At 47.4% G+C, this 72089-nt stretch overlaps 1 protein-coding gene and 1 pseudogene across 1 annotated transcript; one reads left to right on the forward strand and one right to left on the reverse strand.

Moving 5' to 3' along the window:
* Positions 1-4512: 4512 nt before the first annotated feature.
* Positions 4513-14012, reverse strand: LOC123155642 (ABC transporter C family member 10). Its single transcript, XM_044573783.1, has 13 exons — positions 13756-14012; positions 12985-13072; positions 10706-12744; positions 9423-9743; positions 9261-9347; positions 8551-9138; positions 8279-8443; positions 7819-8113; positions 6779-6993; positions 6384-6689; positions 5844-5907; positions 5290-5529; positions 4513-5124 (listed from the first exon to the last, which is right to left on the reverse strand). The coding sequence occupies exons 2-13, from the start codon at positions 12998-13000 to the stop codon at positions 5015-5017; spliced, it is 4446 nt and encodes a 1481-aa protein (XP_044429718.1). The 5' UTR covers positions 13001-13072; positions 13756-14012; the 3' UTR covers positions 4513-5014.
* A 22758-nt stretch (positions 14013-36770) lies between these two features.
* Positions 36771-45240, forward strand: LOC123157559 (uncharacterized; annotated as a pseudogene).
* Positions 45241-72089: the final 26849 nt, after the last annotated feature.

The following is a 72089-nucleotide window of genomic DNA, read 5'->3' on the forward strand; positions in this document are numbered from 1 at the left end:
TATATGACATGGTAAATCAAGCACATCATTTCCCGCTTGATCTTTCACTTTCTTGGGGGTCCAAGGCCCTTTAGGCTTCCCCTTGAACTTCCCTTGATTCAAAACTGCTTCCTCAGTGGGAACTGCGGGTTCGGCTTTGCGTTTTTGCTTCCAACTAGAGTTTCCTCCTCCGGTGTCCTGGGCGACTGGCTTGTTCTTGCCGCTCTGGAGTCAGTCCTCTTCTTTACCATTAGCATACCGAGTGGCTATCTCCATCATCCGAGTCAGAGACATGTCACCAGTCCGACCGAACTTCAAATTGAGCTCTCTATAGCGGACGCCTTCTTTAAAGGCACAGACTACTTGATGCTCTGATACATTCTCCACTGTATGATGAAGGGTAGTCCATCTCTGGATATAGTCTCTCAAAGTCTCATTCTGCTTCTGAACACAATGCTGCAATTCGGCCAATCCAGCAGGTCGCTTACAAGTGCCCTCGAATGTTTTGGTAAACACTCGGGCTAACTCTTCCCAATTGAAAATGCTCCTAGGGGCCAACTGATTGAACCAAGCTCTGGTAGAACCCTCAAGCATCAAAGGGAGGTGTTTCATGGCCACCTCATCGTTGCAACCACCAATGTGCACTGCCACTCGGTAATCCTCTAACCAAGTGTCGGGCTTCGACTCCCCCGTGAACTTACTTACACCCGTTGCCAACCTGAAGTTGTGAGGGGTCTCAGCAGCTCGGATGGCTCTTCCGAAACACTCGAGACCGGAAACGTGCACTCTGTTGCCACTGGGTCGAGCTCTATCCAGTCCTTCTCTGTATGCTCTATTCCTGTCGACCAAACCTTGCACGAGGAGTGATCTTGCATCGAACCCAGGCTCTCTTTGGTCGACTGGAACTCTGCGATCATTACCATACGGGCGCTTGTCGTCATACCGCCGGGACGCGTATGACCCGCCCCTCGGAAGGGGTGAAGGCACTCGACAGTGGTTGTCACGGGCATATTCGCGATCAAACTCTCCGTGGGCTCTTCCCAGGTGCCGATCTCGACGGTGATCACGATCTTCTCGTTGCAAAGGCGACCCAGGACTATGCGCCGACTGAACTGTGTCTGCCCTCACTGACTTGATGTGGATCCTGTTGTGCGACTGAGAAACGGCTGAGTTTTGCTCTCCTGCTGCCCGGAGCAGCGCTCGGATCTGCATCAGGCCTCTTCCAGCCTCTGAACGGGACGGCTGAATAGATTTTGCTATACGTGCAGCAGCTGTAAGATTCTGGATCAGAGTGCGGTATACCAGGGGTTCAGGTGGAAACAATTGTCGATGTCGTCGACTGGACTCGGGGATCAATCGACGGTCGCGTTCGTCGAGAGAATGCTGGAGGTTCTCCAGACGCGTGCGCTCAGCTAATGTGGCCAGGCGCGCAGCCTCCAAGGCCCGAGCCTCGGAAGTTTCCCCCAAGATAGGGGTCTGGAGCGCCTCCACATTGGAGCGGTGCAACTCTTCCCTCTGCTACTAATTGAGAGGTTGGGGCTCGTACTCATCATGATCATACGACGGACCATCACCGTCGTTGTTGTCGCCGTTGCGGCGAAATCCGGGTGGGCTGCGACGCGAGTCGACCATGAGAACTTCCACCGCGGGGTCGCTGCTCCGCGCTCGGAAAGAGTATCCGTGGAGCCAGTCGAATGGTTTGTAGAGAAATTCCTCAGGCTCGATCGCCGCGACTTAAGGGGTGGCTGACTGGTGAGCCACCGCATGCTTCACCTACCGCTAAAGCCGCGACCGACTGGATCGCTAGCGGCAGCATCCAGCGGAGTGAGTGGATGATGCGGGAGCCGACCGATATTGGGTCGACGGCTGCCATAGAAGGGCGCCGCAGGCACTCGCGCAGAAATGTGCTGCCCCGCGGATCGGAAGAGCCTCGACATCGAGGGGAGCTTCTTGAAGCCAGGCAGAGTCGTCGACGATGAAAGTGAGCGCGTTGGGTCGAATCTCGCGGCCCACAGCCAAACCACCGCCGGAAACCATGTTGATGAAGATCAAAAAAAATTGCAACCTCACCGTAAGTTGCCAAGACGCTTTGCCCCATGGTGGGTGCCAACTTTCGTGGTACTAAGTCTGACACTAAGAGTAGGGGGTACGCATGAGGAGGCAAGGCCCTAGCTACGGTGAGGTTGTACACACGAGTTTACGAGTTAAGACCCCTCTCGGAGGAGGTAAAAGTCCTACGTCTTGGTGCCCTGAGGCGGTCGACTGGAATATGAGTGTGTGTGTGTGTGTGTGTGTGTGTGTGTGTGTGTGTGTGTGTGTGTTACAGGAGGTGCGAACCCTTGTGCCAGAGGAGGAGGTGGCTTATATAGAGTGCGCCAGGACCCCAGCCATCCCCCATTACAGGGTTCAATGTACATAAGACAGGGCATTACTGGTAACACCAGCTATAAAGAGCTATTAATGATCTTTAAGTCTACAGAGTGAACGCCTGACCGTTGCCATCCTGAGCGACTCTAGGTCTTCTGCACTCCAACTGGTTTCTTGTATGGTCGAGTGACTTCATCTTGGTCGAATGGAATTGGGATATCTGAGTGAGATAATTGGTCGAGTGGATTGCACTCCAAGGTTACTTCAGTCAGTATCTCTTGTGACACTTTGAATGTTCTTGGTTCTAGGGTAGTGACCTTGGGTAGGGTGTCTAGGTCAGGCCTATGACCCTATCCTAGGTCCATGGCATCGTCACCCCCCCCCTCCCCGGCAGTGAGCAACACGGCGTCTGTTCATGGGAGGACATTTCTAATGTTGTCAAAGTGCGCCTTAGTGCCAAAAGATCTACCAGCCATTTGATCACCATCCTGCGGTTTACTCCGCATCATACCGCTTCATAATGGCTTGCCTTCATCAACCGTAGATCTTCCATCTGATGGCCCTCGGTAGCGCAACGATCATTATTAACGTTTCCAGGAAAGCTCGCGCATACGCTGAGAGTATCTACAGCCAGGCGCCCCAAACCCCCTATACATCTGGGCAAACGGCACGGTCACACTCGTCAGAAAATCCGACCCACCCGGGCTCCTCAAACGGTGAAACCGGCCCCGAACGCCTAGGCTGACTGGCACCCCTCATATCCAGCCCAAATTTGGTGTCGATATGAGGAAGCAAGGGTGCGCCCGCCGCTTCAGACTGACCGTTGTAACCCATGAGGAAACACTTTGAAACCCTTCGCCAGGTGGGCGTCTCCTCCGATTCGCAATGGTGTCGTGTGGCGCCGCCCGATGGCCCTAGTCCTGCTATTTAAGCCGAACATCGGCACCCAAATCCTATCCCATCCACATTTCCCTCCTCTCCCATCCTCTACCGCCACATTCCACTCATCATCCACCGCTAGTCATACCCCGACGCCGAGTCACGACCTACAACATGCTCACACTGGAGCGGCAGCTCCAGCTCCTTGAGCAGATTCGGGCCAGGCCCGAAGCCAGGATCACAGCCGGTCTACCTCCGGACTCACCAGAGCCGAAGGAGGAGCCGGACGCGCACATGGCGGACGCTGCGTCAACAGAGGAGGAGGTGAATCCAGCGCTTCTTCCTGCAGGCTTCGGCATGCCTGAGGCGCTAGCGGAGTTCGAGGTGGCCCAAATGGACGAGGCGGCGGAGAAGCGGGCCATCCTTGGCTCCATACAGCCGGAGGCGGAGGCCAACCGATGCTTCCTCTGCTAGGAGGATGCGGAAATCGACTAGATGTTTGCCGAGCTGGATGACAGCAATGAGCCAGAGGTGCCGCAGGCGGCCATCCACCAGGAGGAGCCGAGGAGGCAGGGCCGTAAGTGCCGACACGTAGATCATTGACATCTCCGACGACGAGTAGTGTAGGCTAACTTAGGTTATCTACATTTTTATTTTGCATGTTTTGTGTGGATTTGAGGTAGCTTGATGCAGCGAAGGTGTCCACGGACATACAGGGGTCGGATTTGCCAAGTCCTGTTGCATCTCTTGTAATTGGGTTGAACCCTAAGCAATCGTATTCCGGCTGGCCCTATTATCCAGGATCAGATCTACTCCCTCCGTCCCAAAATATAAGAACGTTTTTTACACTAGCATAATGTCAAAAACGTTCTTATATTTTGGGACAGAGGGAGTAGCTCGGTTCGACTGTTTCTTCCTCCCCAAACCCCTAATTTTCTCTGCTAGTGTTGATTTCAGACAATTCACCAAGTCTGAACCTGAGAAAACCAGACTACGGTAATGGAGCAAAGAATATGTCATTATGCAATTTCCTCCACTCCAGAACATGCCAGCAGTAATCGTATTCAAACCAGCCGAGCCAAAATGTAAGCACAAAATAAAAATTGACATATTCAGAGCATTGGCAATTTCTTTCCACGCCACCTGTTCCACGTGACAACTAAAAAATAGAGGTTGGCAGGATCCTTTCTCAGAACACAAGAAGGAAGATTCCTCATCCATGTGATGTCTTTCTATCATGGTGGTTTCGCACAATTAACTCGTAACAGCCCAATCCATGTGAGCAAATACGGAAACTGCAATATGAATAAGCAGTTCTTGACGACAAAAGAAAACTGCTTTCCATTTTGGAGAAATACATCAACAACTGAAACCAATCGCATCTATTTACATTGCATAGTCTGAAACCTCATTTATAAAGTCGATGCATTCAGCATAAACCTGCCAAGCTACAGCAAGTGATGCAGAGGTGAATGCATTACCTACTCGACAAAAGACTCGCCATAACAATGTCGTATCGCGGGCAAACATAACAGAATTGAAGTCCCTCCGGTTTAGCCTTCTACTATATTATCTGGTTAGTGGATCAAGGAAATCTTCAGGCAGTTCACTTTCAGCATGTATTGCACAGAGTTTCTGGTAGCAATAGAGAGCAAAAGTAATTTCCAAGTAGATGAATTCCTCTTGAGGTAGCATAGCTTACTGTGTATCTTATCACTTTTTTCTCAAAGCTTATTTATCTTTATCTCTTGGAAAGCTGCAGCAAGTAAGCAATCAAAATTGACAGTCTCTAAATATTTCCATTCGATGTGTATGACCAGTACTCGTTGACCAGTTTGCGGAAGAGGGATCCTTCAGTTTCCATGAGCTTTGTAGGTTTGTCATACTCCACTACTTTCCCTGTAAGTGTTCATATATAGCTCATTAGTATGGGAAGGATCCACAATGCATTTGGTTTCAAGTATAATTCAAATATTCCATATTGATTGGTTCTGCTCAATAAGACAACGAGTCCTATAAGCAGGTTGCTATATTTCTTATAAGTTGCCGGTAAGAGAAACATACCATCGCTCATTGCAAGTACCATATCGCAGTCCATAACTGTTGGTATACGGTGTGCAACTGTAATAACGGTGCAGTATTTGAATTCTGTCCGGATCGTTTTCTGAAGGACAGCATCTGTTGCATTGTCTATAGAGGCTGTCGCTTCATCAAGAACTAAGATGCGGCATCTTCTCAAAAGTGCACGTCCCAGACAAAAGAGCTGCCTTTGACCCATACTCCAGTTCGACCCGTCTTCCACAACTATTAATACAAGATCTTGATCAGTACTATGAATGAAATAGTTCCAAACATCATGCTAGCAAAAAGATGAGAGCCATTAAGGGTCCGATTCATGGTTGGAGATTAATCCGTTGGTGGGTTCGAAGTACTTGGGCCTGCACCCTCCTTTATTGGTGGAGAATACGCCTAGGACTAATAACAGTTTGACATATTTAGTACTGTCACAGCTATTCAGTTTCTGAAATAATTAGAGCAGAGTTTCTGTTTGCCCAAGTTATTAGTTTCAAAAAATGAACTCCAGAAAATAAACTATAGATGGAAGTGAAGTTTCCTACCATGTGAATCCAATCCCTGTTCCTTCTCCTGGACAGCTTCAAGAAGTTGACATTTGTCAAGAACCTGCAGCATAATAATAAATGAAGCAACCACTTCAGTATATTCATTTTGAGAAAGGGGGCTGAGTTGTTCAACCAATGTGTTTTGAGTCCTCAACTCGAATTTGGGTGCTTATCATAAAAAAAAGTCTGAACTGATGGAGAAGGTTGGGAAATTCAAATATACTTCAACACTTATTTCTTTGATCAACAAAAAATTATCTAGTCCCTCCAATCCACTTTATTATGAGAAATGCAACTTGTCTTTTGAGATTCCTCTAATTCACTTTATCCGCCCATTTTGATAATGTGCTGAACTTTCTATAATCTTGGGTATATATCAAAGTAACTGAGCTGAACTACCACAGTACTACTAGGACCGCCTCATGATTATTAAACAATAAATATACATCAGGTTCTTTCAGTGTGATACCTTTTCATCATTATCTTATCAGATCATTGGGCAAGAGAGAAAAAGCAACATAGACGTATACATATTACCTCCCATATTTGTTGATCTGAGAATTGCCCAAGAGGATCTAGATTGTATCTTACTGTACCCTGAAAAAGTGTTGGATCTTGTGGAATGATACCCAAACGCGAACGCAGGTCATGCAAGCCTATTGTACTGATGTCGACAGAGTCTATAATTATTTTCCCTTCGGCGGGTTCAACAAGACGAAACAATGCACCAATTAATGTTGTCTTGCCACTTCCTGTTCGACCAACTATACCAATCTTATTTCCAGCTTCAAACCTGCAAGTGATTCCATGTAGTACAAGGGGAGCATCTTCCCTATACCTGATCTGTCAGATGAAAATCAATCGCATAAATTTGTTAGAAGTGTTAATAGGATTTTACCTTGTAAGGTGGACATATAAATATATCTGATTACCTTCAAATCTCTAAGCTCCACATTACCATCTTGGGGCCAATCTGGTGATGGTCGATTTTCCTCAACAACTTCTGCTGCTTCACTTTGTATGTCCATGTACTGGTTCACCCGTTCCACCGAGATTATTTGATTCGCCAGGTTGCATTGGTTTTGAATAGAGAAAACAAATGACATATTTAGGGAAAGACCATAGGACAATGCCATTCCCACAAAACCTGTGCAAGTACGAAAAGCAAGGATTAACTCTACTGTTTGTAATGTTGATATTCATAAACTGTGTAATATCAGATAATTTATTTAGTTGCTCCGGCAGATAAGCATTAGGACTAAAACTGTATTTTCATAGAAGATACAAACCTATCCATAAAATCATCAGAACAAGTGGTAGCTTGAGAATGTTATGGTGTTTTTATAAGGCTTTCGCCCCGCTTTATATATAAAGCAATACGACCAAACCAATACAAAGTGGTGAAGGAACCCTCTTACAAAGCAGATTAAAGATAAACATCATATTCACCATACAAAGTGGTGTTTTTATACTCACCATATTCTGCCAGGTAAAGTGCAGCAAATATAATTTTCATGCAACAATAACATTACTACCTTAATTAGTAATCAGGACATCCTAGAAAGGATTCGGTCAAACGATTATAATTTTGATTACTATTGTGAAAAAGATCTGGACTAGCAGGGTCAAAATACTAACATCAGATTTTTCATCGATATTATTTTCGCAATATAACTCTCTTCTAGTTTTATACAAATATATATACAAAAAGTATCAGTGAAATAAGTTTGTTGGAGACCCATGTCCTCTCTAAAATGTCATCTATTTACGACTGGATGGAGTATCAAGTATGTTCTCATAACAAAAGCTTCTCAAAACAAACAGAAGGCGGTAAAAATGTATCTACATTTACATGGCAATGCATCTAACATTTATTGCAAATTAGATGCAACCACCGATGGCCATAAAACAGGCTGACTAATCAACTTTGTCCAAATATTTGAAGCAACATGACGTTCATATAATTGCTTACCAGGGCTAAACGTTCCTTGAGGAAGAAGGGCCATGACAAAGGCAGAAAAGGAAAGAACTGCGGCACTCATTATCTCCAGACGTTGAATTAACCATTCAGTTGATGCAAAATTATAGAAATATGGGCTGGCATTCTTGTCAACAAGGTCCAAATTTTTAGCGAAGAAACGATCTTCTTCCTCAAAGGCCCTTATGGTTATAGCCCCTGCAATCGATTCACCTAAGTGATTCGCTAGAGCGGACTTGGTGGTACCATTGATCCGCATCAGTTCCTTGGCCGAGGCTAGATAGTACCTCTGCATGACCAAACATAATAGTTTTCAATTAATGAGAACTTTGAATGCAAACTACAGGCTCATTCACTCGGACAAAAACTTTAGCAGAGAACATCAATTGGTGAATGAAATCAAATAATCATAGACATATGCTTAACAATAAAGAAACAAAGTCATACCAATTACCTGCAGCCTAATTGCCAAAACTATCATTGGCACAGATACAAACAGAACTTGCCATGTAACAACAGCCAGTACCCCTAGATTGCTATATGCATTTAAGCTGGCACCAAGGCTAAACACAAAAGCAAATGGAACATCAAGGTCAACGATACTCAAATCTGAAGAGACCTGCATTAGAAGAAAAAAGGAGCGAGTTAATCTATCATGAGAACATTTTCTGGGTATAAAACGTAACTGAAACTTGTTGTATTTGCCATTGGTTTAAGAATTTTTACCCGGCTAAGAACCCTTCCAAGAGGAGTAGAATCAAAAAAGGACATTGGTGCACGGAATAATGAATTGAGTAGCTGGGAAAATAAGGATCGTGATGTCTGGATCCCAAGAACAACGACTGCCAAAGATCTTGATAGCAAGAAGAACACTGTGCAAACTCCGATAATAATGTACACAGAAATTAACTTCAGCGTACTAACATGAGGATTTTGGACATTAGCAGCCATCCATGAATTCTGTGATATTTGCCCAGCTACGAAAATTATGTGAGAAATAATACAAAAAGAGAAATACAGGAGGCCTTTGTTCTGGCACAGGTAAAGCATATAAGGCTTAACACCTGCATCCCCTGTTTCTCTTTCCTCTTTCTTGATCAGTTGATCTGCCGGTGATGGCTTCACAGATTCTGTATGAATACCATCTGTCTCCTTTACTGATACTTCCTTAGATCTTCGAGTGGTTATATTGTTACTAACATCGGAAACACCAATTGTATCTTTATGGGCATTTACAAGGTCTTTAAATTCTTCACAATCTGCCAATAGATCTTGATAAGGTGCAGACCGAATAACCTCTCCATCTGACATTAACTGCCAAAAATCATCATTAGTTTTAGATGACATCAATATATTAAAAAAAGCTAATTAAAGATAAATATAAATCAGACACAAATATCATCATATGGTGATTTTTCCGAAGTGAAGAAAGGTACCAAAATGGAGTCAAATACGGGTAGGAAATCCACTTGGTGCGTCACCAAGAGAACAGTCTTGTCCGATAGAGCGCTCATGACATATTCCTGTTACAAAGAGCTTTGTAAAACAGTTCATGATCAAATAGTAATACGATCTGCATCTGCTGATATGATCCTTACATTGAATAGACTTGTGGCTGTATGGGCATCAACAGCACTGAAAGGATCATCAAGAAGATAGATGTCTGCATTTTGGTATAGTGCACGAGCAAGCTGGACGCGCTGCTTCTGACCACCACTAAGGTTTACTCCTCTCTCCCCAATTTGAGTACAATCTCCATATGGCAACATTTCAAGGTCCTTGACCAACGAGCACCTCGCCAGTGTGTTGTGGTATCTTTCCCTGTCCATCGACGATCCAAAGAGAATATTGTCTTGCACGGTTCCTGTTTGGATCCATGCATTCTGAGAAATATATGCTATTTTCCCACAGACTTGGATCTGAAATGTTTATGCAAAGTTTAAGAGTTTGATATTAATCTGTATGAAGAAAAGTAACATCATATTTCCAAATTTTGTCTTTTTCTAGAAAGTGCAAAAGCTTTGTGTCCCAATGTGTTGAAAAGGCATGAACAATGCTATTTACACGCCCAAGCAGGCAGGAACAGAACAAGAAACAGAGCAAGGAAAGGAAAAGGGGAAAAGGGGGGGGGGGGGGGGGGGGGGGTATCAGTGGACATCCCAGAAGAACAATTTCACCTTCCTGGGCGCCCAGGACTTCCATGTGAACTTCCAGGAGCTGCAGCTGACAGAGCCATGGAAGGTCGCCTTGTAGCACGACCCCGCAGAGTAAACTCCGGATTCTGTCCAGCGCCAACATTCATAACGACTTTACAAACTGAACATGATGCTGTTGTCAACAGGCTATGTTTCTTTTAAACATGTCTAAATGTCTACATTCTGAATATGGCAGCTATCTTCACAAACACCGGCGGAGCTATGTACAACTCGGGGGGGGGGGGGGGGGGGGCGCACCTTGTGCCAAACCGTGAAGAAAAAATCTGGTGGATGACTTAGATGAGATCTTTTTTAGCATTTTGCCTCCCCAAACATTTATGTTTTGGCCTTAGCCCCCCCAGCAGTTTCTACGTACCTCCGCCACTGCTTATAAGGCTCGGAGCTGGTCCCAGTTCATTCACCCTAAGCTGTCAAGAAATTAATTGCGACAACTATCGTACATTCTATATAGTACACATATGTATCACGATTGATGTATATTTGAGATATTTCTAATGTATATTTTGAGATTTTTTTCAGTTGAAAAACTAAAAGTTACGACGAACCAAGTGTTTAAACAAATCATGCAATAAAAATAAAATTCTTAATGCACCAGCGATTAATGTCCATAGCAGCGCACAAGTATTAGCTAGTTTCATTAAAAGATAAAGTTAGTAAAAACATACCGTGCCTTCAGTCTTGGGGACCTCTCCGAGTACAGCAGCCAAAAGCGTGGACTTTCCTGATCCTACCTCTCCACAAATGGCAACCTTTTCTCCAACTTTGACTGCCAGATTTATATTCTTCAGAGTTGGTTTTGATGGATTCTCCTCCCATGAGAAACTGCACGAATTCATCGCTATAGGGTAATCAATGCCAACATAGTATTTCTTTCTAGCTTGCCCGTTTAGCTCAGGAGCATCAAGGAACTTCGATATCCGAGTGAACGCGACCTTAGCTTGTATCACGACGCCAATAACATCTGGTATTTGCCTGATTGGGTCTTGCACGAGACGCAGAGTTGCCACGAAGGTGAAGACATTGCTAGCATCAAGAGGAATTTTCAGAAGATAGCATGTTAGAAAGGTCGCTGCCGAAACCAGAACAGGTGATGACCAGAACAGGAAACTGTTGTATGCCCTCCTAAGCTGGAATGCTGTCAACCACTTGTACTCAACCTCTCTCAACCCCTCAATGACCTTCTTGAAGTGAGCTTCCCATGCATAAAGTTTCAAGACCTTCATATGAACTAATGACTCGGTCATGGCCTTCAATCTCACATCTTGTGCTTCCATAAGCTTACTCTGGTATTTGTGTTGCAGTTTGGCCAATGGCGCGTTGCAAAGCACTGTGATGATGATTACAACTAATGATGAAAGCATTGCAGCGCCGACCGCATTGTATAGAATTGCCAGAGCAATGCAAAGTTGAACACTTGTTGTCCATGTTTGATGGAACCAGTACGGAAATTCCCCAATCCGGTAGGCATCGACAGTCACATAGTTCATAATTTCTCCAGAAGAGTGCTTCATTTTTGCTGCATTTGATAGCTTCTGCTGTTTCTTATAAATAGCTGCTGACAGAAATGACCTCACCTGCAATCCTAATCTCCGAGTGCGAAAATACCACTGTCTCTGTGACAACGATTCACAGAATTTGCAGACGAACATTACCGCAGCAAGCACAAAGCCTTCGTATTTAAAGGACCCTTTCCCAAGTGATACATTGATGAATGCCTTGAGAAGCACTGGGCCAGTAGACAAGGTGAGAACTTTAAGCAAAGCACAGAAACCTGAGACCAAGATGGCACGCTTGTGACAAGAAACAATAGTCCAGAAGAATGATGGTGTGGCGTGCGATGGCGACTGCTTTTCGCGGTTCAGCTTCTCCATGAACATCAAGTACTGGTTCTGTGCTCGATCTGTGGCGCCTAAAAGCGGCATGTCTTTGTCCTCAAGGGGCTTCTCATAGCCCATCTTCATCAGAGGATTCAACCACCAAAACGACATCCTGCTGAAAAAACCAGCTTTAGCAAAGGGGGTTACCTGACTGTCAGAATCAGCTACCTCACTGTCTGCCTCCGTGTTCAGGGGCTTGTATAAACCATTGCCACTTCCTCCGTGACCCTCTTCATCATGGCTGTGCCGAATGCCATAAATAAGCATGAGAACTGCACCTGGTAGGGACAAAACATCTAAACAGGCCTTAACAGTCAGCGCCTTCTCTGCAACAATATCAACGACTGAAGAAGAACAGATGAATGCTGCATAGAGGACCAGCAAGACCGGCGAAAATCGGACAAATGCCGCTCCAAGAAACCGAGGCCTGATGCTGAAAGCAAAGCTGGTGAGGACCAGATTCAGTCCCTGACATACTGTCACAAGCCACCAATGTGGAAGGTAAGCAGAACCATCCTGATTGAAGCCACTCCCCAGCATCCACAATCCAAGCCCAAGATAAACCAAACCCAAGGTGCCACTGAACACCACAGCAGATAGGTGCAGCGGTGAGCTGAGCGTGACGAGCTGCCGCGCAGACGCTCTGCTCTTGGGAATTTTCACAAGCAGCTGGAGCGCGAGCACCAACACGAGCAGCGCGGCGATGCCGGTTGCCACTAGATGATTCAGGCAGGTGGAGGCGTCGAGTATCTCCTTGAACGCACATGAGGCCACATCTTGGTCGGAGCATATTGGGCTCCCACACAAGCTCATCACCCAAGAAGAACCTGAAGTACAGGTACAGAGCACCAGAGTGAGACGAGATTTCAGTTTTGGTAACCGCCCAATCTGAAAAATTATTTAGCCATGTACTACAGTACTAGAGCGAGGTGAGATGTCCAGATCTCAGTTTTGGCAACCCCCCGACATTAGTGGTTGATGGTTAGCAAGGTAGCACCAATTATTCAGCTATGTGCACAGACTGAAAAACAGAATTTTAAAAAGAGGGGGTTGGGGAGGCGAATTACCTGTGAGGGAACCCATCTGCGCGATGGATCTCTACTGCTGTACCGCAGCACTTCCTTGTGGATCAGATCAGCTGTGTTGTTTGCAGCCCTGCAGCGACCAGCACATGGTCAAAGGAAGAAAGCAGTGAGGACAAAGAGCAGATACTGTTTTTAATGGAGATACGGACAAGGAACAAAATCTCCTGAAAAACGCTCGTGCTGGAGCGAGATCAGAGAGCTCAGATTCCACGAAAAAACAATCCATGGGAACAGAGGAGCTTCCTGGCTCTCACGGCACAGAGATCACAGCGGCAGCAGCGATCATGGAGCGCCTCGCCGTTCGCAGTCAATCGAGAAGAAGAAGAAGAAGAAGAAGAAGAAGAAGAAGAAGAAGAGGAGGAGGAGGAGGAGTAGGTACAACTGTGAAGAAGAGGAGTAGGTACAACTGTGACTTGGAGAAAAAGAAAATCGACAAGAGCCACAAATCGCGGCCCTGCGATGAATCCGCGGGGAACCTGGGCGGAAATCTCGGGCAATGCTCGACCGCCGGCCGCGGCGCAGAGGAGAAGGCGGCGATCATCGGAGAAACAGGGGAGAAGACCAAACCCCACCCCCCTTCCGCATTGACGACCCGACCCCTATGCAGCCCCAGAGCCCACGCCCAGAACAGGAACCCCGGACACTGGTTCCAAGATCAAATATAAAAAGGAAATCCCCCTTTTCCCCTGGATCAAGCACGATTCCCGAGAACGAGAAGGCCCTTCTAGTGTAAGCGATGATGGCAGTGTTGACCTCTGTAGCCGCCGCCGACGCCGCCGCTGCTGGGGGTCGAGACTCCGTCGCCGGCCGCTCTTCTTCGGCGCGAGCTTGTCAGTGTGTTGACGAACGGGAGCCGACCAACGGACCGTCCGTCCCAATAGCTGCTGCAGAGCTCGGCGCCGCGAGCGAGCTGCTTATTTACGTCGGGTGGGGGCGGCACGAGGCGTGCGCTGCGGGCGCGCACGTGACGGGGCCGGTGAGTTTGAGGTGAGCCGACGACGTGCCCCGCATCGCTTCTCCTCCTGCCTTTGGTCACCGCGGTGGGGATGGATGGCCCGAAATAACTGCGGCCGAGCGAGCGAGCGTCGGTCGTGGTCTCACGACGTGTCGTCGCACGGCCAGGGGCAGGATAAAAAACGATCGGACGCCTGGCTCTCGCGCGCGAGTCCGTCGTTGTGCTATCGTCCACGGCGTGGCGAAGCCACCGTACCCGTACGTCTGGAGCGAGCATGCCAAGCCAGACTTCGTTCTTGTCCATCGTCCGAGACCGTCGAGGTCCACCAGTATACTCCCTCCGTCCGGAAATACTCGTCGGAGGAATGGATGTATCTAGATGTATTTTAGTTCTAGATACATTCATTTTTATACATTTCTCTGATAAGTATTTTCGGACGGAGGGAGTACAATTTACTTTCTTATCCGTGTATATTTGGCTCTACGATCTTTCCATGTGACGGGCGCGCCTGGACAGGCGTGTCCCATCCATATCCGCCGTATATATGACCGGATATAAGGGGTGCCATTCAGCCTAGATGTTTAAGGCGCCCGTCTGGCTTAGATTTTCGTGACCACGCGAACCACCCGGGCGTTTGAGGCCAGTTTACGGCGCCCGGCTGTACACGCTCTAATGGACTTTAAAGTAGGATATAATATTTCTCTTTCACCATAGGGTAATCAAAACCAATAACATACTACACATGGTCTTCTTAATTTCTACATGCACTTAGCTCATTGAGGGTTGTGCAATTAAAGAGGACAGAGATCAGAACCTAGGATCTTCTTTCTTTTCCAAAAAGCTAGGGTTTCTCTTACCTCCCGCCGGCGCCGTCGCTAGTCCGCCCCATCTCCGGTGGCCTTAGGGCCATGGAGACAGAGTGGATTTCAGTCCTTGCCGGTGGGTGTCGGTGTCAAAACCGGCAGATCTCGGGTAGGGGGTCCCAAGCTGTGTGTCTTAGGACCAATGATAACATGAACACGGGATTTTACCCAGCTTTGGGCTCTTTTGATGAGATAATACCCTACATGCTGCTTGATTGACTTTAATGAGTATAGGGGTTATAAGGGTTGATCTACCTCGAGATCATATGTTGTGGTCTAAACCCTAGAGGTATGATGAGTAATGTCATAATGATCTATCGACTAGCCTGGCCCTGGATTATATAATGCACCAGAGGCCTAGGATAATAAGAGTCCTAGCCGAATACGCCGGTGGGGGAGGAGTCCTTGTCTTGATCACCAAGTCTTGTGGAATCTTCCTTGTATGCGGCAGCTATCCGAACTGGCCCATGAGTATACGGTCATGGGGGTCCTCGGTCCAATCCAACTGATCGGGAGACGACGTGGTGAGTACCCCCTGGTCCAATACACTGTCAGTAGCCCCCTGAACCGGTCTTCAAGTTGGGGACGCTCCTCGATTCTTCCGAACTGTTCTTCATCTTCGGTCGTCGGTCTTGAAAACTGGTTCAACAAATCTTCTCATCTTGGATCTTGAGGATCGCCGAAGTGCATCCGAAGAGTTTACACGTCGGGTATCCGAGGAGCCCCTTTAAGTTTCCGGCCTTTATCAATGCCTTATTATTTTTATGCCACACCTCGGGTTTAAAGTTGTCCCCGGGCGGCAGTGTCCTCTTGCGTCTGAACTCCAACGCCGGACTGTATTCGAGGTATCTTTTGCAGCCGAGCACCATCACCGGACCGCTTCCGAGCTCCAACGCCGGACTGTGTCCAAGCTCCAACGCCGGACAGTATCCGAGCTCCAACGCCGGACTATATCCAAGCTTCAACGCCGGACTGTATCCGAGGTGTCATAGATCACCTTGGTTCTAAAAAGTTGCAGGAGTTTAGCCGTGCTTAATGCTGGAAATGCCCTCTATGGAGCCAGCCACTGACGCCCGAGCTTTATGTCGGACTTCTTCCAAGGTAGTGCACCACCTCGACCGCGGGTTGATTTTTGGTGAATATTTTTAATTGGTGCAATTTACTTACTGACGAGATATGTAGCTAGTAGCTCTCAAGGTGTGTGTGTCTACCTAAAATTCCGAGATGCACTTTAGAGGAGATAGTGATCGGCGGATGGACCCTTGAGAAAGGGTTTTGAGAAGTCGTCGTAATATACTAGCTTGATGCCGGATAGGTCCATAAGGTATCTATTGTTGTCCGAAGACGCGTTTGAGCATAGTTTGGTCAAGCCGAACCCTAAGCACTTTTAATTTTCTGTATTGAATAGGCAATGCAGTAGCCCCTGAGGCACTGGTCGGGTGGCAACACCAGATCAGGGGATCGATGTGCCCCTTTAATATTTGTAAATAATAAGCTCGAAGCCCAGTAGCCCCCGAGCCTTAATGCGGGCACGGGTGGCCGAATTAAGGATCGATATCCATAGTAAAATCACAAATTATGTGTAATGATTCTATGTATCCAAGTACTTTATATCATTAATGCTCGGATCCACATTGTACAAAACTTTGTTGGCCGATCATCAGCTTCAACCTCTTCGGCCAGTAGCCGGAGAGTGTATTCCTACTTTATAAAGCCGTTATAAGGGCAAAGATTTATGGAAAACAAGGCAATCCGTCCATACGGTTTTATAAACAAAGGTACAGGGAGAGATATGTTATATTACATAATGTAAGAAATATCTTCCAAGGAAAATAGTCCCGCTATCGGTTCCTTTCTTTGGGTCATGATGCTTATCATGATCATGAAACCTCACCTCCGGACAATGTGGGAGGAAAATATTGAGGATTTAGTTCGGAGAAAGTTCCCAAACTCTATGTTATTAATGAACCAAAATTTTCACTTCCGTCGTTGCCGACCAAAGTGATCCTTTAAGATTGCTAGCCTTCGGCTTCACCCAGTCTAAGGTACTTACTCGGATGACCCGGTAGTAACAATCACAGAGGTGCTCACTTTACCACCTAGCCGAACAATCGAGAACGTAGGGGTAAGCACAAGAGCCAGGCAACCCAGCTTAGCCAAAATCTTAAGTCAAATTGATGCATATTTATGGCTTTATAACAATGATTACAGAAGGCAGCCCTTGTATATTAAATACAAATGCCGATGATATGTTTATTTTGACTCTGTTACGACCGTTCATCAGTTGAAAGTGGCCCATCGTCGGCTTCTACCCTACGCAGGGTATTTCTGCAATAACAAGACAAACCTTAGCCGACGTCTCGGTGCCAAAGGCGGTTGTGTTAGCGGAAACGAGGCAATCAGATATGCGGGCTTTATAACTTTCACTTAGTCATGGGAACTTTAAACTGGGGAAGCTAGCTATGAGCCACCGGTTAGTGTTCGGCGACAGCCGAGGTCAAGCCGTAAACACTTCAGCCAATATTATGAATGACCCGTCTTAACATAGTCATCGGATTGCTGACCAGTTTACGCTTATTGCGACAGTTAATTTTCGTCTTTCTCCACTGAGGTGCTTAACCATGTGAGCTGGAAGCACAATTGTAGTGGTTCTCCCTTTGCACATCTAGCCGAACAAAGCGGAACGTAGGAGGCAAGCACAGGAGCCGGGCAACCCAACTATTGACTGAAGACACAAATTGAAACCGATGCATATATAGCAATATCCGAGAATGTTTTTGCCGAGTCCCAAAAGGTGTCCGGCGTTGCACTGCGATACTTATGCTGGAAGCACACAAATAGTTTAAAAGTGCCATAAGCTTGGAAAACCAAAAAATGACAGTAAAAACTTGACGTCCGAACAAGATCAAGTGTTCGGTGCCAATCCGAAAACTGGAAAAAATGTGTGCTTCTGTCGTGCTTTAACATGATGCATCTGATCTCAAGACTTCATGCGGGTCAGCCCTTTGCAACGACCAAGAAGAAAACACATTACTATAAAACAGCTCATATAAATTTTAAGAGCCCCCAAGTGACTTGGGTAAAATAATTTTATGTATAATGATTACATATACCAAAGTACTTATATCATATTTGTGTTCACCCGAACTTTAAACGCGTCTTAACCGACCGTCGGTTTCTCCCTCTTCGGTCAAGGGCCGAAAAGTGTTATGTACTCCATCTGTCAAGAATATCGACGGTGTTTCCGATAACCAGGCAATCAGGCCATAAGGCTGTAACAGACAAAGCGCGCTCAGGGAACTTATGCTATATTACTAACAAAGTGTAAGAAGCATCTTCAAAGAAAACAGTACCTCCACCTATACCTTTCTTCAGTTGCTCATTGTTACTATGAGACTTGTGCAATAGATTTTTTGTACTCATGAGTTTCGTTGTGTGCTGACCATGATTGAAAACAATAAGAGCGCTAGTGATGGGGTCATGTACCTAGGGTAGGGTCATGGACCTGATCTAAGTACCTTGCCCAAGGACACCCTTAGAAGAGGTCGCCTTCCAGTCGACCAACAAGGGACTCACTCGACTGACTTGAAGGACTCGACCATGAAGACTCACTCGACCACCAGGAGGTCAAGAGGCACTCTGCACTGCAACGGCCTGTAATTAAGTAGGCTTTATGATAGTAAAGACACTTTATGTGGGGCGTTACCAGTAACGCCCCAGACTTAACTCACCTTAAACCCTCTCCTACGTGGGCTGGCTGGGGTCCTGGCGCACTCTATATAAGCCACCCCCCTCCATAGGTAGAGGGGTTCGGCACCTTGTAACTCATATACTCATAATCCACTCGACCGCCTCCGGGCTCCGAGACGTAGGGCTATTACTTCTTCCGAGAAGGGCCTGAACTCGTACATCCCTTGTGTTTACAACCTCTCCATAGCTAGGACCTTGCCTCTCCATACCTACCCCCCCACTCTACTGTCAGGCTTAGAACCACGACAGGTGGCGCCCACCGTGGGGCAGGTGTTTTAGCGATTTTGTGGATAAGTTGCGATTCTTCCGAGTACTTTCGTCATGGTGTCTGCTGGAGTTTTGGTCGAGGGTCAAGAGATCCGTCTCGGCACTCTCACCTTCATCGCCGACGACTCCGCGTGGCTCCAGGAGGCTCCACTCGACGTTGATGCGCTCCCCGTCCGCGGTGCGACGCATTTTCGCGCATGTGTCCGTGGCGTTCTGCTGCGGCAACCGTCGACCCCGTATCGGTCGGCTCCTCCATCGTCCACCCTCCCAGTCTCCCGCCAGCGCAAGCGCTCGGGCCGGACGAGGCTTCAGCGATGGGTGAGGCACGCGATGGCTCGCCAATCGGCCACCACCCAAGTTGCGGCAATCGAGCCCAACGAATCTCTCTACGGCTTGTTCGATCTGTCGACTGGCTCCGTAGAGACTGCATCCGAGTGCGGTAGCAGTGATCCAGCGGCGGAAATCTTGATGGTCGACGGGCCCCGCAGTCCCCCTGGCTTCGCCCGTGATGGTGGAGCAGGTGACGGAGGCGACCCCGCACGAGGCCACGAAGAGTACCAGCCCGAGCCACTCGACTCTCTGCAAAGAGAGGAACTTCGCCGCAGGAACGTGGATGCTCTGCGTACTCCCATCACAGGAGAAACCCCCGAGGCTCGTGCCTTGGAGGAGGCACGTCTGGCCAATTTGGCCGAACGAACTCGACTGGAGAATCTTCAGCCAGCACAAGACGAGCGCGCGCGGCAACGAGTTCCCGACACCAGTTGACGTCAACTCTTCCCGCCGACTCAGGTATATCGAACCCCAATCCAGAATTTAGCAGCTGCGACCCGTATAGCAGAGTCCATCCAGCCTTCGCAGTCGGAAGTTGGCAGAGGTTTGCTGCAGATCAGGGATCTGCTCCGGGCAGCAGGAGATCAGAATTCAGCCGTGTCTCAGTCGCGCAACAGAATTCACAGTCGATCCGTCACTGCGAATACGGTTCAGTCGGCTCACAGCCCCAGATCGCCTCCGCGGCGTGAAGGGCGCGAGAATCAGCGAGATCAATATGGCGACCGACTCGACCGAGATGATAGGCGTCGAGTGCCCAATTCCCCTCCGAGGGGTGGGTCTTACGCTCCTCGGCAGCAAGATAACAGGCGTCAGTTCAGTACAGGGCGAAGGGTTCCGGTCGACCCCAGAGAACCAGGCTTCGACGCGCGATCCATTATCATGCAAGGTTTGGTCGACCGGAACAGAGCCCATCGAGGCGGACTCGACAGAGATGCACCCACAAGCAGTCGAGTGCATGTTTCTGGTCCTGAATGTTTCAGCAGAGCTATCAGAGCCGCAGTTATCCCTCCCAATTTCAGGTTGGCAACAGGAGTTAGCAAGTTCACTGGTGAGTCTAAGCCTGAAACTTGGCTTGAAGATTACCGAGTGGCAGTTCAGATTGGTGGTGGGAACGACGAGGTGGCCATGAAGCATTTGCCCCTCATGCTGGAAGGTTCTGCCAGGGCATGGTTGACTCAATTACCTCCTAGCAGCATTTACACTTGGGAAGATCTGTCCCGAGTGTTCATCAGAACGTTTGAAGGAACTTGCAAGCGACCAGCTGGATTGACAGAGTTGCAAGTCTGCGTGCAGAAGGCTAATGAGACTCTCAGAGAGTATATTCAGAGGTGGATCACTTTGCACCACACTGTGGAGAATGTGTCCGATCATCAGGCAGTCTGCGCCTTCAAAGATGGCGTCAAGAACAGAGAACTGAGTTTGAAGTTTGGTCGAACCGGTGACATGACCTTGAGTCGGATGATGGAGATTGCTACCAAGTACGCCAACGGCGAAGAAGAAGACCGACTCTGAAGCGGCAAGCACAAGCCGAGTCAGTCGGAAAAAGGAAACACCAGTCGGAAACAGAAGCGGAAGGCTGAACCGGCAGCTCCTGGAGAGGCTCTGGCCGTGACTCAGGGAAAGTTTAAGGGGAAACCAAAAGGATCCTGGAACCCCAAGAAGGTAAAGGATAAAGAAGGGAACGACGTAATGGATATGCCATGTCACATCCACACGAAGAAAGACGAAGAGGGGAATATCATCTACCCGAAGCACACCACTCGCCAATGTCGACTCCTGATCCAGCAGTTTCAGGGAAAACAGTCTAAGGACAAGGAGAAGGAGTCGGACAAGGCTGAAGACAAGGAGGACAGTGAGGAAGGATATCCGCATATCAACTCCACTCTGATGATCTTTGCAGATGTGGAAAGCAGGAGTCGACTGAAAGTCATTAACCGAGAGGTGAACATGGTTGCCCCAGCAAAAGCAAATTATCTGAAATGGTCTCAAATACCCATCACATTCGACCAATCTGATCACCCGACTCATATTGCCACCCCTGGGAGGCAAGCTTTGGTGGTCGATCCAGTTGTCGAAGGCACTCGACTGACAAAGGTGCTGATGGATGGTGGAAGCGGGCTGAATTTGTTGTATGCAGACACACTGAAAGGAATGGGCATTCCGATGTCCCGACTGAGCACTAGTAACATGAGCTTTCATGGAGTTATACCAGGGAAGAAAGCCGAGTCACTCGGCCAAATAGCTTTGGACGTGGTGTTTGGTGATTCGAAACATTTTCGCAAAGAAAAGTTGACGTTTGAGGTCGTGGATTTTCAGAGTGCATATCATGCCATTTTGGGGAGACCAGCTTACGCACGGTTCATGGCTCGACCATGTTACGTGTACCTCAAATTGAAGATGCCCGGCCCCAAAGGAGTGATCACTGTCACCGGTGATCGGAAAAAGGCAGAAGAGTGCTTTCAGAAGGGCTCCAAGATTGCCGATTCCCAGGTGACAGCGGTCGAGTTCGAGGAATACAAGCAAAACGCAGATCCGAGTGACTTGCTGCGATCAAAGAAACCCGCCACAGAGTCTGCATTCCAGTCGTCCGGTGAGACGAAGCCTGTTCACATTCACCCGACCGACCCCGATGCAGCTCCGACCCGCATCTCCACAACACTCGACCCAAAATAGGAAGAAGCGCTCATCCAGTTCCTCCGTGAGAACTGGGACATTTTTGCATGGAAGCCCGCTGACATGCCAGGTGTTCCCAGGGGACTGGCTGAGCATCGCCTAAGAGTCGACTCATCTGCAAAACCAGTCAAAGAGCATCTTCGGCGGTCCGCCGTCCAGAAGAGAAAAGCCATTGGTGAAGAAGTGGCTCGACTGTTGGCGGCAGGATTTATCCGAGAGATATACCACTCCGAGTGGCTCGCTAATGTCGTCATGGTTCCTAAGAAGGACAAGTCGCTCCGAATGTGCATTGATTTCAAGCACATCAACCGGGCCTGCCCGAAAGATCATTTTCCTCTCCCTCGCATAGATCAAATTGTTGACTCGACCGCGGGATGCGAGAGGCTATCTTTTTTAGATGCCTACTCCGGGTACCACCAGATCCGTCTGTACGGACCCGACGAGGTAAAAACAGCTTTCATCACTCCATTCGGGTGCTTCTGCTATATCACCATGCCATTCGGCCTCAAGAATGCCGGAGCCACATTTATGCGAATGATTCAGAAGTGTCTACTCACTCAAATCAGTCGGAATGTGGAAGCATATATGGATGATATCGTTGTCAAGTCACGAAAAGGTTCCGACCTGCTCGCTGATCTCGCCGAAACATTTGCCAACCTCAGAAGATATGATATCAAGCTCAATCCATCAAAGTGCACATTTGGAGTTCCTGGTGGCAAGTTACTCGGTTTTCTCGTTTCCGAACGGGGAATCGACGCTAACCCAGAGAAGATTGGCACTATTCTCCGAATGAAACGCCCTGTGCGAGTGCACGATGTCCAGAAGCTTACTGGATGCTTGGCCGCATTAAGTCGATTCATCTCACGACTCGGTGAAAAGGCATTGCCTCTTTACCGACTGATGAAGAAGACAGACAAGTTCGAGTGGACTCCAGAAGCTGATGCAGCGTTTGCCGAGCTAAAAGCTCTGCTCTCCACCCAGCCGGTGCTTGCTGCTCCAATCAGCAAAGAGCCTCTGTTGCTCTATATCGCAGCCACAGGACAAGTCGTCAGTACTGTGCTTACGGTCGAGCGGGAAGAAGAAGGAAAAGCTCTCAAAGTTCAGCGCCCAGTGTATTATTTGTCTGAAGTCTTGACTCCATCCAAGCAGAGATATCCTCATTATCAGAAGCTTGTGTATGGAATATACATGACCACAAAGAAGGTTGCTCATTATTTTTCTGATCATTCCATCACAGTCGTCAGCGACGCTCCACTATCAGAGATTTGCACAACAGAGATGCAACTGGTCGAGTGGCCAAATGGGCGATTGAACTTCTTCCCCTTGATATCAAGTTTGAGGCAAAGAAAGCCATTAAGTCCCAGGCAATAGCAGATTTCCTCGCCGAGTGGATTGAACAACAGCAGCCGACTGAAGTTCACTCGGAGCATTGGACCATGTTCTTTGATGGCTCTAAGATGTTGAATGGTTCCGGTGCTGGGGTTGTCCTGGTTTCCCCCAGAGGAGATAAGCTCAGATATGTGCTCCAGATTCACTTTGATTCCTCCAACAATGAGGCAGAATATGAGGCCCTCTTATATGGGTTGCGCATGGCCATTTCACTCGGCGTCCGTCGCCTGATGGTCTATGGCGACTCGGATTTAGTGGTCAACCAGGTGATGAAAGAGTGGGACGTGAGAAGCCCAGCCATGACTGGATACTGCAGTGCAGTGAGGAAGCTGGAAAAGAAGTTCGAGGGGTTGGAGCTCCATCATATACCCCGACTGAAAAATCAAGCAGCTGATGATCTAGCAAAGATAGGTTCCAAGAGAGAAGCCATTCCGAGTGGTGTGTTCTTGGAGCATATACACACTCCGTCAGTCAAAGAAGATCCTTTCACCGAAGAAACTCCACAGCCCAAGAGTGCCACAGATCCGACTGAGTTGAAGTCCCAGCGGTGGTCGACTTGATCATGGAGGTTTTGGTGGTCATTCCCGACTGGACAGTTCCGTATGTCGCATATATCCTGAGAAAAGAGCTTCCGGAGGATGAGGAAGAGGCTCGACAGATCGTCCGTCGATCTAAGGCCTTTACCGTAATCAAAGGACAATTATACAGAGAAAGCGCGACTGGAGTTGGTCAGAAGTGCATAACACCAGAAGAAGGTCGACTCATCCTCAATGATATTCACTCGGGGACCTGTGGTCATCATGCGTCCTCTCGGACCATCGTGGCCAAAGCATACCGAGCCGGATTTTACTGGCCAAAGGCGAATGAGATGGCAAAAGAGATAGTGGATAAGTGCGAGGGATGTCAGTTCTACTCGAATATGTCGCACAAGCCTGCGTCGGCTCTGAAGACCATCCCACTCGTCTGGCCTTTCGCAGTATGGGGATTGGACATGGTCGGTCCTTTGAGAACAGGACGAAGTGGCTTCACGCATGTACTGGTGGCAGTCGACAAGTTCACCAAGTGGATCGAGGCTAAACCAATCAAGAACCTTGACACCGGTACTGCTGTTAGCTTCATCAGGGAACTAATATTCAGATATGGAGTCCCGCACAGCATCATTACGGATAATGGGTCGAACTTTGACTCGGAGGAATTCAGAGATTTCTGCAACTCCCAAGGCACACGGGTCGACTACGCTTCAGTCGCCCATCCGCAGTCGAATGGACAAGCAGAGCGAGCTAATGGACTGATTCTTAAGGGATTGAAGCCCCGACTGATGCGTGATCTCAAACACGCGGCTGGAGCTTGGGTCGACGAACTTCCCTCAGTGCTTTGGGGGCTGCGGACCACACCTAATCGGTCGACCGGAAGAACTCCATTCTTCTTGGTCTACGGAGCTGAAGCAGTCTTGCCGAGTGATCTTCTCCACAATGCTCCTCGAGTTGAAATCTACAACGAAGCAGAGGCTGAACAAGCGCGGCAGGACGCAGTCGACCTTTTAGAGGAAGAAAGGGAGATGGCTCTGATCCGGTCGACCATCTACCAACAAGATTTGCGTCGTTTCCACGCCAGAAATGTGAGAGGTCGAGCCTTCCAGGAAGGAGATTTAGTTCTCCGAGTGGATCAGCACAAACCACACAAGCTTGCTCCTTCTTGGGAAGGTCCCTTCATCGTCACCAAGGTTCTCCACAACGGGGCGTACCGTCTTTACAACGTCGAGCATAATATCGACGAGCCCCGAGCTTGGAACGCGGAGCTACTCCGCCCATTTTATACTTAAGTTTTATCACTCGGATGAGTTGCAATAAAGTACTTCTGTAGTTCATGGACCTCAAAACAATAGTGTCATAGTTCCTCCATAATTTCTGTCACTTTTTATTTCTGTCCAATAAAATTCCCCCTCAGTGGGTGACTTAGCTGCGAATCCGTTTCGTCTAAGTTTGTAAAAATCCTACCGAGTGGTGAGCCAGACTCCCACTCGGAGGCTTAGCTGCGAATCCGTTTCGCCTAAGTTATCAAAATCCTACCGAGTGGTAAGCCAGACTTTCACTCGGGGGCTTAGCTGCAGTCCAAGCACTCGCCTAAGTTATAAAAATCCTACCGAGTGAAGAGCAACCCTCTCACTCGGGGGCTTAGCTGCAGTCCAAGCACTCCCTAAGTTATCAAAATCCTACCGAGTGAAGAGCAACCCTCTCACTCGGGGGCTTAGCTGCAGTCCAAGCACTCGCCTAAGTTATAAAAATCCTACCGAGTGAAGAGCAACCCTCTCACTCGGGGGCTTAGCTGCAGTCCAAGCACTCGCCTAAGTTATAAAAATCCTACCGAGTGAAGAGCAACCCTCTCACTCGGAGGCTTAGCTGCAGTCCAAGCGCTCGCCTAAGTTATAAAAATCCTACCGAGTGAAGAGCAAACCTCTCACTCGGAGGCTTAGCTGCAGCCCAGCGCTCGCCTAAGTTATAAAAATCCTACTGAGTGAAGAGCAAACCTCTCACTCGGAGGCTTAGCTGCAGCCCAGTGCTAGCCTAAGTTATCAAAATCCTACCGAGTGAAGAGTAAACCTCTCACTCGGGGGCTTAGCTGCAGCCCAGTGCTCGCCTAAGTTACAGAAATCCTACCGAGTGAAGAGTAAACCTCTCACTCGGGGGCTTAGCTGCAGCCCAGTGCTCGCCTAAGTTACAGAAATCCTACCGAGTGGTAAACCGGGCTTCCACTCGGAGGCTTAGCCGCAGCCCAGTGCTCGCCTAAGTGGACTAAAGAATAAGTCGATTGCAGTAAAGGCGCCTTGCTTTGAACCTGCAAAAGACATTTCGAGCCAAAGGCAATCGTATTCAAGCACCAAATTCAAGTTTGAATCAATATCTAAAGGAACCGAAAGTGCTCAGGTGTTAAGCCTGTTAAGGTTTATCGGTTACAATTCCACTCGGCATACCGAGGCAAATTTAAAGCGCCGAGCCAGAAGAAATTTTTTACCCCTCCTGTGGAGGGCTGGAAGGTGCAACGAATTCATCAAGGTCAATTCCGTCGGCGATCCGAGTGGCAGCTGCAAGGAAAGTTTCCATAAAGGACCTGAAGTTGTGTTTCTTGGTGTTGGCCACCCGAAGGGCCGCCAGCTTCTCTTCTCGCGCGTCTTTACAGTGGACTCGGGCCAGACACAGAGCAACATCTGCACCACACCGAGCCGAGGACTTCTTCCATTCCTGCACTCGACCAGGGATCGTGTTCAAGCGGGCCATCAGCGACTCAAGGTCATTCTGAAGTGTCTCCTCAGGCCAGAGCGTCGAGTCGATGCGAGATGTGGCGGCCTTCAGCCTTGCGAGATAGTCCACGACAGCTGCAACACGAGACTCCAGTCGGAAAACATCCATGGCAACTTCGTCGTTCACCGGAGAATTGACGGGGTCGAGGTTTGGCTCCAGCCGGCTAGTTTCTTCTTCAAAGTTTTGACAAAATTCTGCAAGGATGATCACTAAGTCAAGGGGATGGTCGAATGGAAAAACCACAATTGGAAATGTTTGCCAAGCATAGAGGTTTACCTTCAAGCATAAGAAACAGCTTCTTGGCAAGACCACTCAGGAAGGCCTCCAGATCAGTTTTCTTCCCAGTCAATTTGCTGACTTGGTCGGTCAGGGCAGCTTTATCAGTTTTTAGTCGACTGACCTCCTTGTTGGCGATCCCAAGAGCAGCTTTCAGATTGGTATTGTCTTGTTCAAGCTTGGTGACTGAAGCTAACTTCTCGTCAGCAAGCTTGATCTTCTCAGCTAGTTCGAGGTCTTTCTTCTGTTGGGCCTCCCTTACCTTACCTGCAAGTTACAGCAAGATCAGATTTTGAAACAAGCAAGGGGAAAAGCAGTCGTCAGGGTCTCACCAAACATACCTTCGGTCTCCTCCTTTGCCTTCGTCAGCTTCTCCTGAACCAGCTTCAAGCTCAGCTCGAGTTGAGTGTGCTTGTTTTCCAGCTCAGAGTAGCGAGCCACAAGATCACAAGAGTTCTGCGAAGAACCAATCGACTAAATGTCAAATATAATTCACTTCCGAGTGAAAAAGGAAAAAACACACGTTTCTAAGACTACAGCCGAATACAAGCATTCGACCGTAGTCTCGGGGACTACACCCAGTGGGTGCACTCAGCGTGCCCCCACTAATCCTGTTGAAGACAAAGTCGACCAGTCGACCTCAAAAAAAAAGAGCGAGATGTATTCTTTAAGACTGTGATCAACTGCAAGCAGTCGACCACAGTCTCGGGGACTACACCCAGTGGGTGCACTTAGCGTGCCCCCACCGGTTTGTGAAATCCAGTCGACATAGTCGACTGACAGAAAGATTGACATCATAAAGCCTAAGGCCGACTGCCAGCAGTCGACCTTAGCCTTGGGGACTACACCCAGCGGGTGCACTCAGCGTGCCCCCGCTAACACGGAGTTTAATCGACACACCCAGTGGGTGACTACTGTAAATTCCAGAAAGGAAAAGTTCTTGGTAGCATATCCAACAGAACAAACGGTGGTCGACTGACCTGAACATTGCTTTGGAGGGTAGAACTGGCGTCATAAGCTGCCTGGCTCGCATCCTGGATGGTCTTCAACTGCTCCATCATGATTCCCGCCTGGCGTATGGCCTCCTTCGCCGCGCCAGCTTGGTCCTCTGGGACGTGGTGCATCGTGAAGAGGGAGGGCTGCTGAGCACTCGTCAATGGATCTGCGAAGGACACCGTGTGTCGAGTGGTGTTCTCTTCCTCCGCAATCAGAATCTCAGGCGCCGTCACATCCTGGGGCACCTTGCTGGCAGACGCTTTCCTACTCCTTCTGCGCTTCAGCGGTTCCTCATCCTCATCATCATCAGGGAGATTGATAACAGCGTTGGGTGGAGCTACGAAGAAGAATCAGGATCAGAGATCGCGAGTCAGTCGACTAAAAACGGCGTTAAGAATATAGTACCTGGTTGAAGTTGCTGCGTCCTCCATCTCATGGTCATCAGCCCGGGCTGAGGTTTCAGAAGTAGCAGCACTGCAACTCCAAAGAATCAGTCGACTAACTTCAGCGTCGACCAGAGACAAAGTTCACACAAAATAAGAAGACTTAAGCAGCACGATTACCCTGATATGGTGGGGATGGACACCTTCATCTTCGGCAGGAGCTTGATCGGCTTCGACGAGGCCGCCCTGGGCTGCTTCGGCACCTTTTCAGTCGGCACCGGAGAGGTGGTCCGAGGGCGCTTGGTCGACTGAGCAACAGTCGCAACCCCCTTGCCACGTTCAGTCGAAGGGTCGTGGACAAGCTTCGACCGCCTTTCTGAGCACGGTGGTACGACCTCCTCCTCCTCTTCTTCCTCATCTTCAACATCATCTTCATCACCGTCATCATCGTCATTATCATCATCATCCTCTGCAACGTCCGAGTCCCATTCCTCCTCTTCCTGGCTCTCGCCCCCACTCGCCTCACCCTCCTCAGTCGGAGCTTGTGCCCCATTGGGCATCGAGTACAGCTCGGTGAGGGCCTAGCAGATATCAAGACAAGGATCAGTCGACCAGTCGGCAGGATAAACAGAAATGAATGCGACAAGAACACAGTGGAGAGCAGAGCAAGTGTACCTTGTTTGGATCGTTGTTGTGGTCGAGTGGAGGAATCCTTCTAGCTCCGCGTGGGTTATCCTTGTTTCCGGTAATGGCTACCATCCATCTTTCCAGAGTGACATCGTCGACTGCTTCTGGATGGACTCGAGTCTCGTCTTCAGTCCCACAGTACAACCACATGCAGTGGCTCCGGAACTGAAGGGGCTGGATGCGACGCCTAAGGAAGACCTCCAGGAGATCCATGCCCGTCACTCCCTCCCGAACCAACTGCACCACGCGCTCCATCAACATCTTCACGTCAGCTTTCTCCTCCGGAATCAACTTCAGAGAGGAGGGCTTGTTCACTCGGTCCATGGTAAACTGTGGGAGTCCACTCGACTGCCCCGGCGTCGACTGGTCCTGGCAGTAGAACCAGGTCGACTGCCAGCCTCTGACTGACTCGGGAAAGGTCATGGGCGGGAAGGTGCTCTTATTCCTCACCTGGATCCCCAGACCCCCACACATTTGGACGACTCGGGTTCTCTCATCACCTGGGCTCGCCTTCTTCACGGTCTGAGAGCGACACGTGAATATATGCTTGAACAAACCCCAGTGCGGTCGACAGCCCAGGAAACCCTCACACATGGACACGAACGCGGCAAGATAGGCGATAGAGTTTGGGGTAAAGTGGTGGAGCTGCGCTCCAAAGAAATTCAAGAAGCCACGGAAGAAAATACTCGGCGGCAAGGAAAATCCACGATCAACATGGGTGGCCAAGAGCACACACTCACCCTCTTCTGGCTGGGGCTGCCACTCCTTCCCCGGAAGCCTCGCAGCTCCATGAGGGATCAAGCCCTCGTTGGCCATGTCGAGGAGATCTTTCTCTGTGATGGTCGACTGGATCCAGTCCCCTTGGACCCAGCCCTTTGGCAGGCGTGATCTGGACGAAGACCCGCCGCGGCTGGTAGATCTCCCCTTCGCCTTCTCCGACGCCGACGCCTTCTTCGCACGTTCCAGTGCCGCCGTCTTCTCCTTGGCCATGGTTGCCGGCGAGATGCGCGAGGGGAAGTAGTGCGGGGGCGAGAGCGAGCGCGCTGGACGGGGACGAAGGGAGCAGAGAGAGAGAGAAAGCTGAGGCACAGTACAAAAATCCTCGCCGGGCGCATTTATAAGGTCTCTTCCGAGTGGATGACAGGTGGGCCCGGTCAATCTAATCATATCCAGGAACAGTTATGCAGACGGGATACATGGCAAAGAAAGCGGCGCGGAGATCGAGGCGTTTATGTCCCGTCCCATCCGAACGCCGCGGTCCGCTCCGCTTCGCGCGCGTCCCCAAATTTCGCATCCCGCGGAATCCGCGAACGGCAGATCGGTCTGTCAGACGCGGGGTTTCCCGCGATCCGTCGCTCGGAGATCGTCGAAGCCCGAAAGATCACTCGACGAAAGAAGAGAATGGATCGAGTCGACTGAAGGCAAGTTGCTCACTATCGACGAAGAGATTCTTTGGTCCAGAACAACGCACGACCAGTGTGCAAAGGTTAATCGGAAACAACATCAACTCCTTCCTCACTCGAAGCCTCAATCCATTCAGGGGCTAATGATGGGGTCATGTACCTAGGGTAGGGTCATGGACCTGATCTAAGTACCTTGCCCAAGGACACCCTTAGAAGAGGTCGCCTTCCAGTCGACCAACAAGGGACTCACTCGACTGACTTGAAGGACTCGACCATGAAGACTCACTCGACCACCAGGAGGTCAAGAGGCACTCTGCACTGCAACGGCCTGTAATTAAGTAGGCTTTATGATAGTAAAGACACTTTATGTGGGGCGTTACCAGTAACGCCCCAGACTTAACTCACCTTAAACCCTCTCCTACGTGGGCTGGCTGGGGTCCTGGCGCACTCTATATAAGCCACCCCCCTCCACAGGTAGAGGGGTTCGGCACCTTGTAACTCATATACTCATAATCCACTCGACCGCCTCCGGGCTCCGAGACGTAGGGCTATTACTTCTTCCGAGAAGGGCCTGAACTCGTACATCCCTTGTGTTTACAACCTCTCCATAGCTAGGACCTTGCCTCTCCATACTTACCCCCCCCCATTCTACTGTCAGGCTTAGAACCACGACAGCTAGCTTTCGGCTTCACCCAGTCTGAGGTCCAAACTCGGATGACCCGGTCGTGATCGTAGAGGTGCTTCCTTTACTCCCTAGCCGAACAATCGGGAACGTAGCTTGCGGAACACTTAACTTAATATGGTGCATATTGTGGCATAATACGCGAACAAGAAACGAAGACGTACAAGTATAATCATATGCAAGGGGAAATGCTTCAAAAAGGAAGCCCCCAAGTAAACGAGGTATTTGATTTGTGTGTCACAAACAAAGTTATGACAAGGAATTTTTTCACAAACAATTTTTTGCCAAAAAAGTATAATGTTTGGTCAAACCGAACAAAATTTAAAACTGAAAAAATTTTAGCATAAAAGCGACTTAGCTGGTTAATGTGCTCGGTGTTGATGACGCGATTCGGGCTTGTGGCGGGACAAAGACGCCCATTGATCTGTGACAGATCCGACAAGGTTCGCATTCCTCGGCATGGCCGAGGTCCCAGCCCCCAAGCCCGAGGTGTCCGAGCAAGGAGTTCGGCGCTCCGGAGTAGTGACCACGTAACGCAGTCAAAATCGATTACCTGCACACATAAAACAGTGCGGTCCAGAAAATAATATATAATCCTTGCATAATTGCTTTAGGCAAAAATAATTTATTTAAAGAGATGTCGCCTGGCGCCGAAGCCAATATCGATGCAGGGCGTCGGCGTGACGTAGTGAAGGCGTGACAAAGCTTGAATTTGCAGGGCGGTCCGGGCTCTAGATGTGGCGTTCACCAAACTATGGACGGGAAACAGACCAAACCATCACGCAACCATCGTTAATGCAACCATTATTTGATAGACCTGTATACATATGATGGAACAAACCAAAGTAATAATGACTCAGGAAAAATAAACCCAAGTGAGAAAAAATTACTAGGATTAATAGCACCCGGTTTGTCTGTTGTAGCTATATGAAGGAAGGTTACTCCCAAAATTGGGACTCGATCCGCACACCCATTGCCTGATGGATGATGAAGCGATGGCATGGCGATGCTGGCAAAGGTTGGCTCGCCGAGGCAAACCCCGTGGTGCAGCTAATATGATGAAGCTAGCTGGCTGGTGACGCTGAAGTCTTCGAGGTGAGTTGATGAAGAGATGGCAAAGCCCCCGGTCTAGAGAGGAGATGGAGCAGGTCGGTGAGAAGATGTTGCAGCTGTCATGTCAGCCGAGGTGTTGAAGTAGTTCGGCGTGATGGACATCGGCTCGATGAAGCAACAGTTCGGCCATGCCGATGCAGGTCGCAACTTGTGACGTGGTCAATGCTGGCTTGATGAAGTGACCGTCCGGCGATGCCGGTGTGCCCGCTCTGTGTAATTCGAGGGGCGGCGATATTGGTGATGATTAATCCTTCGCGATGCCGAACTATTGTTCGGCTTGCCGAGATGATAATCTGAAGTAGTTGAGTTCGGCTCAACAAAGCGACGATGTGTCTAGCGCAGGTCGGCCGCCATGGAGCAATGTTGTCGGGCTGGTTTGACACCGGCGCGATGGTGAAGATTATATTGGAAAAATATTTTTAATATCAGTGGGATGTGTTTGAGAATAAAACACAATACCCTAAAAAAACTTCAAAAAGGATGTCCGAAATCCCGTTCATAAAGAAGATGAACTCGGGTCGGATTCGTTCTCGCGCAGAAAACATATCCGAATAGTGATGCACTAATCGGAAGGTTCTCGGAGTTTGGACGGTCGGATCGAGCTGAAATTTTGACAGGTAGTAAATATATGAATTCCGCAGCCGATCAACGGTTGGATCTTCCAAAGGACATCTGAGCTAGAAGTTGGACACCATGCTCCAAACTCGTACAGATTTGATAGGTCTCCGGTATATCGTAGAATGCTAGAGATTCCTCCATCAGAACTCGACGAATTTTTCCAGGGTTGTTGTAGACTCAATTCCGCACAATTCCACCGAAGCAATCGGTAAAACGACACTCAAGGAGGCGGTGGCGGCGGATAGAATTTCGCTGCCCAGAAAAACAGCACGGTCGTTCGAGGGCAATGTTGACATTGAGCCCCAAGCTCCATGGATGATTCCTCCATGATCTTGATAAAGATCGGAGTCGTTGTTGATGAAGGCCCTCGTCCGAGCATGACGATCGTAGGTAGGGCGCAGTCCTCGGTCTAGCCAATGTGACCAGTCTAGCCGGTGACGAAGAAGCCGACATCGCAGTTGATCTGCCGTCGAGCCATTGATCCTTTGCCGATCACACAGCGGAACTCTCAATGAAATCACCAATGTCGGTGTCAAAACCGACAGATCTCGGGTAGGGGGTCTCAAGCTGTGTGTCTTAGGACCGATGATAACATGAACACGAGATTTTACCCAGCTTCGGGCTCTCTTGATGAGATAATACCCTACATGCTGCTTGATTGACTTTAATGAGTATAGGGGTTACAAGAGTTGATGTACCTCGAGATCATATGTTGTGGTCTAAACCCTAGAGGTATGATGAGTAATGTCATAATGATCTATCGACTAGCATGGCCCTGGTTTATGTAATGCACAAGAGGCCTAGGATAACAAGAGTCCTAGCCGAATACGCTAGTGGGGGGGGAGTCCTTGTCTTGATCACCAAGTATTGTGGAATCTTCCTTGTATGCGGCAGCTATCCGAACTGGCCCATGAGTATACGGCCATGGGGGTCCTCGGCCCAATCCAACTGACCGGGAGATGACGTGATGAGTACCCTCTGGTCCAGGACACCGTCAGTGGGAGGGATCCGTTTTTAGATTTTTTTTGAGTTTTGTTAGGGTTTGTGTCCTACTCAGGAAGCCGAGACGGCGGCTACTCCCTGAAGATGGAATAAAGGTCTCCCCGCCTAGCCCTCGTTCCGGTGATGCGGCTAGCATCGTCGGTGGGCGTGTGGAGGTGTGTCTCCGGCGGATCTGTCTTTGTAGATCTGCTGCTCGGGTCTGTTCGTCGTTCGTCTGTGTTCCCATGTCTTCATGTTGGATCCTTCAGATCTACACTCTTCATCGGCGTCGGTTGCTGTTCTGGTGCGTTGGTTCTATGGGGCCTTAGCACGACGACTTCCCGACTGTCTACTACAACAAGGTTTGTCCGGCTCCGGCGATGGAGGGGCGATGACAGCGGCGCGCCTTCGGCTCGCTTCAGTGCTTGTAGTCGTCGCTAGGTAGTTTATTGATCTGAATGTAATTTTTATTATTTCTAGGGTTCGTTGTACTAGCATGATTAAAGATGAATAGATTGAAAGTTTTTCTCGAATAAAGAGGAGAGAGATGATGACTTGTATCTTTCCAATGTATTTTTTACTCCACTCTATAATTTATGATAAAAAATTTATATATACAATTTTCACCGGGCGGAAGGAGTAGCCGTCAACCACGTCCAAATTGTAACACATTTTATACCGATTCAAAAAAACGCATGTCACTATAGCTTTACCTTCCTGGAAAAATACCAGTAGAGTTGTGCATCACACCTGTCAGATTCCATTATGCAAGTATGAAGCCAATCTACCCTTGTTCATCCAATCTTCATGATCTATATCATGTTTCCTCGAATTAACCATGTGCGACGGCCTTTCTGAAGATGTTGTTACGAAGAAGCGACTTAGACATATGTAGCCTTTTCATGTCTTGTTGTGATTAGTTATTCATCTGATATAATCCCCCTAAAAATTGAGGACATAATTAACCTTTTCATATCTTGTCCTCATATAATCCTGATTATTGATGACTTTGATCTTATTATCTTACATTAAGTTCAATAATATTATGATTGTGCGTGTCCACGAATGCAGTGACCATGAGGTTCAACCTTTCTTTTCTTTTTTGTGGGATTCAGAAAAAAAAAGGTATCATAGTAGTGCAATGTTGAAGGAGTGTTGTGAATTCAGCGTAGCTCATATGGCTAGGTTCCTTGCGGTGGAACTAGTCCACTAGGATTCAAGTACCAGACCTGGCAATGACGATGGCATAAATTCAATGTTTTCAACTATGCCCGGAGAGAGCGCGTTTCCGTCGATCTTAAAATATTATGCATGCTCACGAAGACGATCGTAAAGGGGTAGCTCGTGTGTATGTGCGTTTATAATAAAGATCAATGAATCATGAATGGGAGCTGTTCGTACTGGGCTAATAAAACAGCAGTGCTACCATAGGACGTGTGGTACGACCTGTCGCGAGGAGGCAGCGATCGACAGTGATTAGACCAAACCAGGCCGTAGCAGTTGGGAAACAGTCGGCATCATCTTCTCTGTCCCTCTCAACGAGGCCATGTAGTAAAACTTCTCCACGTCGTCCTGTTTCTGCCACACATGCCTGCATTGCCTCCTGCATGCTGAAGCGTGGATCGTCACGACTGACGAGGCCATAAAATTCGATGGACGGCATCGCTCGGTGGCAAAATTTCGTGTTTTAACCCTTTTTTCAAACAAATTCAGGATTTGACCCCGTTTGAAATATTTTTGAGATTTGACCCTTTTTCCTACCGCCAGAGCTCCTGGCGGTAGGGTTACACAGCCACCCTGGCGGTAGGAAACTTATCCACGTCAGCGCGCGGAGACGGCGCCGTCCCCCCTCCGTCGCACCCTACCGCCAGGGGCCCGGGCGGTAGACTGTGTAACCCTACCGCCGGATCCCCTGGCGGTAGGGTCCGGGCAGTTATTTCGCCCGAGACCCCCGCGCCCCTTCCCTTCTTCCCACCCCTCCCCTCCCCCAAGTCGGCAGTTCATCCATTTTCTCCCCCAAGTCGCGCCCCTCTCTCCCTCTCTCATCTCCTCCACTCTCCCCCTCCGATCTTCACCGTTTCTTTACCGTTTTGGCGGATCGAGATGGCCCCGAAGAAAGAAACGTAAGCTCCTCCGATCCCTCCAATTAGTTTTTGCAAACTTGCTTCCGATTCGACACATTATTTGCTTGAAATCCCTCATGTTTTTTAACTTAGATTGGATTTTTTTCACCTAAGATTGATTGTAATTGTAGTTCTTAGTTCTTTAGTAACTAGTGGTATTGGATATGAACTCTAATCAATAGTTCATATATTAGTGTGAAGATGAACCCTAGTTCATAATTTATTTTGTTAAAAAATTATGATGTAATGTTGATATGAGGATGAACCCTAGTTTGATGATGCATGTTGATATGATGATATGATCTAGTGTGAAGCTGAACCCTAGTTTGATGATTCATATTGATATGATGATATGAAGATGTTGTTTGGAAAAAAATATTTAAAAATATGAAGCTATGATGTATGTTGGAGGATTTTTTTTATATGATGCATGTTGATATGATTTGATCCATCATCTGTAGTACATGTTGTTAGAGAAATATGCTTAAAATTTTATTTTGATATGATGCATGTCGATATGATTTGAGTTCATCTTTTGCTTATGTATGCTTCATGCTTATGGTGCTTTTGTTTATGAAATTTTATTAAGGCGGCCACCTCTTGCGGACAACATCGGCCCACGGTACTGCATGCTGGACTGGGCATTCGACAAGGGTCATCGTGCCCGTTTCATAGAGAACGGAGAGGTAAGTTATATGAATGAAATTTTGATCCAAGTTTTCGGATTGACGAAAATAATTTCCTAACTTTTTGCGTTCAATTTTTGACAGACGCTCCAGCCACTACGCATGAGGGGTCACGGGGTTCATGGGCATATGGACTACGACGAGCGCTACGCGCCGTTCTTCAAGAGAGCCCGGCTGTTGGGTTTCGTGTTGCAGTTCAAGCGTCAGCCGCCGACGCTTGTCCACGCAGCTCTGACAACGTTGATTGACCGGTGGCGACCGGAGACCCATTCTTTTCATCTGCCATGCGGGGAGATGACGGTGACCCTCGAGGACTGGGAGATGATTACTGCCATGCCGATCGAGGGTCATGCACTCACCGGTCGAGTGGAGAGGACCAACTGGCAGGAGAGGGTCACCACCCTCATCGGCGACTGCCCCGGTGCCAAGAGTAACCATACATCCGGTGTGCCGTTGATCTGGCTCTCGGAGCACCGGAAGACATGCCCCGAAGGCGTAGATGAGGCGACTATGGAGTGGTATGCGCGGGCCTACCTATGGTATCTTCTCACGGAGGTCGTGTTTCCAGACAGCTCAGGAAACTCTGCCAACTTGTTGTATCTGTTCTTCCTAGCCGACTGGGATGCAGGGTACAGTTGGGGGACAGCATCTCTCGCCTACCTATACCGTTCGGTAAGAGAGTGTCTAATTGCGTACCTACCTACGAAAGTGTGTCCATGACATTTTCTTATATCTGATCCTCATTTGATGTTTTGCAGCTTGACGACGCAACGCTGAGGACGGGAGACAAGTCCAATATGGGTGGCTTTGTCTGGGCCTTCTCCATTTGGATGTGGGAGCGGCTGCCGGTGGGGCGTCCGGAGAAGTTGCGAAGACGCCCATGGGAAGACTATGGCGAAGAAGGCGACGAGACTCGAAACCCCACCATAGCTTACGAGTGGGACGTTGTCAAACTCTACACGGGCCTAAACAAGACTTCGTACAAGACCTACACCAATGAGTTGGACGCTTTGACGCATACGCAGGTATATGAACTCGCCCAACACCTTTCTCTTTGATTCCACTATTGACCAAGAGTGCGAACTTACCAAGGTATATGTAATAGGTAATCTGGTGCCCGTATCGACAAGAACGAGAGTGGGACTTTGATCTGAACGTGATGTGCGATGCGGACCGTGGTCTCTGGCGGTGCATCGTGCCCATGATCTGTGTGTACGCCGTCGAGTGGCATTTGCCACAACGCGTGGCCACGCAGTTTGGGATTTATCAGCATACCCCACCGGGCCAGCCCACCGATACCGGCGGCCACGTGCTCCACCTGTGAGCTCTTTGTTCTCCATGAGATTATCATGTTTCCTGTTGCTTATGATGATCTCATTGCGCTTATGATGATTCTTGTTGCTTATGCCTTGCAGGATGAGCCGGCAGAAGAATCAGTCGATCACAGACTGGGGAGAGGAGCATAAGACTCATGTGACGGAGTGGAACCGACGGAGGTACCGTAAAGACGTGGAGAGGAGAGTGACTAACTGGGATGATTACCTGGCCCGACACATGAGGTGGTACGATGATGGCCAGAAGCACCGTCTTCATCTCAGGCCTCGATGGACGGCGGAAGACATCGCGGAGCTGGAGTGGGCTGACCCCGATGAACAGGCATACCAGACCGGCATCAAAGACATGCACAGTGGATTTAGGGAGTTTGCACCCCTCATCAACAGAGTGGTAAGTTTGAACCGACGGTCGTATTTAAAATATTTTATTCGTCATCGTGACTGACTTATGCCGTTGCAGTCCGGTGAGCTGAACAGATGCATCTTTGAAGCCTCAGATGCACTAGGTGATCTTCCCGGGAGCGTACAATCAGAGACCAGAGTCAGGGGGACGATGAAGGTACAATTTCAGCCTCCACGGAACAGATGCATCTTGTTCACTTGTAGTCAGTCGATCTGATACTTATTATGACCTTGCTTCATTGTGAGTGCAGAAGTTCGTGCAGCATTGTCGCAAGCTCGTAGGGCTGCTTGGGTGTGCTCGAGCTGGGTCAGTTGAAGCTTATCAGCCTGTAGCCACACAGGGTCTCATCGCCTCATCGAGCCATGCTCCCTCGTCGTCCAGGTTGGTTGGGGAGGAGGAGGAAGAGGATGAGGATGAGGAGGCCACACATGAAGAAGAGGAGGAGGAGGAGGAGGAGGAGGATGAGAGCAACGGGGAGGAGGAGTACGATGAAGATTATGGACCTCCACCAACTCAAACATCTCAGGCATCTCAGCTGCCGAAGAGGAATCCGAAGAAGAAGGATTTGCTGAGTCCGGACCCTTTCCAGAGACCGGTTCCTCGCCGGCCCAAGAGACTCGTTCAAAGAGTAACGAGGACCGTACCTCCAAGAGGGGAAGGAGCAAGTGATTATGCTCTTCGATACTTGGCTCTTTTAGTTTGGTTGAACTTGTCTAGTGGTTGCGAAACTATATGGAACTATGTGTTTGCTATTTGTGGATCTATGTGTTTGAAATGTTCTATGCAGTTCAAGTTATCTTAATATGGATCTACGTGATGCCCAAATTTAATTGTTTAAAATCTATGATATTGCTGTCATATTTGTGAAACTTGCTGTGATATTGAATATGAAAACAAGCGACCAAATGAACTTGAAAAAACAAAACAGAGGACCCTACCGCCAGGCAACCTGGCGGTAGGGTTACACAACCTACCGCCATGTGTCCTGGCGGTAGGGTTACACAGCCTACCGCCAGGGACCCTGGCGGTAGGAAACTTATCCACGTCAGCGCGCGGAGACGGCGCCGTCCCCCCTCCGTCGCACCCTACCGCCAGGGGCCCGGGCGGTAGACTGTGTAACCCTACCGCCGGATCCCCTGGCGGTAGGGGCCGGGCAGTTATTTCGCCCGAGACCCCCGCGCCCCTTCCCTTCTTCCCACCCCTCCCCTCCCCCAAGTCGGCAGTTCATCCATTTTCGCCCCCAAGTCGCGCCCCTCTCTCCCTCTCTCATCTCCTCCACTCTCCCCCTCCGATCTTCACCGTTTCTTTACCGTTTTGGCGGATCGAGATGGCCTCGAAGAGAGAAACGTAAACTCCTTCGATCCCTCCAATTAGTTTCTGCAAACTTGCTTCCGATTCGACACATTATTTGCTTGAAATCCCTCATGTTTTTTAACTTAGATTGGATTTTTTTTCACCTAAGATTGATTGTAATTGTAGTTCTTAGTTCTTTAGTAACTAGTGGTATTGGATATGAACTCTAATCAATAGTTCATATATTAGTGTGAAGATGAACCCTAGTTCATAATTTATTTTGTTAAAAAAATTATGATGTAATGTTGATATGAGGATGAACCCTAGTTTGATGATGCATGTTGATATGATGATATGATCTAGTGTGAAGCTGAACCCTAGTTTGATGATTCATATTGATATGATGATATTAAGATGTTGTTTGGAAAAAAATATTTAAAAATATGAAGCTATGATGTATGTTGGAGGATTTTTTTTATATGATGCATGTTGATATGATTTGATCCATCATGTGTAGTAGATGTTGTTAGAGAAATATGCTTAAAATTTTAATTTGATATGATGCATGTCGATATGATTTGAGTTCATCTTTTGCTTATGTATGCTTCATGCTTATGGTGCTTTTGTTTATGAAATTTTATTAAGGCGGCCACCTCTTGCGGACAACATCGGCCCACGGTACTGCATGCTGGACTGGGCATTCGACAAGGGTCATCGTGCCCGTTTCATAGAGAACGGAGAGGTAATTTATATGAATGAAATTTTGATCCAAGTTTTCGGATTGACGAAAATAATTTCCTAACTTTTGGCGTTCAATTTTTGACAGATGCTCCAGCCACTACGCATGAGGGGTCACGGGGTTCATGGGCATATGGACTACGACGAGCGCTACGCGCTATTCTTCAAGAGAGCCCGGCTGTTGGGTTTCGTGTTGCAGTTCAAGCGTCAGCCGCCGACGCTTGTCCACGCAGCTCTGACAGCGTTGACTGACCGGTGGCGACCGGAGACCCATTCTTTTCATCTGCCATGCGGGGAGATGACGGTGACCCTCGAGGACTGGGAGATGATTACTGCCATGCCGATCGAGGGTCATGCACTCACCGGTCGAGTGGAGAGGACCAACTGGCAGGAGAGGGTCACCACCCTCATCGGCGACTGCCCCGGTGCCAAGAGTAACCGTACATCCGGTGTGCCGTTGATCTGGCTCTCGGAGCACCGGAAGACATGCCCCGAAGGCGTAGACGAGGCGACTATGGAGTGGTATGCGCGGGCCTACCTATGGTATCTTCTCACGGAGGTCGTGTTTCCAGACAGATCCGGAAACTCTGCCAACTGGTTGTATCTGTTCTTCCTAGCCGACTGGGATGCAGGGTATAGTTGGGGGACTGCATCTCTCGCCTACCTATATCGTTCGGTAAGAGAGTGTCTAATTATGTACCTACCTACGAAAGTGTGTCCATGACATTTTCTTATATCTGATCCTCATTTGATGTTTTGCAGCTTGACGACGCAACGCTGAGGACGGGAGACAAGTCCAATATGGGTGGCTTTGTCTGGGCCTTCTCCATTTGGATGTGGGAGCGGCTGCCGGTGGGGCGTCTGGAGAAGTTGCGAAGACGCCCATGGGAAGACTATGGCGAAGAAGGCGACGAGACTCGAAACCCCACCATAGCTTACGAGTGGGACGTTGTCAAACTCTCACGGGCCTAAACAAGACTTCGTACAAGACCTACACCAATGAGTTGGACGCTTTGACGCATACGCAGGTATATGAACTCGCCCAACACCTTTCTCTTTGATTCCACTATTGACCAAGAGTGCGAACTTAGCAAGGTATATGTAATAGGTAATCTGGTGCCCGTATCGACAAGAACGAGAGTGGGACTTTGATCTGAACGTGATGTGCGATGCGGACCGTGGTCTCTGGCGGTGCATCGTGCCCATGATCTGTGTGTACGCCGTCGAGTGGCATTTGCCACAACGCGTGGCCACGCAGTTTGGGATTTATCAGCATACCCCACCGGGCCAGCCCACCGATACCGGCGGCCACGCGCTCCACCTGTGAGCTCTTTGTTCTCCGTGAGATTATCATGTTTCATGTTGCTTATGATGATCTCATTGCGCTTATGATGATTCTTGTTGCTTATGCCTTGCAGGATGAGCCGGCAGAAGAATCAGTCGATCACAGACTGGGGAGAGGAGTATAAGACTCATGTGACGGAGTGGAACCGACGGAGGTACCGTAAAGACGTGGAGAGGAGAGTGACTAACTGGGATGATTACCTGGGCTGACACATGAGGTGGTACGATGATGGCCAGAAGCATCGTCTTTGTCTCAGGCCTCGATGGACGGCGGAAGACATCGCGGAGCTGGAGTGGGCTGACCCCGATGAACAGGCATACCAGACCGACATCAAAGACATGCACAGTGGATTTAGGGAGTTTGCACCCCTCATCAACAGAGTGGTAAGTTTGAACCGACGGTCGTATTTAAAATATTTTATTCGTCATCGTGACTGACTTATGCCGTTGCAGTCCGGTGAGCTGAACAGATGCATCTTTGAAGCCTCAGATGCACTAGGTGATCTTCCCGGGAGCGTACAATCAGAGACCAGAGTCAGGGGGACGATGAAGGTACAATTTCAGCCTCCTCGGAACAGATGCATCTTGTTCACTTGCAGTCAGTCGATCTGATACTTATTATGACCTTGCTTCATTGTGAGTGCAGAAGTTCGTGCAGCGTTGTCGCAAACTCGTAGGGCTGCTTGGGTGTGCTGGTGCTGGGTCAGTTGAAGCTTATCAGCCTGTAGCCACACAGGGTCTCATCGCCTCATCGAGCCATGCTCCCTCGTCGTCCAGGTTGGTTGGGGAGGAGGAGGAGGAAGAGGATGAGGATGAGGAGGCCACACATGAAGAGGAGGAGGAGGAGGAGGAGGAGGAGGATGAGAGCAACGGGGAGGAGGAGTACGATGAAGATTATGGACCTCCACCAACTCAAACATCTCAGGCATCTCAGCTGCCGAAGAGGAATCCGAAGAAGAAGGATTTGCTGAGTCCGGACCCTTTCCAGAGACCGGTTCCTCGCCGGCCCAAGAAGAAGACCGAAGAGACTCGTTCAAAGAGTAACGAGGACCGTACCTCCAAGAGGGGAAGGAGCAAGTGATTATGCTCTTCGATACTTGGCTCTTTTAGTTTGGTTGAACTTGTCTAGTGGTTGCGAAACTATATGGAACTATGTGTTTGCTATTTGTGGATCTATGTGTTTGAAATGTTCTATGCACTTCAAGTTATCTTAATATGGATCTACGTGATGCCCAAATTTAATTGTTTAAAATCTATGATATTGCTGTCATATTTGTGAAACTTGCTGTGATATTGAATTTGAAAACAAGCGACCAAATGAACTTGAAAAAACAAAACAGAGGACCCTACCGCCAGGCAACCTGGCGGTAGGGTTACACAACCTACCGCCATGTGTCCTGGCGGTAGGGTGGACCTACCGCCAGGGCAGTAGCATATTTCATTACAGAATGCCTGGTTGGCAATAACCCTGCCACACCTTACCGCCAGGGTCGCTGGCGGTAGGGTTAGACAGCCTACCGCCATGTTTCCTGGACGTAAGGTACTTATCCACGTCAGTGCGTGGTGACGGCCGCCGTCCCCCTTCGTCACACCCTACCGCCAGATACTCTGGCGGTAGGCTATGTAACCCTACCGCCAGGAGCACTGGCGGTAGCGAAAGGGTCAAATCTCGAAAATATTTCAAAGTGGGGTCAGATCCTGAATTTGTTTGAAAAAAGGGTCAAAACACGAAATTTGGCCTCGCTCGGTGAGTAGTTGGCGTACAACCATGGTGACAGTGAGCAAGGCTTGATTCTGACAAGCCGACGCTGACGCTCCAGTCCATAAGCTAGTATTACGAGCTAACGGAGCTATTAGCAGCGATGCTTAGTCACTGTCACACGAGCTTGGCGTGGTAGACTTGCAGCAACAAATAGTTGTAATGTTTCGTGGGCAGGTCGGCTCGGAGATCACACGTCTCAGCACAGACGTATTAGATCTTACGTCCTCGCTCTATTCACTTTTATTAGACGTTTAGATAATTCGGCATTCAAAATAGTTCAATGTCAGCTGTCCAAAAGGTCTTATAAGAAAGAACGGAGGGAGTAGAATCTGCTGGCCGGTGATGCGATCAAGCGACAGCGATGCGATGATCGATCATTGGACGGCCATGCTGGCATTGCACTGCAATTCAAAGCTTATTTGTAAAATACTCCCTTTGTAAGATAATATAAGAGCAATTAGATAACTAAAATAGCGAGCTAAACGTTTTTATATTAGTTTACGGAGGAAGTACTCGTTTGTAAATTGCAGGAGAGTAGGAGACGGCGTACCTCCTCTGCTGATTGATACCCTGATTGGATCACAACCAACGACCTTTCGCCACGAAGCCTCCCTAGTCCGGCGAGTCGATACAGAAGAGTGGTTCAGAAGAGAAAAGTAAGAGGCCCTAAGCCCTAAGGGATTTTTAGGGATTTTTACCAGATGGGCTGTGCTTGGGCTTGAAAAGTAGGCTCGGTGGTACGGCCTGGGAGGGCCTGGTCCTCAGTTTTTTGCCGTGTGCTTTTTTAGGCCCGGACCATGCCCAGGTATATGTGGACGTACCAAAGTTGGCTACTAAAAACCAGTATTGTGAATAAATTCAATGTTTACAACAATGTTCGTCCTAGGAGAGAAGACGTCTCCATCACCCATTTTAAAATATCATGCATGATCGATATCTCGAAGATGGTGTGTGCTCGGAGATGTTTCGACACGCTTCGAGGAGCCGCTGCGGCGCGGTGGTCGGTGTGGTTCGCCGCCGATCTAAAAGCAGTGGCGAGGCCCAAGTACCACCGTGGCGTGGTGGTCTTGCACCCGCACACCTCGACGGTGTACATGGTTGACGAGCGCAGTTGCACGGTGGACACGCGGTCGGGAGGCGGGTTCATTTTGACCCCGGGGGCCACGGTCGCGTTTCCTTCCCACGTCGCGCGCATCGATGAGGACATCACCGGCGGGGGGAGTGCATCGGGAGACGGCGAGGGAGGAATTGCGGCTGGTGGGGGAATAGTTAAGGCAGAGGGAGGATTTAGATCGAAATCAGTTCCCCACCCCACCCTCCCCTTCCTGCTTGCCCCATCTCCCTCCCTGTCCACTCAAGCGCGCGGCGGAGATGGTGGAGATCAGCGAGGAGAAGATGCGCAGGTTCGCGGGCAGGGATGCACGCATGCGGATCCGCCTGAGAGAAATCGGGGCGTGGTACTTGAGCAAAAGCGAGATGTACGCGAAGGCAGAGGCGATCGTGGAGAATCTGACGGAGGCGGAAGAGAGATCTTTGTTCGGGCGCGGAGGACGCAAGCACCCGCTGCAGGTGCTGCTGTGGGCGGCGGATCAGGCGGATTCGCCAGTGAGGGCGGTGGCGAGGAAGTGGGTGGCCTTCACCATCTTCGCGACCGCAGACCTCGCCCCCGCCATGAGGGAATCGGCGCTTCGCCCTCGGGAGGGAGTCCTGGCCCTTACTTCTCCGAGGACAGCCATGGCTCCGATCGAGATTCACGAGGACCCGGTGGATCAGGTGCCGCAGGAGACGACGGGGGTGTGGCGTTGCTCTGTTCGCCTCGCCGCGAATACGTCAACCTCGGAGGCTCCAGTGCCTCGCCGTTCAGCACGCCTCGCCGGAAACAGAGTCTGAATTCCTCACTAGCTGGCAACTGCTTCCGGGTGCTAGCTAGCGAGGATTCAGACGATGTTCCTGACGAGGATTCCGACAGTTCAGGTATGATTCATCGTGCTCCTTCTAGATACCTAGCTCATACCTGCGATGATGGGGATAGTTAGGGGGGTATTGATATTCAACGTCGAATTAGACGTGTTAATCGTAGATTGAGAAAAAGAATGGATGATTATGTCCAGAGTCTTCTGCTTAGAGATGGAAAAAGTAGGAATGAAGAACAGGAAGGAATAACACAGAGTGAGTTGACCCATATTGACTCACCCAATTGGGGGGAATTTCATAAACAAAATATTGATATGGCGCTAATCAGGGTTAGGGATAAGATACCCAAGGTTTGGGATCTACCTAGATTCCCTGAATATCTGTCAGATATTGGTAGCATCTGCGAGGCTGTTGAGATTGATAGCAATAAAGCTATTGAGAGTGACTTATTTGGATATGTTAATTCTCTGCCTGATAGTGAAATGAAAATAGATACCATTCCAGTAAATGTCATGCTGGAAGAAACTATGGCAGAGTTTCAAGCTTGCTTTGCTCAATGTGGATCAGGAGATAGGGAAGGGCAGGCAAAAGTGGGGGCCGGTGTGGGGGGAGAGAAAGTGGATCAGATGGGCTTTGGACGAACGTGGCCCAGTAATGGAGGGAACAAAAAAAGCCCAGGTACTGACAGGGGAGATGGGGCCTATATATAGGAGGGATCACACCCTTCATCCCTGATCCCGATTTCCTCCACCTTCCAAACCCTAGAGAGACCTTGGCGGCGACCAGTGAAGAAGAAGAGGTGGTGAAAAGAAGATTACTCTGGGGAGAAGAAGAAGACATGGATGGCAGGCAGGAGAGTTGGAGGCCAAGGCCTGAAAGAGGAAACTATCAAGGAGGGAGAGGTAATTTCCGTGGCCGATCTGAGCATTTTGGGAGAGGATTTGGCAGACAGGATGAGAGAGAGTTGGATGGATATGGTTGGAGGAACAAAGAGGGGGTTTCAGAGGAGGATCTGGGACAAATAGCAGTGGCTCTGGTGGGGATGGAAATTCTGCTGGAAGTGGTAGAGAAGGAGACAACAAGTTTGGCAGATTTGCTTCTGAAAGAGGGGGCAATCAACAGGAAAGATATCATGTTAGGGGGAATGAAAGCAGACAGGAGAGTGGATCTGGAGTTAGTGCAAATTTGGGGATTCAGGGGGGGCAGTTCAATTGGCAGGTGGCTTCCCTGTGATGAACAACATTAATTTTCCTCAGCTTGTGCTAGTGGGGATGGGGCTTGGACAGTTTGGTTTCGTGCCTCAGGAACAAATGGCACAGCAGTATCAATTCCTCCTGTCCAACATGCCAAAACAAGAGACTTTATATCAGCAAGTTAGTGCTAGAATGGAGGGCCCCAAGAAAACAGCCAAGAAGAAGGAGAATGGAAACCCTAAAGAACTTTTTTATGTGAAGTGTAAGGAACAGGGACATGTGAAGAGTGATTGCAAGAATAAGGTTTTTTGTGTGGTTTGCCAAAGACCATCTCACAATACTGACGAATGCACCATTCTAAAATAGCCTAAGCCAGTTGCTAAATATGTGGGATATGGAGCCAGGGGTTTGGGGTGTCTTTTGGTGCAGAACATCAAGGAAATTGTAGCCACTTAGCACATTAATCCTATGGCCTTGGTAACTGTGTATGAGGGACAGCTGAGTGACACCACAGTGGCCTATGGTTTCAGCAAGATGTTTGACTGGGGGTGGTCATGGAGAGCCAAATTTTAGAGTACCACAACTTTTCTCATGAGATTCCCTAGTAAAGCCAAATTGGTGGAGCTGAAAAACTTTGGTAAATTCACTTTGCTGGGCACTGGGGCTATGGTTGAGGTTGATTTCTGGAGTCCAGATGACAAGGCAAAAGGGAAACTACATTCAATTTGGATCAAGATGTGGGGGGTTCCTGACAACCTGAGACATTACTTGGGAGTTTGTGAAATTGGTTCAGCTTTGGGACCAGTGGTTGAAGTAGATGTGAAACATATTCACTCTAGGGAGGAAATCAGAGTTAAAGTGGGAGTGAGGGACCTGCACAAGGTTCCTGCTTGCATAGAAATCAGTATCAAGGACTTGTTGTTATATGATATAGGTTTTGAGTTTGATTCTGTTGCTGAACAAGGATGGTACAAGTTTGAGGAAGGAAATAAAAGGAAAATCTTTGATTATCTGGACCTAGAGAGTTCTGATGCACAGAAGGAGAATGAGATATAGAAAAAAACAGACAATCTGAATCTGCAAAGTCATTAGTTAGTCTGGGGAGTTTGGGGCTAAAACAATATGAGCATGTGATTTCGAAAGCAGGTGAAATGCCTCAGAAGAATGAGTTGATCAAGGATAAGGTAGGGGCAGGGACTGTTGGAGAAGGGCAAAGAGAAGAAGAAAGCCTAAAAGCTAGATTACAGAAAGCAGAAGAGCTGGCAGCAAGGCAGACTGCTCAGCTTATGTTGGAGGAAAAAAAGAGAAAAGAAATGGACATTATTAGGAAAACACTGGAAAGGGAAGTTAAGAGGCAGCATGAACTTTTGCAACTAAATATGAAAGCTAGTGAAGAAGTGAGAGGGTCACGGTCAGGGGAAAAACGGGTAGGGAGTGAAGATGAAAAAGAGAATTCTGGAGAAGAAGCAGCAGCAGAAGACAAAATAGAGGGGGAGGAGGGGATGACAGAGTTGGAACTAATGGAACAGGTAGTGGGCCTAGGATATATGGAGCCTGTGGATTACACTGCAGTCAGGAAACTGAATCTTTTGAGACCAAAATCAAAAAGGCTGGTATAGGGGAGCTGGAATCCCAGGAAGAGGAAGAGTTGAGAAGATGCACTAGATTGAAAGGCAAAGAAGTCAAAAAAATTACTGATCTGTCTAGAGAGAGAGTTGCACAAAAGAACAATTATGGTGAGTACACTCCTTCTGATATCATTTCTAGGCCTAATAACATTTTACAGCAGATTGCTGAGGGGGTTGGGGTTAGTCTAGGATCTAAACCTGACATTGTCAATCACAATTTGGAATTGATCAAAATGGCTGAACAGGCAAGGATTGATATGTGGTTGACTGATTATAATAACAAACAGAAGCAAAACTCTATGCCTGAGGAACATAACTTTATTGATACTGGAGAACATTCTCTATTAGATCTACTAGAAGATGAGGAGAATGAAGAAGAGGATGAAGAGAATGAGGATTGGGAGTTAGTGAAAGAACTTTTCTCATCAAAAAAGAGAAGAAAAGAGGCAAAACTACCAGAGGTTCTGGAGTTAAAATTAGCTCTGTTGTCAAAAATCTAGAAGCCTCAGATAGGAAGAAAAAGAAAAAAAATGAGGGGTATTTTTTGGAATATGAGAGGGTTTGGGGGTGATATTAAAAAAAGATTTTTGAGGGAGATGATCATGGATATGAGAGTTGACTTTTTGGTTCTACAGGAGACCATGAGACAACAATTTTCTAGAAGTGATTTACAGCAAGTTTGTGTAGGAAGGGACTTCCATTGGCATTTCACCCCAGCTAGGGGGAAATCTGGTGGACTTATATTGGGGGTGAATTATACCACACTAGATATAATTTCTCAAGATGAGGGAGATTATCATATTAAAATGACAGTCCAAGATATTGAAAAAAGGTTCATTTGGGACCTAGTAGTGATATATGGAGATGCACAACCAGAGAGGAAAGCTTTATTCCTGGCTGAGCTATCCAGAGTTTTTCAAAGTTCTGTTAATCCCATTTTGATTGGAGGGGACTTCAATATTATTAGAAAAGCTAGTGAGAAAAATAAGCCAGGCTCCCCTGGACATTGGAGCTTCCTTTTCAATGCCATTCTGGAACAGGCTGGAGTGAGAGAGTTGGATTTGAATGGCAGAAAATTTACTTGGGGCAACAGTATGCAGAATCCCACTTTTGAGAAATTAGATAGCATCCTCTATAGTACTGAATGGGAAGAGGTATACCCCTTAACCCAAATAATAGCTCTAACTAGGGAGAAGTCAGATCACACTCCTTTGTATTTAGATTCTGGTGATTTCCAAAAAACAGAACCAATCTTCAGGTTCGAAAATGCATGGTTTATGAGGGATGGGATTGATGAAATTGTACAGAAAGTCTGGAATGATCCTACCATTAAGGGGGACAACATAGACAGATTGTTGGGGGAATTTAGAATGTTAAGACCCAAACTTAAAGGGTGGAATAGAAATATGAATGCTTGGTATGTTGAGTTAAAGAAAGATATCCTACTTAAATTAGATATTATTGATAAGAACTGTGAGATTAATGGCCTTACAGCTGCTGATAGAAAAGAACAGATTGCTTTGAGAGCCCAGCTTGACAGATTGCTTAAACAAGAAGAGGCTAAATGGAAACAGAGAGCCAAAATTGATGAGCTGCTAGAGGGAGATAGCAATACTAAATTCTTTCATGCCAAAGCGAATGGAAGACTTAGGAGGAATAGAATTTCTAGGTTAGAACAAGATGAGAGGGTGGTAGAAGGAGATAAGAGCTTGATGGAGTATATCACTACTTTCTATAAAAATTTATTTGGTCCACCAGATAATTCTTCTGTTTCTCTAAATATTGATAATCCTATTAGGATCCCATTGGAATATGCTAATATTTTAGTGGAGGATTTTTCTTTGGAAGAAATTAAAAAGGTTGTCTTTAAAATGGCACACAATAAATCTCCTGGGCCAGATGGTTTCACTGCTGAATTTTACCAACACTATTGGGAGCTGGTGAAATTTGATCTAAAAGCTTTATTAGATGACTTTGCCAATAGGAAAATTGACATTAGTAGACTAAGTTATGGGATTATAACCCTGGTCCCAAAAGGTATTGGTGCTAATCAAATTCAGAAGTTCAGGCCTATCTGTTTACTAAATGTATGCTTTAAAATTATCACCAAGGTCTTGATGAACAGACTTAATTTGGTAGCTGCTAAGGTCATCTCCCCTGTTCAAACTGCCTTTGTTAAAGGCAGATATATCATGGAGGGGGTTCTGATCTTACACGAGGCTCTGAATAGCATTAAAAAAATAAACAAAGTGCTATACTTCTGAAAATTGATTTTGAAAAGGCTTATGATAAAATCAAATGGTCCTTCCTTTTCCAAATGATCAAACTAAAAGGATTTCCAGACAAATGGATTGACTGGGTTATGGAAACAGTTAGAGGAGGGAAAGTTTGTGCCAAAGTTATTGAAAATTTGGGGAAATACTTTTGCTCTTATAAGGGCCTGAGACAAGGTGATTCTTTATCCCCTTTAAACTTTGATCTGGCTGTTGATGCCCTAGCAATTATGTTAAATAAAGCCAGGGAGAATGGATTGGTCAAGGGGGTTTTGAGTGACTACACAACAAATGGGGTTAATATGTTACAATATCCAGATGACACTATATTTTTGCTGCAAGATGATATGGATAGTGCACACAACTTGAAATACATCCTATGTTTGTTTGAACAAATGTCTGGGTTGAAGATTAATTTTCATAAAAGTGAACTTTTCCTATTTGGTGAAGCAATTGATAAGAAAGATGAATATCCTAAAATATTTACATGCCCAGTGGGTGCTTTACCCATGAAATACTTAGGGTTGCCCATTAATAAAAATAGGGTCAGAAATAAGCATTGGAAGCCTCCAGAGACTAAGATGGAAAAAAATGTGAAACTTGGCAAGGTAGACTACTAGCTAGTGCAGGGAGAGTTACTTTGATCCAATCAGCCCTTACAGGCATACCATACTTCATGATGTCCTTTTATGGGCTCCCAGTGGGGGTCGAGAAGTGTATGGATTTTTTTAGGGCTAGATTATTATGGCAAGAAGATGATCAGAAGAGAAAATACCATCTGGTGAAGTGGTCTGAGGTGTGCAGGCCAAAAGACATGGGGGGTTTGGGGATACAAAATTTGGCCTGTATGAACAAGGCTTTGCTATGTAAGTGGTGGTGGAAAATTTATACAACTGAGGGATTGTGGCAAGATATAGTTCTTGAAAAATATGTTAAGAATAGAAGTATGGGTAATGTTCAGGCCAAACAGGGAGATTCCCAGTTCTGGAGGGAAATATTAAAACATAGAGACCATTTTGTCTCCTTGTGTAAGTTTAAAATTGGAGATGGAAAAAGAGCTCGATTCTGGGAGGATTGGTGGATTGGCAATGCTCCATTAAGCAAGAATTTCCCTAGGTTGTATGATCTATGCTTCGATAAAAAGAAAACAGTTAAAGAAGTTCTTGACAACGGACTAGATAATGTCCAGTTTAGAAGAACTTTATTAGGAGATGCAAGAGAATTGTGGGGGCATGTTAAAGAAGCCTGTAGTGTGGTGATATTGAATGAAGATAGAGATGAGATAAAATGGACCCTCAATAAAAAGGGAGTCTATATTGTTAAGTCCTTTTATAGACACCTGATTGAAAACGGTGTCAAATATCCACATTTATATATGTGGAAGATCAAGATGCCACCTAGAATCAAGGTTTTCATGTGGTTAACCCTTAGGAAAAGTATTCTCACAAAAGATAATTTGATTCGTAGGGGGTGGAAGGGAGATGATAAATGCCCTTTTTGTGGGCAAAAAGAGAACATAAATCATCTTTTTCTGACTTGTTCGGTTGCTAGATTGTTGTGGAACATTTTAAAGTGTGCTTTCAATCTTAGAGATATTCCAGATATGTTAGATGCTGTTATGAAACCTTGGGTAAATACTTTTGGTAAAGATGAAAAAAGGCTGGTCATGATAGGAGTATCGGCGATTTGTTGGACTATTTGGAAACTCAGAAATAGTGTGATATTTGACAACAATAGGGTGAATGATCCTTGTGTTCCTGTTACTCTGTTTCTTAAAAACCTAAATGATTGGAATATTTTGCAGACAAATCCCGCAAGAAGTAAGCTGATGGAGGCTGGAGTGAAGCTAGTGAGTGAGGTGGCAGAAGAAATCTTCAAAGCAGCTTATGGGTGGCGCCTGAAGACTGGGAGGATCGAAGGGTGACTGAAGCCCTCCCTGCTGCGATGGAGAAATCTTGCTCCTGCCATTTCATTCTGGCTTTGCTTCGTTTTGCTGATGTTCAGACTCAGTGGATGATCCTGTAATAATGCTTATGCTAAAAACCGGTAGTTTCTCTCTGTAGTCTCTGTTCTTATAACAGAGTTGTTGCCGCTCTGGGGCTGGATTCTCCAGAATCTAGACCTCGGACCACTCTTGTAGATTCTCTCCATTGTCTTTGGGGCTTCGGGGAGGAGAAGGGATGGCTTCTCCTTCCTCCACAATTTGGCAGTAGATTGATTTGCTAGGAGAGTGGAATATCGTGTTGAGGGGAGTGTTATTCCTTTTTCTTTTTCTGTAGCAAGACTTGGTGATTTCTGTTAATGAAAATCAGAGAGAATGCTCTCTTTTATCAAAAAAAGATATCTCGAAGATGGTCATAAAGATAGCTCGTGTGTATGTGTGTTTATAAAGATCAATGAATGTGAGCATCAGTGCTCGCACTCGGCTAAAAAACCAACAGTGCGACCATAAGGCGTGTGGTACGACCTGTCGCGAGGAGGCAGCGATCGACGACAGTGATTCGCTCGTTGCTGTAAATAAACTACAGCGCAAACATGGCCCAAACCAGGCCGTAGCAGTTGGGAGAACAGTCGGCATCATCTCCTCGGTCCCTATCGACGAGGCCATGTACTTCATTTGTTTCAAATTAATCGTCGCTGAAATAGATGTATCTAGAACTAAAATACATGTAGATACATCCATAACTGCGACAAGTAATTCGAAACGAAGGGAGTAGTAAAACTTCTCCACGTCGTCCTGCTCGGCTGCTCCTGCCACACATGCATGCATGCCTCCTGTCACGCTGAAGCGTGGATCGTCACGACCGACAACGCCATAAAATTCGATGGACGGCATCGCTCCGTGAGTAGTTGGCGTACAACCACGATGACGGTGAGCAAGGCTTGATTATGACAAGCCAAAGCTCCAGTCCATAAGCTAGTAGTACGAGCCAACGGATCAGTTAGCAGCGATGCGTTGTCGCAGTCACACGAGCTCGGCGTGGTAGACTTGCAGCAAAAAAATAGTCGTTAGGTTTCGTGGGCAGGTCGGCTTGGAGATCACACGTCTCAGCAACGGACGTATTAGATCTTACGTCCTCCCTCTATTCACTTTCATTAGACGTTTGATAATTCAGTGCTTAAAACAATTCAATGTCAGCTGTCCAAAAGGTCTTATAAGAAAGAACGGAGCGAGTAGAATCTGCTGGCCGGTGATGCGACCAGGCGACAGCGATGCGATGATCGATCATTGGACGGCCATGCTGGCATTGCACTGCAATTCAAAGCTTATTTGTAAAGTACTCCCTCTGTAAGATAATATAAGAGCAATTAAATAACTAAAATAGCAATCTTAATGCTTTTATATTAGTTTACGGAGGGAGTACTCGTTTGTAAATTGCAGGAGAGTAGGAGACGGCGTACCTCCTCTGCTGATTGATACCCTGATTGGATCACAACCAACGACCTTTCGCCACGAAGCCTCCCTAGTCCGGCGAGTCGATACAGAAGAGTGGTTCAGAAGAGAAAAGTGTGCTACTCCCTCTGTTCGGAATTACTTGTCTCGAAAATGGATGTATCTAGAACTAAAATACGTCTAGATACATCCATTTTCGCAACAAGTAATTCCGAACGGCGGGAGTACCTTTTTGGAGTTTCGTTGTCGGCTTTAGTGTAAGCTCTACTAGGTATCGGTCATGAATCGTGACAGCCCATTGAGAAACTAATCACATGCAAGCGACAGCTAATTGCTCCGTGAATTCACGATCTTGTTATTAGATCAGGATCAATGACCTCTGCAGCCACGAAATGATAGTACTATTGGCCACCTAGAACTTGTCCTGACCACCAAAAGGGGTGTCTAGCAGGGACAATCACGGGTCCTCCTATGGTCCATTTTACCCCGTATATAAGATTTGTGTCTCAAGTTAAACTCCGTAAAGTTTAATCATATTTATGTAAAGAAAATTAATATCAACAACACTAAAGTAATACATTGTGAAAATTAAGCTCATGAAGAATCAAATGGAAATGATATTAATTTCGTATTGTGAATGTTGATTTTTTATAAAGTTGGTCAAACCATACGAAGTTTGACTTCATGTGGAGTAAAAAGGGACATGATGATCTTGGTTGACTAAAGCATCTCCAACAATGCTCAACAGGTCCAGACATGATGATCCGGTCATTTTTAGGCTATTCATTTTGGGCTGGATCGGTCCCATGTTCAAAATTCCCCAGTCGGCCTTAAACCGAAGGGCGTTTTTTGGGAGTTCGGACATCCGCCACATCGCATGTGACAATCAAACTTTCACCATCTCTCGCACCATCACCACATTAACACTGTTTCAGCGGCTAGCCACCTACTAGCGTTGAAGCCGAACCGGCCGACGCGTCGTCCAAGAAGCCTACTTCGGCTTTTAAATCGGCCGGCTTCCCCCTCGATCCCAAAACCCCATCCACCCACTTCACCCTCTCCCACATCCTCAAAAACCACAACTCCATCGGCCAACGCAATTGGGCAAGAAGATGATGGAGGCGGAGAAGGAGTGCCAGATACCAGTCGTGGTGGCCGCTTGGCCCAGCATCCACCGCGCTAGGATGATGGTCCGAGGGAGAGCCAGATCCAAACCATCTCGTCGCTTGGCCCGTGTTTGTCCATCGCTTCTCGTCCGCCGTGAAGGGGGAGTTGGTCAACGATGACAATATCAATTGGGCCAAGCTCGCAGCAAAGGGCTGAACGGAGGAGAAGCTGCCCCCGTCCACTCCATGCGCGGCGACGAACGACGAATTCCAGTAGCACCTCTAGGCCGTGTTGCGGAACTCATTAGTCGACCGGCGCCCAATGTCGTAATACCCTCTACGCAACACAGTGTCTAGATTGGAACTCGCATGAAGTCGTCGTCCCCATCGCCTCGCCGATGTTTTGGCCTTGATTTGTTATGACTTGGTTCTACCATTGTTGTCCATATAAGGTAGTAATATGTTTATTGCATTTTTTTGTTGGGGAACGTAGCAGAAATTCAAAATTTTCCTACGTGTCACCAAGATCTATCATGGAGAAACCAGCAACGAGGGGAAGGAGAGTGCATCTACATACCCTTGTAGATCGCTAAGCGGAAGCGTTCAAGAGAACAGGGTTGAAGGAGTCGTACTCGCCGTGATCCAAATCACCGGAGATCCTAGTGCCGAACGGACGGCACCTCCGCGTTCAACACACGTACAGCCCGGTGACGTCTCCCATGCCTTGATCCAGCAAGGAGAGAGGGAGAGGTTGAGGAAGACTCCGTCCAGTAGCAGCACAACGGCGTGGTGGTGATGGAGCGTGGCAATTCTGCAGGGCTTCGCCAAGCACCACGGGAGAGGAGGAGTACTTGGGAGAGGGGGAGGGCTGCGCCAGAACTTGTGGTGCGGCTGCCCTCCCACCCCCCACATATATATAGGGGCAAAGGAGAGTGGGGCCGGCCCCCTCAGATCCAATCTGAGGAGGGGGCGGCGGCCAGGGGGTTTGCCTTGCCCCCCAAGGCAAGGGGGCGCCCCCCTTTAGGGTTTCCCCCAAGCCCTAGGCGCCTTGGGCCTTGGTTGGGGGGCGCACCAGCCCACCTGGGGCTGGTCCCCTCCCACACTTGGCCCATGCAGCCCCCTGGGGTCGGTGGCCCCACTTGGTGGACCCCCAGGACCCTCCCGGTGGTCCCGGTACGTTACCGATAAAACCCGAAACTTTTCTGGTGACCAAAACAGGACTTCCCATATATAAATCTTTACCTCCGGACCATTCCGGAACTCCTCGTGACGTCCGGGATCTCATCCGGGACTCCAAACAACATTCGGTAACCACATACAAACTTCCTTTATAACCCTAGCGTCATCGAACCTTAAGTGTGTAGACCCTACGGGTTCGGGAACCATGCAGACATGACCGAGACGTTCTCCGGTCAATAACCAACAGCGGGATCTGGATACCCATGTTGGCTCCCACATGTTCCACGATGATCTCATCGAATGAACCACGATGTCAAGGACTCAATCAATCCCGTATACAATTCCCTTTGTCTAGCGGTATTGTACTTGCCCGAGATTCGATCGTCGGTATGCCGATACCTTGTTCAATCTCGTTACCGACAAGTCTCTTTACTCATTCCGTAACACATCATCCCGTGATCAACCCCTTGGTCACATTGTGCACATTATGATGATGTCCTACCGAGTGGGCCCAGAGATACCTCTCCGTTAACCGGAGTGACAAATCCCAGTCTCGATTCGTGCCAACCCAACAGACACTTTCGGAGATACCTATAGTGCACCTTTATAGCCACCCAGTTACGTTGTGACGTTTGGTACACCCAAAGCATTCCTACGGTATCCGGGAGTTGCACAATCTCATGGTCTAAGGAAATGATACTTGACATTAGAAAAGCTTTAGCATACGAACTACAGATCTTTGTGCTAGGCTTAGGATTGGGTCTTGTCCATCACATCATTCTCCTAATGATGTGATCCCGTTATCAATGACATCCAATGTCCATGGTCAGGAAACCATAACCATCTATTGATCAACGATCTAGTCAACTAGAGGCTTACTAGGGACATGGTGTTGTCTATGTATCCACACATGTATCTGAGTTTCCTATCAATAGAATTATAGCATGGATAATAAACGATTCTCATGAACAAGGAAATATAATAATAATAACTAATTTATTATTGCCTCTAGGGCATATTTCCAACAGTCTCCCACTTGCACTAGAGTCAATAATCTAGTTCACATCGCCATGTGATTAACATTGACAGGTCACATCGCCATGTGACCAACATCCAAAGAGTTTACTAGTGTCTAAACTAGTTCACATCACCATGTGATTAAGACTCAATGAGTTCTGGGGTTTGATCATGTTTTGCTTGTGAGAGAGGTTTTAGTCAACGGGTCTGCAACATTCAGATCCGTATGTATTTTGCAATTCTCTTTGTCATATTGTAAATGCTGCTTCCACGCTCCACTTGAAGCTATTCCAAATGGTTGCTCCACTATACGTATCCGGTTTGCTACTCAGAGTCATTCGGACAGGTGTTAAAGCTTGCATCGACGTAACCCTTTACGCCGAACTCTTTATCACCTCCATAATCGAGAAACATGTCCTTTATTTACTCCAAGGACAATTTTAACCGCTGTCCAATGATCCATTCCTGGATCATTCTTGTACCCCTTGACTGACTCATGGCAAGGCACACTTCCGGTGCGGTACACAACATAGCATACTATAGAGCCTACATCTGAAGCATAGGGGACGACCTTCGTCCTTTCTCTCTCTTCTGCCATGGTCGAGCTTTAACTCTTAACTTCATACGTTACAACTCAGGCAAGAACTCCTTCTTTGACTGATCCATCTTGAACACCTTCAAGATCATGTCAAGGTATGTGCTCATTTGAAAGTACCATTTAGCGTTTTTGATCTATCCTCATAGATCTTGATGCTCAATGTTCAAGCAGCTTATTCCAGGTTTTCTATTGAAAAACACTTTTCAAATAACCCTATATACTTTCCAGAAATTCTACATCATTTCTGATCAACAATATGTCAACAACATATACTCATCAGAAATTCTATAGTGCTCCCACTCACTTCTTTGGGAATACAAGTTTCTCATAAACTTTGTATAAACCCAAAATCTTTGATCATCTTATCAAAGTGCATATTCCAACTCCGAGATGCTTACTCCAGTCCATGGAAGGATCGCTGGAGCTAGCATACCTTTTAGCATCCTTAGGATCGAAAAAACCTTTCTGATTGTATCACATACAACCTTTCCTTACGTAAACTGGTAAGGAAACTCGTTTTGACATCCATCTGCCAGATTTCATAAATGCAGCTAATGCTAACATGATTCCGATGGACTTAAGCATCGCTACGGATGAGAAAATCTCATCGTAGTCAACTCCTTGAACTTGTGAAAAACTCTTCGCCACAAGTCGAGCTTCATAGATGGTGACATTACCATCCACATCCGTCTTCTTCTTAAAGATCCATTTATCTCAATGGCTTGCCGATCATCGGGCAAGTCCACCAAAGTCCATGCTTTGTTCTGATACATGGATCCTATCTCAGATTTCATGGCTTCTAACCATTTGTCGGAATTTGGGCCCACCATCGCTTCTCCATAGCTCGTAGGTTCATTGTTGTCTAGCAACATGACCTCTAAGACAGGATTGCGTACCACTCTAAAGTAGTACGCGTCCTTGTCGACCTATGAGGTCCGGTAGTGACTTGATCCGAAACTTCATGATCACTATCATAAGCTTCTACTTCAATTGGTGTAGGCGCCACGGGAACAGCTTCCTGTGCCCTGCTACACACTAGTTGAAGTGACGGTTCAATAACCTCATCAAGTCTCCACCATCCTCCCACTCAATTCTTTCGAGAGAAACTTTTCCTCGAGAAAGGACCCGTTTCTAGAGACAATTACTTTTGCTTCCGGATCTGAGATAGGAGGTATACCCAACCATTTTGGTTATCCTATGAAGATGTATTTATCCGTTTTGGGTTCGAGCTTATCACGATGAAACTTTTTCACATAAGCGTCGCAGCCCCAAACTTTTAAGAAACGACAATTTAGGTTTCTCCAAACCATAGTTCAAACGGTGTCGTCTCAACGGAATTACGTGGTGCCCTATTAAAGTGAGTGCGGTTGTCTCTAATGCCTAACCCATGAACGATAGTGATAATTCGATAAGAGACATCATGGTACGCACCATATCCAATAGGGTGCAACTATGATGTTCGGACACACCATCACACTATTGTGTTCCAGGCGGTATTAATTGTGAAATAATTTCCACAATGTCTTAATTGCGTGCCAAAGCTCGTAACTCAGATACTCATCTCTATGATCATATCATAGACATTTTATCCTCTTGTCACGATGATCTTCAACTTCACTCTGAAATTACTTGAACCATTCAATAATTCAGACTTGTGTTTCATCAAGTAAATATACTAAGTATCTACTTAAATCATCCATGAAGTAAGAACATAACGATATTCACCGCATGCCTCAGCACTCATTGGACTGCACACATCAAAATGTGTTACTTCCAACAAGTTGCTATCTTGTTCCATTTTACTGAAAATGAGGCTTTTCAGTCATCTTGCCCATGTGGTATGATTTGCATTTCTCAAGCAATTCAAAATCAAGTGAGTCCAAACGATCCATCTGCATGGAGTTTCTTCATGCGTATACACCAATAGACATGGTTCGCATGTCTCAAACTTTTCAAAAACGAGTGAGTCCAAAGATCCATCAACATGGAGCTTCTTCATGTGTTTTATACCAATATGACTTACATGGCAGTGCCATAAGTAAGTGGTACTATCATTACTATCTTATATCTTTTGGCATGAAAATGTGTATCACTACGATCGAGATTCAATAAACCATTCCTTTAGGTGCAAGACCATTGAAGGTATTATTCAAATAAATAGAGTAACCATTATTCTCCTTAAATGAATAACCGTATTGCGATAGACATAATCCAATCATGTCTATGCTCAACGCAAACACCAAATGACAATTATTCAGGTTTAATACTAATCTTGATGGTAGAGGGAGCGTGTGATGTTTGATCACATCAAACTTGGAAACACTTCCAACACATATCTCAGCTCACCTTTAGCTAGTCTCTGTTTATTCCGTAGCTCTTTTATTTCGAGTTACTAACACTTAGCAACCGAACCGGTATCTAATACCCTGGTGCTACTAGGAGTACTAGTAAAGTACACATTAACATAATGTATATCCAATATACTTCTATCGACCTTGCCAGCCTTCTTATCTACCAAGTATCTAGGGTAATTCTGCTCTAGTGGTTGTTCCCCTTATTACAGAAGCACTTAGTCTCGGGTTTGGGTTCAACCTTCGGTTTCTTCACTGGAGCAACAACTGATTTGCCGTTTCATGAAGTATCCCTTCTTTCCCTTGCCCTTCTTGAAACTAGTGGTTTCACCAACCATCAACAATTGATGCTCCTTCTTGATTTCTACTTTTGCGGTGTCAAACATCGTGAATACCTCAAGGATCATCATATCTATCGCTGATTTGTTATAGTTCATCAGAAGCTCTAGCAGCTTGGTGGCAATGACATTGGAGAAACATCACTATCTCATCTAGAAGATCAACTCCCACTCGATTCAAGTGATTGTTGCACTCAGACAATCTGAGCACAAGCTCAACGATTGAGCTTTTCTCCCTTAGTTTGCAGGTTAAGAAAATCGTCGGAGGTCTTTTACCTCTTGACGTGGGCACGAGCCTAAAATCCCAATTTCAGCCCTCGAAACATCTCATATGTTCCGCGACGTTTTGAAAACGTCTTTGGTGCCTCAACTCTAAACCGTTTAACTGAACTATCACGTAGTTATCAAAACGTGTATGTCCGATGTTCGCAACATCCACAGACGACGTTTGGGGTTCTACACACTTAGCGGTGCATTAAAGACATAAGCTTTCTACTGATCGCACAATCGCTACTGTCAACTTTCAACTATATTTCCTCTAGGAACATATCTAAAACAATAGAACAAAAACGCGAGCTATGGCATAATTTGCAAAGGGATTTTGACTATGTTCAGGATAATTAAGTTCATCTAATGAACTCCCACTCAGATAGACATCCCTCTAGTCATCCAAGTGATTACATGATCCGAGTCAACCAGGCCGTGTCCGATCATCACGTGAGACGGACTAGTCATCATCGGTGAACATCTTCATGTTGATCGTATCTACTATACGACTCATGCTCGACCTTTCGGTCTCTTGTGTTCCGAGGCCATGTCTGTACATGCTAGGCTCGTTAAGTTAACCTAAGTGTTTCGCGTGTGTAAATCTGGCTTACACCCGTTGTATGTGAACGTAAGAATCTATCACACCCGATCATCACGTGGTGCTTCGAAATGACGAACTTTCGCAACGGTGCACAGATAGGGGGAACACTTTCTTGAAATTTTAATGAGGGATCATCTTATTTACTACCGTTGTTCTAAGCAAATAAGATGTAGAAACATGATAAACATCACATGCAATCAAAATAGTGACATGATATGGCCAATATCATTTTGCTCCTTTTGATCTCCATCTTCGGGGCTCCATGATCATCATCGTCACCGGCATGACACCATGATCTCCATCATCATGATCTCCATCATCGTGTCTCCATGAAGTTGTCTCGCCAACTTATTACTTCTACTACTATGGCTACCGGTTAGCAATAAAGTGAAGTAATTACATGGCGTTGTTCAATGACACGCAGGTCATACAATAAATAAAGACAACTCCTATGGCTCCTGTCGGTTGTCATACTCATTGACATGCAAGTCGTGATTCCTATTACAAGAACATGATCAATCGCATACATCACATATCATTCATCACATTCTTCTTGGCCATATCACATCACATAGCATACCCTGCAAAAACAAGTTATATGTCCTCTAATTGTTGGTTGCATGTTTTACGTGGCTGCTATGGGTTTCTAGCAAGAACGTTTCTTACCTACACATAACCACAATGTGATATGCCAATTACTATTTACCCTTCATAAGGACCCTTTTCATCGAATCCGTTCCGACTAAAGTGGGAGAGACTGGCACCCACTAGCCACCTTATGCACCAAGTGCATGTCAGTCGGTGGAACCTGTCTCACGTAAGAGTACGTGTAAGGTCGGTCCGGGCCGCTTCATCCCACAACACCGTCGAAACAAGATTGGACTAGTAATGGTAAGCATATTGAACAAAATCAACGCCCACAACTACTTTGTGTTCTATTCATGCATAGAATCTACACAATAGACTTAGCTCTGATACCACTATTGGGGAACATAGCAGAAATTCAAAACTTTCCTATGTGTCACCAAGATCTATCTATGGAGAAACCAGCAACGAGGGGAAGGAGAGTGCATCTACATACCCTTGTAGATCGCTAAGCGGAAGCGTTCAAGAGAACGGGGTTGAAGGAGTCGTACTCGTCGTGATCCAAATCACCGGAGATCCTAGTGCCGAACGGACGGCACCTCCGCGTTCAACACACGTACAGCCCGGTGACGTCTCCCATGTCTTGATCCAGCAAGGAGAGAGGGAGAGGTTGAGGAAGACTCCGTCCAGCAGCAGCACAACGGCGTGATGGTGATGGAGGAGCGTGGCAATTCTGCAGGGCTTCGCCAAGCACCGTGGGAGAGGAGGAGTACTTGGGAGAGGGGGAGGGTTGCGCCAGAACTTGTGGTGCGGCTGCCCTCCCACACCCACATATATACAGGGGCAAAGGAGAGGGGGGCGGCCCCCTCAGATCCAATCTGAGGAGGGGGCGGCGGCCAGGGGGTTTGCCTTGCCCCCCAAGGCAAGGGGGCACCCCCCTTTAGGGTTTCCCCCAAGCCCTAGGCGCCTTGGGCCTTGGTGGTGGTGGGGGGGGTGCACCGGCCCACCTGGGGCTGGTCCCCTCCCACATTTGGCCCATGCAGCCCCCTGGGGCTGGTGGCCCCACTTGGTGGATCCCCGGGACCCTCCCGGTGGTCCAGGTACGTTACCGATAAAACCCGAAACTTTTCCGGTGACCAAAACAGGACTTCCCATATATAAATCTTTACCTCCGGACCATTCCGGAACTCCTCGTGGCATCCGAGATCTCATCCGAGACTCCGAACAACATTCGGTAACCACATACAAACTTCCTTTATAACCCTAGCATCATTGAACCTTAAGTGTGTAAACCCTACGGGTTCGGGAACCATGCAGACATGACCGAGACGTTCTCCAGTCAATAACCAATAGCGGGACCTGGATACCCATGTTGGCTCCCACATGTTCCATGATGATCTCATCGAATGAACCACGATGTCAAGGACTCAATCAATCCCGTATACAATTCCCTTTGTCTAGCGGTATTGTACTTGCCCGAGATTCGATCGTCGGTATGCCAATACCTTGTTCAATCTCGTGACCGGCAAGTCTCTTTACTCGTTCCGTAACACATCATCCCGTGATCAACCCCTTGATCACATTGTGCACATTATGATAATGTCCTACCGAGTGGGCCCAGAGATACCTCTCCGTTAACCGGAGTGAAAAATCCCAGTCTCGATTCGTGCCAACCCAACAGACACTTTCGAACATACCTGTAGTGCACCTTTATAGCCTCCCAGTTACTTTGTGACGTTTGGTACACCCAAAGCATTCCTACGGTATCCAGGAGTTGCACAATCTCATGGTCTAAGGAAATGATACTTGACATTAGAAAAGCTTTAGCATACGAACTACACGATCTTTGTGCTAGGCTTAGGATTGGGTCTTGTCCATCACATCATTCTCCTAATGATGTGATCCCGTTATCAATGACATCCAATGTCCATGGTCATAAAACCATAACCATCTATTGATCAACGAGCTAGTCATCTAGAGGCTTACTAGGGACTTGGTGTTGTCTATGTACCCACACATGTATCTGAGTTTCCTATCAATACAATTATAGCATGGATAATAAACGATTATCATGAACAAGGAAATATAATAATAATAACTAATTTATTATTGCCTCTAGGGCATATTGCCAACATTTTTTTGGTCCCATCACTTCTACACCAACTTTAAAACTCCATTTGTTTTAAAATGTAGTGCACATTAGGTTTTCCAAAGTCAAACATGCATGTCTATGTTTGATCAAGATTATAGGGACCATCGGCATCGATAACATCATGTTGAATCTAATGAATACTAATTTTGTATAGTAAATGTATTTTTGTTTTTCCACTATAAAGTTGATCAAACATAGAGATGATCCAAACATTTTTAGGCCACGAACGCGAACTCTCATTTTGGGCTGGATCGGTCCCATGTTCGAAATTCCCCAGGTCGGCCTTAAACCGAAGGGCGGTCTTCGGGAGTTTGGAAGTCCGCCACATCACATGTGACAATGAAACCTTTGTTAGTTCTAGCCTGCTCGCCACATTAACACCATCTCAGTGGCTAGCCACCTATCAGCGTTGAAGCTGAACCGGCTGACGTGTCGTCTGAGAAGCCTACTTCGGCTTTTAAGTCAGTCGACTTCCCCCTCGATCCCAAAACCTCATCCACCCACTCCACCCTCTCCCACAGCCGTCAAAACCACAACTCCATCGGTCGATGCAATTGGGCAAGAAGATGATGGAGGCGGAGAAGGAGTGCCAGATACCAGTCATGGTGGCCACTTGGCCCAACGTCCACCACGCTAGGATGATGGTCCGGGGGAGAACCGGATCCAAACCATCTCATCACTTGGCTCGTCTTTGTCCATCGCTACTCGTCTGCCGTGAAGGAGGAGTTGGTTGACGATGACAATATCAGTTGGGCCAAGCTCGCGGCAAAGGGCTCAACGGAAGAGAAGCCACCCCCGTCCACTCCATGCGTGGCGATGGACGACGAATTCCAGTAGCACCTCTAGGACGTGTTGCGGAAGTCGTTGGTCGACCGAGGTCCAGTGTTGTAGTACCCTCTGTGCATCGTAGTGTCCATATCGAAATTCGCATGCAGCCGTCCCCACCGCCTCGCCAATATTTTTGGCCTTGATTTGTTATGACTTGGTTCTACCATTGTTGTCCGTATCACTTCTACATCAACTTTAAAACTCCCTTCGTTTTAAAATGTAGTGCACATTATGTTTTCCAAAGTCAAACATGCATGTCTATTTTTGATCAAGATTATGGGAGCTATAGGCATCGATGACTTCATGTTGAATCTAATGAATACTAATTTTGTATAGTGATTGTATTTTTGTTTTTCCTCTATAAATTTGATGAAACATAGAGATGATTGAGATTTGACTTAAAAAACTACTAATATACACGGTGTTTTGAAACGAAGTATAATAACACTACTTATGTAAGTTGTGTGCATCCGAACAAGACCGAGAAATTTAACCTTCCATTTGGAAAAGAAAGTACATCACTGGTGTAACTGGCAACAAGATGATTATTACATTGATGTGGACGTGCCAAGTCGTCTGCTCTATGTATAGTACGTACCACGAGTCATACAACGGGGACGCGTGGTGCATCAAAATTTCGTGTTTTGACCCTTTTCACGTCTAAAATCGAGATCTCACCCTGGTTTGAAATTATTTCGACATTTGACCCTTTTGCTACCGCCGGGGTTCTCGGCGGTAGATTTGTGCAGGCTACCGCCTCTCCTCGTGGCGGTAGGTTCCCTGACGCCGTCTGGCCGTTAATGGCCGTGTACACGTGGCAAAGGGACCTACCGCCCCCCTCTACGGTGGTAGGCTATTGCAAGCTACCGTCGGGCTGTCTGGCGGTAGGTTCCTGGATAAGGTTGTGAAGGAGGGGGCTGTGCTGCTCCCAACCCACTCATTCACCCCACTCTTCTTTCGAGCTGAAGCTCTCTCCCCCTCTTCCCCCCACCAAATGACCCACTAGACCCCCCCCCTCCATTGCTTGAGATTTGGCTGGTGGACCGAGCTCATTTGCATCACCCAAGGTACCTCCCCCATCCCCCCTTCATTTGGTTGGTTCAAATCATGCATTTTGCTCATTTTGTTGGAATCACTAATTCATGGTTTTTTTGTGGTGAAATCATTGTATATGATGCATTTAGGGTAATGTTTGTGCTTTGAAAATGTATTGTGTCACTAGCATTGTTTGGGTAGTGAGAAATATCATTTAGGGTTTTTTTAGGGTTAATGACATGGTTAGAGTTAAGGTTGTGTTTATGGTTATGCTCAAGTCTATATGACGAACATTATGGTTATAGTTTAATTAGGGTTTTGTTAGAGTAGGTACCTCTTGAATTATAGCTCGATCTACTCCTAGGGTTCAAGTTTTTGTCGAGACACGGTTAGGATTTTTATCTTGGATGACCGTTATAGTAATCCCTGGACTTGTAGGATGGGATCGATCATCTTTGTTGAGACTTCTACGGAGGCGGCGGCTAAGCGTGAACGTGCAGTCATTGAGGAAAAGATGGGCTTGTGGGTCAAAGCCGTTGATGCATTGAATGCGGCTTGTAAAGATTTTTCAAAGTATTATGTGTCGAAGTGCGACGATGCCAGAGTTAAGTTATTCCAAGCTAAAGAGAAAAACATAAGCAAACTCAAGAATGAAGAGAAAAATCATAGACGCGCTCTTGCAAGGCAAATTGCATTGTGTGGAACAAGGGATGAAGTGAATGAGATGGACTCTAACAACCCTGGGCAGATCATTGATTGGCTAGTTAGGCAAGCATCATCGGCGATACTTAGTCGGGCAACTCGTTGGGCTTGGGTCCGTGAAAGAAATGATGTCATTTGTTGCAACCCCGGGTCGTATGACAAAGATGTCTTGTTGATGGAGTAGTAGAGGGGGTTGAAACAAATGATGTTGTAGTGTCATTTGGACTGTAATGGCATGTACCCTTATCATTTATGTAACCTATGTCATTTTGAACCAGTGAGAACATTATGTAACCTAGGTCATTATAAATAAGTTATGCTTTGTGTTTGTATTGTATCATTTGATTTGAGTTATGGTTTGTTCCATTTCATGTAGCATGGAAAACATGACCCTGGAGCAGTTGAAGAAAGTATATGAGATGTGTTGTGGCATTGCATCTAACAGTTTGGCGGCAGCGTCTGAGAAGATTGTACCGGAGCGACAACTTGCTATCAAGAGGGAGCTTGAAGCATGGTTCAAGAGCAATGATGAGGAGTTTGCTGCCATGATGGATTTCAACAAGTATCCATTCATGGAGGAACCTTCTGATCTTAAGGAGAGAAAAAAAATTCGTAGGCTTGTGAAAGAAAAACAGAAGATACTTAATGAGCTGCATGAGAAGGAATATGCTTGCAGACATTCTGTGGCAATGGAGATTTTTTTCTCTGTGAACATAGAAGAATTCCGCGAGCTGGACTTGAGAAAATTCGGACAGATCATTGGATGGGCAATCACACAAGGCAAGTCAGAGATTCCGGAACGCCATGCTCGATGGGCCTGGTTTGGCGAAACGAAAGGTGTGTTGGAGAATTTGGCGGGATCGTCGGATTATGAAGTGAAGCCTAATCCTGATCGTGACGCACAAATTGAACGTCTTATGCGTTTTAGATCTTTCTTTCCGAAGTAGAATGTGTATTCTCGAGCTTGAGCTTTGTACTTTGAACTCATGTCATTCGAGTCTCTAGATGTTTTAAGTCAGTTGAACTAGTGTCCTTTGTGGATGTAATGAACTATGCTCAGTTATGTATGTCTTCGCTACTCCATCATTTTTGCATGTCATTTTGTATGCTTACTTCACAGAAATTTGTAAGAAACGCAAAGGCAAAGGGCTAAAAAAGATAGGAAGAGGGAAAAGGAACAGAACCCTACCGCCGTTTGGGTGGCCACACCTACCGCCATAAGCGCCGGCGGTAGGGTGCCCAACCCTACCGCCTCCAAAATGCCTGATTTGGCCACAGAAGAGACAGCGCAGCAGGCGTTTGGTGCCCAGCCCTACCGCCATAAGCGCCGGCGGTAGGGTGACCAACCCTACCGCCATAAGCCCCGGCGGTAGGGTGACCAACCCTACCGCCCCCAAAATGCCCGATTTGGCCACAGAACAGGCAGCACAACAGGCGTTTGGGTGGCCACCCCTACCGCCATAAGCGTCGGCGGTAGGGTGACCAACCCTACCGCCCCCAAAATGCCCGATTTGGCCACAGAACAGGCAGCACAACATGTGTTTGGGTGGCCACCCCTACCGCCATAAGCTGTTGGGGAACGTTGCAGAAAATTAAAAAATTTCCTACGGTTTCACCAAGATCCATCTATGAGTTCATCTAAGCAATGAGTCAAGGGAGTGAGTTTGCATCTACATACCACTTGTAGATCGCGTGCGGAAGCGTTCAAGGGGATGGTGATGATGGAGTCCTACTCGCCGTGATTCGGATCACCGATGACCAAGTGCTGAACGGACAGCACCTCCGTGTTCAACACACGTACAGTACGGACGACATCTCCTCCGTCTTGATCCAGCAAGGAGGAAGGAGAGGTTGAGGAAGACAGCTCCAACGGCAGCACGACGGCGTGGTGTTGTTGGTGCAGCAGTACTCCGACAGGGCTTCGCCAAGCACGTACGGAGGAGGAGAGGTGTTGGGGAGGGGAGGGGCTGCGCCTTGGCTTGGGTGTGCAGCCCTCCCCTCACCCCTCTATTTATAGGGGAAGGGGCAAGGGGGGCCGGCCCCTCTAGATGGGATCTAGAGGGGGGCGGCGGCCAGGGAGGGGGGACTTGCCCCCCAAGCAAAGGGGGCGCCCCCTCTAGGGTTCCCCCCCCCAACCCTAGGCGCATGGGCCCAAGGGGGGGCCCAGCCCTCCAGGGGCTGGCTCCTGCCCCACGCAGCCCATGTGGCCCCCCGGGAGGGGTGGCCCCTCCCGGTGGACCCCCGGAACCCTTCCGGTGGCCCCGGTACAATACCGATATGCCCCCGAAACTTTCCGGTGTCCGTTTGACAACTTCCCATATATAAATCTTTACCTCCGGACCCTTCCGGAACTCCTCGTGACGTCCGGGATCTCATCCGGGACTCCGAACAACATTCGGTAATCACATACAAGTCTTCCTAATAACCCTAGCGTCACCGAACCTTAAGTGTGTAGACCCTACGGGTTCGGGAGACATGCAGACATGACCGAGACGGCTCTCAGGTCAATAACCAACAGCGGGATCTGGATACCCATGTTGGCTCCCACATGCTCCTCGATGATGTCATCGGATGAACCACGATGTCGAGGATTCAAGCAACCCCGTATACTATTCCCTTTGTCAATCGGTACGTTACATGCCCGAGACTCGATCGTCGGTATCCCAATACCTCGTTCAGTCTCGTTACCGGCAAGTCACTTTACTCGTACCGTAATGCATGATCCCGTGACCAAGCACTTGGTCACTTTGAGCTCATTATGATGATGCATTACCGAGTGGGCCCAGAGATACCTCTCCGTCATACGGAGTGACAAATCCCAGTCTCGATCCGTGTCAACCCAACAGACACTTTCGGAGATACCTGTAGTGTACCTTTATAGTCACCCAGTTACGTTGTGACGTTTGGTACACCCAAAGCACTCCTACGGTATCCGGGAGTTACACGATCTCATGGTCTAAGGAAGAGATACTTGACATTGAAAAAACTCTAGCAAAACGAACTACACGATCTTGTGCTATGCTTAGGATTGGGTCTTGTCCATCACATCATTCTCCTAATGATGTGATCCCGTTGTCAATGACATCCAATGTCCATAGTCAGGAAACCATGACTATCTGTTGACCAACGAGCTAGTCAACTAGAGGCTCACCAGGGACGTATTGTGGTCTATGTATTCACACATGTATTACGATTTCCGGATAATACAATTATAGCATGAATAAAAGACAATTATCATGAACAAGGAAATATAATAATAATGCTTTTATTATTGCCTCTAGGGCATATTTCCAACAGTCTCCCACTTGCACTAGAGTCAATAATCTAGTTACATTGTGATGAATCGAACACCCATAGAGTTCTGGTGTTGATCATGTTTTGCTCGCGAGAGAGGTTTAGTCAACGGATCTGCGACATTCAGATCCGTATGTACTTTGCAAATATCTATGTCTCCATCTTGAACATTTTCACGGATGGAGTTGAAACGACGCTTGATGTGCCTGGTCTTCTTGTGAAACCTGGGCTCCTTGGCAAGGGCAATAGCTCCAGTGTTGTCACAGAAGAGTTTGATCGGCCCCGACGCATTGGGTATGACTCCTAGGTCGGTGATGAACTCCTTCACCCAAATAGCTTCATGCGCTGCCTCCGAGGCTGCCATGTACTCCGCTTCACATGTAGATCCCGCCACGACGCTCTGCTTGCAGCTGCACCAGCTTACTGCTCCACCATTCAACATATACACGTATCCGGTTTGTGACTTAGAGTCATCCAGATCTGTGTCGAAGCTAGCGTCGACGTAACCCTTTACGGCGAGCTCTTCGTCACCTCCATAAACGAGAAACATGTCCTTTGTCCTTTTCAGGTACTTCAGGATATTCTTGACCGCTGTCCAGTGTTCCTTGCCGGGATTACTTTGGTATCTTCCTACCAAACTTACGGCAAGGTTTACATCAGGTCTGGTACACAGCATGGCATACATAATAGATCCTATGGCTGAAGCATAGGGGATGACACTCATCTCTTCTTTATCTTTTGCCGTGGTCGGGCATTGAGCCGAGCTCAATCTCACACCTTGCAATACAGGCAAGAACCCCTTCTTAGACTGATCCATTTTGAACTTCTTCAAAATCTTATCAAGGTATGTGCTTTGTGAAAGACCTATGAGGCGTCTCGATCTATCTCTATAGATCTTGATGCCTAATATATAAGCAGCTTCTCCAAGGTCCTTCATTGAAAAACACTTATTCAAGTAGGCCTTAATGCTGTCCAAGAATTCTATATCATTTCCCATCAAGAGTATGTCATCTACATATAATATGAGAAATGCTACAGAGCTCCCACTCACTTTCTTGTAAACGCAGGCTTCTCCGTAAGTCTGCATAAACCCAAACGCTTTGATCATCTCATCAAAGCGAATGTTCCAACTCCGAGATGCTTGCACCAGCCCATAAATGGATCGCTGGAGCTTGCATACTTTGTTAGCATTCTTAGGATCGACAAAACCCTCCGGCTGCATCATATACAGTTCTTCCTTAAGATGCCCGTTAAGGAATGCCGTTTTGACGTCCATCTGCCATATCTCATAATCATAGTATGCGGCAATTGCTAACATGATTCGGACGGACTTAAGCTTCGCTACGGGAGAGAAAGTCTCATCGTAGTCAATCCCTTGAACTTGCCGATAACCCTTAGCGACAAGTCGAGCTTTATAGATGGTGACATTACCATCCGCGTCCGTCTTCTTCTTAAAGATCCATTTGTTTTCTATCGCTCGCCGATCATCGGGCAAGTCAGTCAAAGTCCATACTTTGTTTTCATACATGGATTCTATCTCGGATTTCATGGCTTCAAGCCATTTGTTGGAATCTGGGCCCGCCATCGCTTCTTCATAGTTCGAAGGTTCACCGTTGTCTAACAACATGATTTCCAGGACAGGGTTGCCGTACCACTCTGGTGCGGAACGTGTCCTTGTGGACCTACGAAGTTCAGTAGCAACTTGATCAGAAGTACCTTGATCATCATCATTAATTTCCTCTCCAGTTGGAGTAGGCATCACAGGAACATTTTCCTGAGCTGCACTACTATCCTGTTCAAGAGGTAGTACTTCATCGAGTTCTACTTTCCTCCCACTTACTTCTTTCGAGAGAAACTCTTTTTCCAGAAAGGATCCGTTCTTGGCAACAAAGATCTTGCCCTCGGATCTTAAGTAGAAGGTATACCCAATGGTTTCTTTAGGGTATCCTATGAAGACGCATTTTTCCGACTTGGGTTCGAGCTTTTCAGGTTGAAGTTTCTTGACATAAGCATCGCATCCCCAAACTTTTAGAAACGACAGCTTAGGTTTCTTCCCAAACCATAATTCATACGGTGTCGTCTCAACGGATTTAGACGGTGCCCTATTTAAAGTGAATGTAGCTGTCTCTAGAGCGTATCCCCAAAATGATAGCGGTAAATCGGTAAGAGACATCATAGATCGCACCATATCCAATAGAGTGCGATTACGACGTTCGGACACACCGTTACGCTGAGGTGTTCCAGGCGGCGTGAGTTGTGAAACGATTCCACATTTTCTTAAGTG

Source organism: Triticum aestivum, chromosome 7B, assembly GCF_018294505.1.
Source record: "Triticum aestivum cultivar Chinese Spring chromosome 7B, IWGSC CS RefSeq v2.1, whole genome shotgun sequence".
Lineage (NCBI taxonomy): Eukaryota > Viridiplantae > Streptophyta > Magnoliopsida > Poales > Poaceae > Triticum > Triticum aestivum.

What these genes read in the sequence shown, in the direction of transcription:
- LOC123155642 (XM_044573783.1), bottom strand. An exon ending in TCCCCAAGACTGAAGGCACG is followed by an intron (nt 9,744 to 10,705) that starts GTATGTTTTTAC and finishes TAAACATTTCAG; the next exon opens with ATCCAAGTCTGTGGGAAAAT. An exon ending in ACAGGGATTGGATTCACATG is followed by an intron (nt 5,530 to 5,843) that starts GTAGGAAACTTC and finishes TTGTATTAATAG; the next exon opens with TTGTGGAAGACGGGTCGAAC.